At 35.6% G+C, this 72,089-nt stretch overlaps 5 protein-coding genes across 5 annotated transcripts; 4 read left to right on the forward strand and 1 right to left on the reverse strand.

Moving 5' to 3' along the window:
* Nucleotides 1-3,993: 3,993 nt before the first annotated feature.
* LOC308646073 (olfactory receptor 4M1) lies at nt 3,994-4,935 on the forward strand (the record flags this gene model as incomplete). Its single annotated transcript, XM_081288610.1, has 1 exon — nt 3,994-4,935. The coding sequence occupies one exon, from the start codon at nt 3,994-3,996 to the stop codon at nt 4,933-4,935; it is 942 nt and encodes a 313-aa protein (XP_081144736.1).
* Nucleotides 4,936-22,441: 17,506 nt separating this feature from the next.
* On the forward strand, nt 22,442-23,368 carry LOC308646076 (olfactory receptor 4N4C; the record flags this gene model as incomplete). The annotated part of the gene is made up of 1 exon (XM_081288613.1): nt 22,442-23,368. One exon carries the CDS (start codon nt 22,442-22,444, stop codon nt 23,366-23,368), a length of 927 nt encoding a protein of 308 aa, XP_081144739.1.
* Nucleotides 23,369-37,178: 13,810 nt separating this feature from the next.
* LOC308648250 (olfactory receptor 4N2) lies at nt 37,179-38,102 on the forward strand (the record flags this gene model as incomplete). Its single annotated transcript, XM_081292906.1, has 1 exon — nt 37,179-38,102. One exon carries the CDS (start codon nt 37,179-37,181, stop codon nt 38,100-38,102), a length of 924 nt encoding a protein of 307 aa, XP_081149032.1.
* An 11,375-nt stretch (nt 38,103-49,477) lies between these two features.
* Nucleotides 49,478-50,437, forward strand: LOC308646068 (olfactory receptor 4K2-like; the record flags this gene model as incomplete). The annotated part of the gene is made up of 1 exon (XM_081288606.1): nt 49,478-50,437. One exon carries the CDS (start codon nt 49,478-49,480, stop codon nt 50,435-50,437), a length of 960 nt encoding a protein of 319 aa, XP_081144732.1.
* Nucleotides 50,438-61,387: 10,950 nt separating this feature from the next.
* LOC308646070 (olfactory receptor 4K3) lies at nt 61,388-62,341 on the reverse strand (the record flags this gene model as incomplete). Its single annotated transcript, XM_081288608.1, has 1 exon — nt 61,388-62,341. The coding sequence occupies one exon, from the start codon at nt 62,339-62,341 to the stop codon at nt 61,388-61,390; it is 954 nt and encodes a 317-aa protein (XP_081144734.1).
* Nucleotides 62,342-72,089: the final 9,748 nt, after the last annotated feature.

Below are 72,089 nucleotides of genomic sequence, written 5' to 3' on the forward strand. Positions count from 1 at the left end.
TGTTCATAGTACCTGAGCTGCCTCATTTTAGACACAGAGGAAAAGAAAGGCCTTCCCCTAAAATAGGGATTTGGGTTCAAATTTCAGCTGACTTTGGTAGTTTGAAAATAGAAACATGCAGTTGTATTTTTTTTCTAAACAAACTATTCATTTTTGTAAATAACTGTTGCTATCTCTTTAGTTAAGCCTCAGGTTCTCTGCAATCATATCTCACTATAATTTTAATCACATAGCAGCCAGGGTGATATTCCTAAATCGTAAATCTTATTCATAAACGTCCTGGACTTTATTCTAAACCATACTGGAAGCTATTAAAATCGGATTTTCTTATCATGAATTCCATTACTCAAAATTTGGCTCTCTAGTCTGCTCATGTACCTCTATCAGCTTCAAGTCTTTTACAGTTCTCAGAAACCTTCCCCTCCTGCAGGTCCTCTACGCTTACTGTTCTCCATTTCTAAAATGTGTTTCTCTTGACCTTCAGAGTTGGTTGAAATGTTGTCAAATCAGAGAAGCTTTTCCAAAACACTCCATCACTACACCACCAGATACCACCATAGACCACAACCATTTACTCTCCATTGTAATTCTCTTATCTTATATTCTTGTCTCTTGTGGTAATGATTTTACTGTACTTATTTACCCATTTGTTTACTGATCTATTGTCCCTGTTTCTAGAACAGAAGTTCAATGAGGTACAAGCTGTATCTTCCTTGCTCACTGATGTATTGTTAGCAGTTAGCCCCAGTAGTTCCTCAATAAACATTTGTTGAACAAACAAATTTATAATTCACAGTGACACAGAACTCTATATTCTGGGATAGAGCTTTTGATAGTATGTGTAAAGATTTGTTTTGACATGTGTTAAATGACAGATGATGGCCAGGGTCACAATTTTTGAATGTTTTATAAATTCATGTTCATATTTACTGAAGGAACCTATTTTTTGTCCTTTTTTGAGGAAGTGGTGCCGCAGTCTTGGCTGGGCACAGAATCACGAGCCACTCAAGCAGGAACAAAACTTTATTTTGAAAAAGCTGCCAACACTCTCAGCGCCAGCAAGCCAAAACCGGTCCTCTCACGCGGGCGTCAGACCGGAACCGCGCGTCCCCCGGAACCGGGGGTCCCCCGGACTTCCCCCGGAATTCCCTCCTACTATCCTTCCCCAACCAATGGGAACTCTCCATGAGTCCCGTAACATGAATCCCGTAGCAGGCCAAGGTGAACAGCGGGGGTCCAATTTCCATATGAATGTAAATCTTAACATAATCATCTCAGTGGCTAGCTGGCGTCACTTTACAACCAAAGGTGCCATACATCGTATATTTGCTTGTGGCTCCTAGCAAAGTGGTAAGATATAATTGTGTGTGTGTGTGTGCATGTGTCTGTTATGTGTAATGACTGAACATTGTTAGCTCGGGGAATAGAGGGCTTCATTGGCTGCCTGACTGTTGGATTGAGATGCTGCAGTTAAATGTTTCTTTTCAACTTGATAGTTATGAGGAGTGAGGGAGATATGAATGCTCTATATTTTTTCACTAAGGAATAAATCAGGTTAGTTTTGGTTGTTAATGCAAAGTATGTATTTTTAGTTTCTAATTTGACACTTGTATCCTGAGCATTGAAATGTGAAAGGAAATCTCTTCAATACCTTTTAAGGTAAAATTATCCTTTCTGTTCAATATACCTGAGGTGCATTTGTCTTTCCAAGATATCAACACTCATTCACCTAAATTATTTCTGTGTAGGTTAGTGCCAGTTTCCACTTCTTTTTTGATGGGACTGTACAGAATAGGACAGAGGAGAAAAAGGTGGCTTTGTTAAGATCAGAATGCTATTGCTGTCCCTATGAAAATGAAAAAAAAATGCTTAGGATCTTGTAATAGCATTTACTGCTTCAAAATATTCTTCTCCTTTTAATAATAAGAAATTTATTATTTAATTAAGCAGAAAAAAAAACTAACCAGTTGTGGTGGTGCACTCTTGTGAGCACAGTTAGGAGGCTGAGGCATGAGAATGGCAAATTTGAGGTCAGCCTAGATCACTTAGCCAGATCTTGTCCCAAAATAAAATAAAAAAGTTTGGGGTATAGCTCAGTGGTAAAGCACTTGCCTAGAATGTGGAGCACCCAGGGTTTAATCCTCAGCACCACAAGAAACAAAATGAAAACAAAACAAAACAACACAAAAAGAGCAAATAACCTAATCACTTCATCTGTTTGCATAATATCAAAATATCCAAATGAACTAAATAATCATAATGTGCCAAATGCTCCATGTGGATATTTTCTTAATGGTATGAAACTCTTAATTTACTCATTAATGGATGTAAATGAGTATCCCGTGAATTTGCAACCATATCTTTGCCCTGTTGTTACTTACAAAGGCTATGGACAGCTTTCTCCAGATAGTAAAGTTAAAGTAATGTTTTCTGGAATCTAGAAACTATGTCATTGCAGACAACCAAGTTTTTAAGAAGGTGAAGGGTTGAAAACCGGAGGCATTATTTTTCTTTTTATCAAAATTCTTCTAAACTGAATTTTAAATGTCCTTATCTCATTCAACATAACTGTCTCTCTGAGGTCCATACTGGGCAATTCACTAGCATGGGAACACTTGCTTCTTTGCTAAATAGTCTCACAATACTAGGCTTTCAGAGTGCTATCGTTTTCATCTCTCATTTCTTGCTGATTCCTGGAAGATACTGGTGTTTTCTTGGTGTGTCTACTTGTATTAAGTCTCTCGTCATCATAACACAGTTCTTCTACAGCATGTTGAAAGTGATATATTTATGTTCACTAAAATTATGTACAAATTGAATCAGTAGTTTCCAATGGAGAAACATTGGGCTTTTTTAGTTGACAGTATGCATAGTGTCTGTAAATACTTGTTATATTTATTTTTTTTTATAAAACCTTATCTTTTTTCATATTTTCTGTTTGTTTTTTGTTTTTGTTTTTGTTTTAAGAAACTCTGAGACAGTATTATAAGTCATCACATCAGGAAAACAGAAGCAATGTTCTAGAATTAACTGTTGGTTGCAAGAAATATTTGCTTTGGAGTGGCAGTTTTAAACATGATTTAAAAGGGAAAATGTATTTGGATAGAGAATGATTATCTCATTTTTATTTGATGGGGTTTCTTCTACATAGAAGAGTCGGATTCAACATTGGACTTTACGCAGAAATCTAAATGTAATCTTTTCCCCACTTTTTCCTTGAAATGGCAAAGTGGATCATTATAGTAAAATATGCTTTGTTGATGAGCCTAGTTATTTTTCAGATGACAACACCTTCCTTCTGCCTTTCTAAGACAGTGGATAAACTTCAAGATCAGTGTAATAGTGGGTACTGAAGATTTGGTCACAGTCAGAAAGATTTTCAAACAGGCAGCCTGGATTACTGTCAGTGGTGGCTGTTTACCTATTGGCAAGAATTAAACTGACAGTTTTTGTTATTCAATACACACGAAGCCCTGGGGTCACTGTTATTAATTAAAACTAAAATACAGATAGATCAGTGTAGGTGATGTTATAACACAAGGTTAAATTTTCAAATTGGCAAGTTTTCCCAACAAAAAAGATCTAGAAAAAATAGGCTGCATTTCTAATTACCAGTCTAAAATTTGGCTAACTCAGAAAAATTGCACATATTGCCTATCAATGTAAATATTTGCAGGAAGGATTACTTCTGACTTTCAAAAAAAATGGATTTTATAGAATGGAAGAGCTGATTGGCTTTCAGACATTTGATACATTACATATGGTTCAATGTTTCTAATGTATAAGGTTGTCATTTACTTCTTCCTATCTTGGTTTTTCAAATACAAAACAGGGTAAGCAAATCTATTCATATCCTAATGCAATCTCAACAACAGTGAATAGAGGAAAATCTTTGAAAACAGTGATATAATTCTAGTTAAATGATATTTGGAGTAATTATCATTTCTTTATTTTTCATAGCCATATTATGGGGGAAAAAATCTAATTGAAGAAATGGAAACTGCAAATTACACCAGGGTGACAGAATTTGTTCTCACTGGCCTATCCCAGACTCGGGAGGTACAACTAATCCTCTTTTTTATATTTCTATCCTTCTATTTATTCATCCTTCCAGGGAATATTCTTATCATTTGCACCATCAGACTTGATCCCCATCTGACTTCTCCTATGTATTTCTTGTTGGCTAACCTGGCCTTCCTTGATATTTGGTATTCCTCTGTCACAGCCCCTAAAATGCTTGTGGACTTCTTTGTGGAAAGAAAGACAATTTCCTTTGGTGGGTGCATTACTCAGCTCTTCTTCTTGCACTTTGTTGGAGCCTCAGAGATGTTCCTGCTCACAGTGATGGCTTTTGACCGCTATGCAGCTATCTGCCGCCCCCTCCACTATGCTACCATCATGAATAGACGTCTCTGCTGTATCCTGGTGGCTGTCTCCTGGATGGGGGGCTTCGTCCATTCTATAATACAGGTGGCTCTCCTTGTTCGACTTCCCTTCTGTGGACCCAATGAGTTGGACAGCTACTTCTGTGACATCACACAGGTTGTCCGGATTGCCTGTGCCAACACCTTCCCAGAAGAGTTGGTGATGATCTTCAGCAGCGGTCTGATCTCCGTGGTGTGTTTCATTGCTCTGTTAATGTCCTATGCCTTCCTTCTAGTTATGCTCAAGAAGCACTCAGGCTCAGGTGAGAGTACCAACAGGGCCGTGTCCACCTGCTATTCCCACATCACCATCGTGGTGCTAATGTTTGGACCAAGCATCTACATTTACGCTCGTCCCTTTGACTCGTTTTCCCTAGATAAAGTAGTGTCTGTTTTCCATACTGTAATATTCCCTTTACTTAATCCCATCATATACACATTGCGAAACAAAGAAGTAAAGACAGCCATGAGGAAGTTGGTCAACAGATATATTTTATGTAAAGAGAAGTGAAATATAAATGACATGTTTTCTTATCCTTCTGAGGATCATTGAGCTAAAGTAGGAGGCATTTGCAGTGGTAATAATGCTGCTTTACTTCCTCATTTTACCTGAGTTTCTCTCATTATTATTTTCTTCTATTTTTCTTTATGACGATGGGAAAAAAAAAGGCATTAAAATGGAAACAAGTTTACTTACATGCACCCTGAAGTATCTGGAAGATCATTATTAGAATTTGAGATACAATAATGGTCTGTCAAAAATGTTTTCATTAATTGTTCATTGATCAACTACCCTAGAGAGACTCAGGCTGTGAGGAAAATGTGGGTTGAGAAATAATGAAATAAATAAGACCTTGGAGGCACATCAACCATGAATATGAAGAAGTGGCCAGCACATGAATATGACTAACTTCATGTTACCAAATTAAAATTGTCATATTTTAATCTTGGCCCAGTAGGAGTATTTCGTAAACCATCCTCCTGGGTATGGAAAGCAGATTTTCTACTTTGTCCGTTATCTCTTGCTCTTCCCAGAGTTCACAGAAACTGAGGATTCATTTATACAAACTGTCTCAACTTTCAGGTGGTAGCCATTAAGTGTTTGTGACAAACTCAAGATTTTACCACATTATGGAAAAAAAATTTATGCATTCAGAACAGAATACCATTTGGTTATTGTGTAAGTCTCCTCTCCTTTCACCTGGAACTCCAGTCAACTGGCAGTTTTTATAGCAAGTCTCCACTTAACATCATTCAGAGTGAACACAGGTTCTTTGTTGATTGAGCTCAATAGATATTTAACTGTGTGATTTAAAATAAAAAAGTAATATTCTTTGACACTTCTGTTTGTTTTCTGTATTTGCTAATTCTGTCTCCCATGTTCATTTGTCAGCTCTATAAGCCATTTTTTTCTTTATTGCACATGGAACATACCTACCTGATGTATTGAGTCCTGTTCTCTACTAGTGAATTATTTACTGGGGATTGATTTCCTATTCCCTGACACTAAGAACTCAGTTACTGACCATGCTTCAGAAGATAAAAGATAGATTAGAGCATTTGAGTTCATAGAATATGTTTAGTTCCTTAAACTGAAGTTTCAAATTCAAAGCTAGAGTCTTTTCATAAAATGACAGGAGCACTTTGTATGAAGTGAACTAAAGTCTTTTACTTTATATGATGATGTAGTATGACTAGGCTTTGAGGAAATAGATTCCTGCCAATGTCACAAATAAATAAATATGAATGATATCCCAGAATTACTGTTTATCTACAGAGATCATCTTCTTAATTGAGGAGGTAATCAGATGCAGTGTGACATACGTACACAAAATGGAATGTTGGTACATAAAGCTTGTTTGCTTAGGGAGTTTTTCTTTATGATGACCTTTTATCTTCAGTGCTACACGATGGCTTTTCTAGGAATCCAAAGATACAGATTGGAGTTATAATTCCTGAATTTTGATTTGGCTTCTCATCACCTGGAAATGAATAAAAGTAAACTTCTTTAATGCTATGCAATAGAACATTAAAAATGCAAAATAAAAAATACAAAAGATATACATATATACAATAAAAGGATGAGTTATGTATGTTTCTAGAATTTCACAATACGTTATTGTCATTTCTTTATATCTGTAACAGCCAGAACTTCTATTCATCTTGAAACTTATGCTTCATCTTACTAGGTTTAATATTCTTGAGAAAGATACTACTGACTTGCTATGCTTTTCAAACATCAGTATAATGTTACTGCTAGAAGATACTTGTTGAAGTTAAAGGTTTATAGTAATAAACAGGATAGGACAGTAGTATGGTGAATAATTGCTTACTTAGAAATACTATCTGAAATTAGAAACTAGTCTTGACAAGAGATGGGGAAAACTTTTGGAAACTATTCAGCAGTGAGATAGTAGATGTGGAAGACATGATTGGCAAAGGAGCCATTTTGCTATCACGTCAGGGTCATTTGGCTAAGTTAGAAACATTTTTTGGTGGTCACAATCAGGGACAGCCATTGAAACCTTGTACTGCTAAATATTTTACAAGGGACAGAACAGACCCTCCCACTCAAAGAAGTATTTGATTCCAAATATCAATAGTACCAAGAGTGGGAGAGTCCTACTTAAAAAATTAGCAGGGATAAGGTAGGACACTGTAGCAGAATAGTTATCAAACAATCTTACATACAATCTTATAGATAATGCTGTCTCCAAATAACCCAGTAATCTTAGCAGTGAAATGAAAAATTTGTCAGTTGATATCTTCTCCCCACATAACTCTTTCCTATTTTCTCTAGATTAGTTTTAAATGTTTTTTAATCTTCTTCTTCTTTTGTCTTTCATTCACCTTCTTCAGAAAGTGCTGTTGAGTTTCTATTTCTACATTATCAATATCTAGACTGAGTCAACTAATAATCTTTAGCTCAAGATTATTATTTTCCTTTCAATTATACTGACTTGCGTGAATTTTGGAACCAAAGTTCCATTCATGTCATGTTTTTTTTTTCCAAATCTTAATTTTAAGGAGATATATTTTACTATTACGTTCAATATAAAAGCTTTAGTATCCAAATAAACTAGAGTTCCGTTTTGTTTAAAATTACCAAACTAATGTAGATTCATTAAAAGTTCAAAATGTATGATCATATAAAGAAAAGCACAAATATCATTGGCAGTCTTTGTATTTCCCTTTCAGAGATTTGGGGTTTTCCCTTGACAAGGTTTACAAAGTTTCACTCATCCAGCTCCACTGGAAGCAGGCCAGTTAGCCTATCATGCTTTTCTCCATAAGCTAATTAATATCATTAAGTAAATGAAAGTGGGGGTGAAACAAAAGCTTCAAACTTCTCTAGACAAGTAAGTGTAATCTTCAGTTTTTATATCCAGAAAAATTTTTGTTTAAATGTCTAAAATAGTTTTACATATGCAACAAAAATCTGGGAATGCTGTTTCAAAGAAGTCTCTTGAAAAAATTACTAGGAAAAAAATTTTGGCTAACAATGGGAAGACTGTGAAACTAGGCTAAAAGGCTGGGTATTGAATATTAAATATATTATATTATGTACAATGTTAGGTCTATGAAGCTACATTAAACTACAAGCCTAAGACTGAAAGTAATGTAGGGATTTGCAAGGTAGAGAGAAAGAGAACACTGTGACAATGTGGAAACCAGAAAACTGTATGCTGTTTCCACCAGTGGCATGTCACAGTTAACTGAACCTCTCAATTATAAACAAATACATATATTGGAGAAACATCTTTGGAAATATCTTGATAAGTTATCAAAATTAACTGAACCGCCCAAATTACATAGAATATTTAGAGTCTAAAAATCAAATAAAATTGGGAATTCAGAAAAATGAATAGAAATAGCTGTTCAGTAGTTTATTTCTCTAAAGATTTGCATTCTTTTCTTCAAGGCCAGAAGTGTAGGTGGTGGGGGTAGAGATGTGTGGGAGACAAAGCCCAGGACTCACCCAGTGATATATTCCACAACTAGCAGAGTCTCCAAAGATATATTTTCAGGCTAGTAGTAAAATAGTTCTTCAAAAAGCCAATAGTTCCTTACAAACCCAAGAGCTACAGAAAAGAAAAAAGATTTTATGAACTATCTATATATTCATAGAATTTCTTCTTTATATAGTTTAAATCTTATTTTTTTTAAAAATATTTTCAATGTATATATTGTTTTAGTTGTAGATGGACACAATACGTTTAATTAATTAATTAATTAATTTTGATGTGGTGCTGAGAATCAAACTCAGTGCCTCCCATGTGCTAGGCAAGCACTCTACCACTGAGCCACAACCCCAGCCCTAAAATGTTATAGTTTTACCACATTAGATATCAGAGCTGATTATTCTAGACTAATTTTTCTTATATACTCACTATATTTCAGGAAATGTAATACTTAGTTTTAACTATTTTCTTTTATAACTATAAGACTGTTTTTATCTGATATAGATTAACAGAAAGAAAAGAAGAAGAAAAAATTAGAGAACTTCTCCTGCCAGAATTCAAGGATAATTAAAAAGCTACAGTAATCAAGAGAACATGGGATTGATGCAAAGATGAATATATAAAAAGGTGGAACCAAATAAAATGTGCAGACTCAGACTTACCAAGTGATAAATTTATTTTTGATAAACACAATCATGGTATTATGTGACAAAGGGAAGCTTTTAAAAGGATGCCAGAACACTGAATATTTATTTGGAAAATAATGAACTCGAACTACTACTTCAATGCCTATGCAAAAAATTGATTTGAGTTGTATCATACACCCAAATGTAATAGCCAGAAATACAAAGTTCCTAGAAGAAAACTGAAGAATATGTTTGCTTACAAAATTGGGATAATTAACGATTTCTTTAACATCATGAAAACAGTTATAATCATAAAAAGTAATAAAATAAACCTCAAAAGTTAAAAATTACTGACATTAATAGTCATTTATGAAATTAATAAGCAATTCAACACACTAGAAGGGAAATCTGGACTTTCTTTTCTTTTCCTTTTTATTTATTTATTTATTTATTTTTGATGGTATGAGGGATTGAAGCCAGGACCTCACATAGGTTAGGCAAATGTTCTGCCACTAAGCTGCATCCTCTAGCCCCTGAACTTTCTAAATCTCTGTCTTTGTCTCTCTTCCAAGTTTAAAAAAATAGGCAAAAGTTTGGAATTGACAGACACTTCAGAAAAGATGGCATATAAATGATTGGTAAGCTCATGAAAGTAAGATTAATCATCAGAGAAATGTTCCACAACACATGATTGGACATTCAGGCTTAGCACTTTTTCATTACTCTGCACAACAGGCTGAAGTTTGCTTCAGCAATCCTGGGAGTAGAAAAGGAAGTGGTTTATCAAGAGCCTCTATAGATGAGCCCATTCTGAAGTCTAGATACTTTCATATAGATGACTTAAATGCCTCATTGCTTATCAGTCTTGCATGGTTAGTGGATCAGACTCATTCCACCGCATTCTCATCTCTTCTGGACTTCCTGGAAATTGATGCTTCAAATTACTGAGATTTGAACATTTTCAGGTACTCTGTCCCTGACCTCGGAGGCTATATAAGCTCCAGGTACTCACTTCCAGGCACTTGACACTCTAGACTACATGGAAAGTATGAAAAGCCTCAGCTTTTCAAGCTCCACAATTTCAGATCTGGAATCTGTGGCAACATCTGACAAAATCAATTACTGACAAAACTGGCATAATTCAGGAGTGTGAAAGTTTGTAATCTAAGGTGCAGGCCTTTTTTGCTTCACCAATTTAAAAAAAGTACACAGGATTTATTTTAATCAAGTATGGTAAGACACACAGTTATGGAATTGACTGTCATAAGAGAAGTTTTTATATTCACAAATCCTAGAAACAGAGGGTATGGCACATTACATTGGGAGATATGTGGGGAAGCACTAGGGCTGGGTTGGTGACAATGTGAGAGGAGAAAAAATTGGACAAGAGCCTTTGTCATAGTTTCCATGGGAAAAAAATGGATGAGGAAGGGTAAATATGTTTAAGATTAGTAAGCTTTAATAAATTCAGAGGACTCTGAAGCATAGGGCTATCCCTAGCTGCTTGATACATGGCCCTGGGGTAATCACAGCAGGGGGATGGTGATATGGGATGTATTAGCCCTTTGAGTGCTTGATAAAATAAGTGATTGAAAAATGGGTTTTGGATTAATTGCAGATGAGGCCTTCACTATCTTCAAGAATTGCCTTGCATGGAAGGGCAGAAGGGCAGTTTCTCCAGTGTTAAGGAGGTCCAAAATTTTCAAGTATCAGAAATGCAGAAAATAAAAAGTCACGATTAATGCAAAACATTATATTTTGGTGAGGTAATAGAATAATCTGAACACACATACATTGCTATTCAGAACTTTAAATGGTTAATCACTTTGGAAAACCAAGTGGAAGTTTCAAGTAATTTCAGGCAGACATAAGGATATTCCTGTTTTATGACCCAAATCTTATAAGTATTTAGTAAAGACAAGTGAAAACACATCTACAAAATGTCTTATATGAGCATGCTCACAAAAACCTTATTTTTGGCCTGAGATTTGAAATAGAGCAAATGTTCATAAATTGATAAAAAAAAACAACAACATTAAAAACCAAATTTGGAGCATAGTGTGGTGGCACATGACTGTAATCTCAGTGGCTCTGAAGGTTGAGGCAGGAAGATCGAAAGTTCAAAGCCAGCCTCAGCAACAGCAAGATACTAAGAAACTCAGTGAGACCCTATCTCTAAATAAAATACAAAGTAGGGATGGGGATATTGCTAAGTGGTTTGGGCACCCCTGAGTTCAATCCCTGGTACCCTCCTCCCCCACAAAATTTGGGCTATGTACATGCAATGGAACTTTATTCAGCATAAAAAGTAATAACTGGAACTGAAGACGGAAGAGCAGAGAGATTTTGGTGGTAACCTTCAATCCCTCTACAGCCCAGAAATGAAGCAGTGAAAGAAAGCTGACCAGAGAGGCAGGTAACAAATTAAATGCTCTAAAACTTAATATTAGATAGTTTGGTTATCAGAGCAGAAAATAAAGACAGAATGACTTGATTGCAAACCCTTACCAGGGTGGAGTTAGGGGGAAGGGGTAACAAAGAGAGAAAGAGGGAGAGGAAAAGCTCATAAGCTTAACTTACTTAACAATAGCTGGAAAGAAAAGCAGACCAAGTTCAAATGGGACAGGAACAGCAAAGATAGTGAGGTAAATTAAGCTGATTAACCCTAATTGTGGACTGAACATTGCAATGATTATGGCAGCCATTTTGTAGAGTCCACAGCTAGCCATCTTCCCTGGAAGAAATTAAATATACACAGTTTCTCCCTATATTCAGATAGCAACAAATAAAACCAGAGGGTAATACCTCTGATATGGGTTGTTTTAGTAATCTGTCTAGAAGAAACTTGCAGGGGGATCACTGCTTTTTGCAAGTTACTGAACAAACGCCCCCCTGCACTGCCAACATGGATAAGGAGAGTGGTGTGGAGTTTATTGGAGAGCTTATCACTTCTAGGGGGTGCTAACCACAGCCAAGCTTTCCTTGCAGTCTTTGCAAGAGCCCAGGCAAAGACAGGTCAACTGACATCTTACCCCCATCATGGAGATTTGTAAAATCTCGGTGAGCTGCACCAGCCATGACAGAAGCTTCTGTGCCACAGTCCTTGGAGAGCCTCCAACTTCAGGACCTACAGTTTCCAGCAGCCACGAAGGGCTTAGATAGCAGTGCTCTAAAAAATACCCAGCAGAGGGAAGTGACACCAGCGATTCATAACCACAGGTAGTAGGATCTCTGATGCAGGAGAGCCACTGACTGTAAATCCCAAAGAGATAGTACCTCAGTGATTTAGATCAGCCACAGGGGAGGCTTCTGTACCACAGACTACCCACACAGAGTCCACAATCACAAGTCCTGCACGTGCAGGTAATCACCAGGCTCTATACCTTATTAAAGAAGGATCTGCAGAGGGGTGCAGTATCCTGCAGCAGTTTGACAGCCTTAAGCCCTGTATTCATATAAAGGAGTAAGCAGATGTACTATAGCACCCTCAAAGTATGAAGGCTCAAGCCTCTGAGCTGATGAGCAAACACTGGCTGGTGAGAAATCCATAGCAATCAGGGATGTATCTCCTTTTTGAATTGGTAGTTGTTCCCCTTAGTATTTGATATTGTATCCTCAAACCATCTGATTCTAATATTTTAAAGCATTAACTGAAATCATTCTATCTCTGCTTTCCTAGCTCAGGTTTACACTTGATCCTCTTAGCCTCACTTTTCCCTCATGCATTACCTGCTACTGCCTCAAACCTCTTTTTTCACCTTTGTTTTCTTCTTTTTATCTTGGTTTGTATTATTCTTTCCTATTTTCTTTTCTTGGCCATTTTTTTTGTCCTCCACCTTTTAGTTCCTATTTAATGTAAAAGTAATTTTACTATCTTTAATAACTTCTCAACCTATTCCAGGACATTACTAAAATTTTATACCTGGATTAGAGGAAGTGTGGCAAACATTTTTGACAATTTTTATTTTATTAGTATGTAACTTTGCTCTAAAATGATTTTATTAATAGGGCTTAGTGTCTGTCTTCTCTTTCAAGTGATGGTAATACTGGGAACACCAGAGGACACACATTTAGTGAAAGTATCAGATACCTGGATATTTGCTCATCCCAGGGCTCTTCAGGGCAAGAAACTCACTAAATACTCCCTTGATTAAAAGAAGAAGCAATACTAATCCTAGCAAGACACAGAAATAGAATGAAAAAGCTAGATAAAAAATACCCAAACAGCTCACAACACTTCAACAACTGATCCCATTGACCCCACAGTGGAGGACATATTGGAGAAAGAATTTAGAAAATTCATACTTAAAATAACTAGGGAACTCAGAGAAGATTTAAGGAATAAACTTAGAAAGAAAATACAGGAAGTAAAAGATCATTTCAATAATGAGAGATTCTGAAAAAAGAACTGAACAGAAATCCTGGAAATGAAAGATAAGTCACATTAAAACATCAGAGAAAAGCATCACCAATAAATTAGATAATTTTGAAGACAGATACTCAGGCCTAGAATACAAAGTATATAGTTTTGAAAATAAAGTTGACAATAAAGAAAAGTTGTTAAAAGACCATGACCAGGATATTAAAAACAAAACAAAACTGGAATAACACTGAGACCCAATATGAGAATCATGGGCACAGATGAAAGCACCAAAAAATTTCCAAAACTTAGGAATGACATGGATATCCAAGTACAAGACACATTTAGAACACCAAATAGGCAAGATCAATAAAGATTCCTCTAAGACACATTAAAATGAAAATAAAATGCCTAATATGCAGAATGAGAATAGAATTTTTAAAATAACAAAAGCAAAACAATGGGCCACATTTAGAGGTAAGTCAATTCTCATTTAAACTGATTTCTCAACCCAGACCATAAAAGAACTTGAAATAATATGTACCAAGCCCTGTAAGAAAATAGGTGCCCACAAAGATTACTATATCCAGCAGAACAATCCTTCAGAATTGAAGATGAAATAAAGACCCTCTGTGATAAATTGAAATTAAAAGAATTTGTAACCACTAAGCCTGCATCACAAGCATATCCAATGAAATATTTCATGCAGAGAAATGAAAAAAAGAAGTAGAGAACCTGTAGGGATTAATCTCACTATAATATTAGTAAATTAAAGAAAAATCAAATCTGAATTAAATATTAGAAAAAAATCAAAATGACAGAAAATAAAAATCATCTTTCTGTAAGTTGACTTACCTAAGGATCTAAACAGACATTTCTCCAAGGGAGATATGCACATGTTCAGTAAGTATATAAAAAATGCTCACCATCTGTTTTAGTCAGCTTCTTCAATGTTGTGACTTAAAGAACAAACCAGAACAACTGTGGAGGAGGAAAGTTTATTTGAGGGCTCACAGTTTAAGAGATCTCAGTCCATAGAGAATTGGCTCCATTCTTCAGGGCTAGAGGTGGGGCTGAACATCATGGTGGAAGAGTGTGGTGGAGGGAAGCAGCTCATATGATGATCAGAAAGCATAGAGAGAGACTCTACTTGCCAGATAAAAATATATACCCAAAGCCACACCCCCAATGTCCAACCTCTTCCAGCCACACCCCACCAGCCTTCAGTTACCCCTCAGTCAATCCCATCAGGTGATTAATTCATTGATTGAGACTATTTGGGAGTAATAGTTAAGAGTGTGAGTTTTCTTTTTGGGACAATGATAATATTCTCAAATTGAGTGAAGTGATGGATATAGAACTCCATGAATACACTAAAGACCACTAGGTTTTATACTTCAAATGTATGAATAAAACTTAAAAACTAAGAATAAAAAATCTCTTTATGATAACACTGAATGTAAATGGTCTAAATTCTCCAATCAAAAACCATAGGTTGGCCGATTGCATTAAAAATCAACCTCACGTTGTTTGCAAGACTCGCTTTATAGGCAAAGACAGTTGCAAGCTGAGGTGAAAGGATGGGAAAAGATATACCATGCAAATAAAGAACAAAAGTAAACAGAGTTAGCTACTGTAATATGAGCTGAAGTTGACTTCAAGCCAAAATTAATCAAAAGACAAAAGGTTATATCATATTGGTTAAAGGAATCAACCAACAAGAAGATATAATTATTGTAAATATTTATGCCCCAAACATAAGTACACATACATAAAAACACATCCCCATGAGCCACATCCCCAGCCCCTCCTTTCTGCTTTTAATATAAAGAGTCAAACAGACCCTAATACAATAATACTAGGTGATTTCAACATACCTCTCACCATGACATAGGTCATCTAGACATAAACTAAGTAAAAACTTACTTAATTCAGAATTTAAAGAACATTAATCAAATTGATCTAACAAATGTCTCCAGTGGAGATCCCTCAAAATAGTAGGAATGGAACCACCATATGACCCAGCTATTCTACTCTTTGCTATTTATCCAAAAGAACTAAAATCAGCATAGTATAGGAATACAGGCACTTCATGGATAGCAGTGCAATTCACAATACCCAAGTTTTGAAACTAGCCCAGATACCTATCAACAGATGGATGGATAAAGAAAATGTGGTATATATACACAATGGAGTTTCACTCAGCCGTAAAGAAGAATGAAATTATGGCATTTGCTGGTAAATGGAGGAAAATGGAGAACATCATGCTAGGTGAAGCAAGCCAGACCCGAAACGCAAGGGTTGAATCTTTTCTCTTATAAGCAGAAGCTAGACCAAAATAAGGGAAAGTGGGGGGATCTGATGAAAACAAGAGGAGAACTCAGTGGAATAAAGGAAAGAGACTGAGGAGATGGGAGAAGAGATGTAAAAAGGGAGATGTGAAAAGGGAGAATGATGGAATAAAACTGACCAAACTATCCTCTGTACACATATGAATATGCAACAATAAATTTTACCCTCATTCATACACACACACACACACACACACACACACACACACGGGAAAAGGAAATATATACTGATTTTAAAAATACTATAAATAAATAGAAGAAAGATGACCAGTAAAGTAGAGCAAGGGGAGGGTGAAGGGGAGAGAAAGGGGAAGTACTGGGAACTGAATTAAAGCAACTTATATTGTATGCTAGTATAATTATGCCAAAACAAATCCTAATATTATGTATAACTATAATGTGCCCGTAAAAAAAATTCCCAGTTATTCCCGTTTCTAAAATTTTCACATCTAGTCCATCAATATGACTCATTGACTGTCTCAAAAATTTATTCTTGGCCTGATTTTTCCTCTCTTTCTTCTTGTATCCCTTAACCTAACCTATCATCATGATCTCTTTGTTTGTGACAAACTGTGGGCCCTCAAATAAACTTTCCTCCTCCACAATTGTTCTGGTTTGGTCTTTAAGTCACAACAGTGAAGAAGCTGACTAAAGCATATATACTTTTATATACTTACTGAACATGTGCATATCTCCCTTGGAGAAATGTCAAAGAAAATCAGTTTCTTTGAAAAAAACTGGCTTCTAAAACCCATTCTTCACATGTTTACCAGAATAATATTTTAAACATGTAAATTAGCTACAGGAATGCCTTTGCTTATCACATCTCACAAAGAATAATGACAAACTGCCTTCTGGTCTATATGTGGCCCTCCTTCTATATCTTGCTTTATACTTTAAACTCATTTGTCTACTTCTGTCTTACCACACTGGCCTCCTTTCTGCCTTTTTTTTAAATATTTATTTTTTAGTTTTCGACAGGCACAACATCTTTATTTATATGTGGTTTTGAGGATCGAACCCAGGTGGCATGCATGCCAGGCAAACGCCTCGACTGCTTGAGCCACATCCCCAGCCCCTCCTTTCTGCTTTTAATGCACTGTCACTTTCTGCTTCATGGCCTTTTACTAGCCATAGTAAAACATCCTTTGGATCTTCACAAAGTTGGCTTGTTCCAGTCATTTAGCTCTCCATAAATGTTACCTCCTCAGAAATGCTCAGGCCTGGCCAGCTCACCTAAAAGAGCAGTCACTTTGGAATATCTTTCCAGCACTATTGCTCTTAAATTTTATCACAGCACTTATCACAATTGCATGTTTTCTCTCTGGTGTGTTTGCTTATGTCTGTAACCTTTCCCACCAGGAACAAGGACCATTCTTGTCTTGTTCAATGTTGCAGTGTTGACACTGTCATATAGCCTGATTCATAGTTTTATTTTCTAAAATAATCTGATAAATCTTTCCCAACAAAAATAACAAGCCTCAATACTATAGGTTGATTTAGATTATGAGACTAATTTCATTTTAAAGAATATGGTATTAGGCTGGGCACAGTGGCTCCTGCTTATGATCACAGAGACTTGGGAAGCTTCCCAATGGGGAGGATCACAAGTTCAAAACCAGCCTCAGCAACTTAGTGAGGTCTAAGAAACTCAGTGAGATCTTGTCTCAAAATAAAAAATAAAAAGGGCTGGCGATATGACTTAGTGATTAAGTGGCCCTGGGTTCAATCTTCTGTATGGGGGTGGGGAAAATTTTTGCTATTGACTAGTATGGTTCCTGATTATATTTAGAAATATGGAGAAAAATCACATTTTAAAAAGTCTTTGGTGCCAAGAAAGACTCTAATGTACTCCAAGATGGAGTATATCTTCACACATCTTAATTTTTTTCTAAATACACAGTGTTCTTTCACTTTTGAGTTTATTTTATATACTGTATGTTTTTCAAGATACACATTTTTGTATCTCTGTTTTATCTTGTTCACTTCCTATTCTTTCCTATTAACTTTCATTTGTTCCTATTCTTTAATTTCCTCTTTCTCTTTATATTTTTATAACTTTGTGAACCTTTTTCTTCCTCTCTTCTTCTCTTTTTCTTGTTTTCCAGTCCTCTGAATTGGACATAAGTTAAAACAAAATGTTTTACTATGTATTGTATTTATTTTAAAAATGATATTTACTATTTTAATTTTTGAAATTAAAAGCCTGTCTTTAAGATAAAAACAAATCTATTAAAACATAAAATTATGTTCTTTTATTACATGATTCTTGATGCTTCTTCTGTTTAATAACATTTAATTTAAAAAGTAATCATTCCTAATCATTGCTTTTGAAAAGCATGTGAAACACTTATTTGTAAAATGAAAACAGCAAATGTCAAGACCACAATAGGGTCTATTTAAGAGAGCACTTTCCCTGAAGGGATTAGTCTTACAAAATCTAATTCTCTTCTCTAAGAAGGATTATGCTGAAGGAGTCTCTGTGAACAAGATTTATTTTCTGTCTCTCTCTTGTCACTAGGAATATGTTGAATCAAGCATACTTACTATTTACTGGGCCACATAACTTCCTTTTTTTTATATTAACAAGTTCCTATCAATTGTGTAATTTTTCACTCTTTTTAATTGTAATGTAAGAAATAAAATCATCTATGTTGGCTTTCCACACACAGAGACCTAACAAATATTCTTGCCTTTCTGTAATTTCTGTCACTGATGGGATGTTGAATTTAGAACTAAGTGACAGAGTAGATCCTTAGCTCATGTATATTTGAGTACTTACGTCTAATATCTCTCTTGTCTCATTCTTTGACTATATCTTGTTGGCATCCTAACAATTCCCTTTGAAAGTCCTCTGCAGGTTTATTAACCTTCAAATTCCCAAGGCACATTCTCTACCATAAATTAGTAGGGTGTTTCAAAGAGTACAGGCTCTTTGAAAAGAGAGATGTAAGAACAAAGGTAGGAACTATCAGTTATCATCCCTTCCCTCAGAAGCGGGTGATGTCTGCTGTATAAGAGCACAGTTGGATTGTTAGAGGCAAATGTTCTTGTCACTCTTCATATTTATAAGGAATAAAAAGGGAATAAATGGAAACAGACATTGCAACTCTTTAGGTGGGACATCTTCTGTCTTGGAACACATAGATAAAAATTATAGCAGAAATAGACTATATGCAATTTGAATTTAATAATATAGCAGCATATTTTACCTATTCTTGATAATATAGCTCTAGTTCCTCATGATATTTAGAATTATTTTATTGGGGTTACGTAGACTTTATTAAAATATCACTTGCCTTGTTATTGTTAACACATACAAATAAATTTGCATTTACTAACTGAAACAAGTGAGGGGATGGGAACTGTAATCAGTGAAGAAAAGCTGGGCTGAGGGTTGCCAAAAATATCTTCATCAACTTCATGATTTTGCAGAAGACTAGCTCTGAGCTGGTCCTCATACTCAGCTGGAATAAGAAGTTGTTCTTTTACAAATGGATCTAGCATACACTAATCTGGGGTTTTGACAATTGGATGAAGTGAAATCTCTGTAAAATTTTATTTTGTAATCTCTTAGATTCATGCAGTTACTCTCCAAAGATAGGGACAGATAACCAGTATCACATATTCATTTCTTAGAAACTTAAAATGTATATTTTTTCTTGGTTTGAGTTGAATCAGACATGCATATCCTACTTATTAACATCATCCCCATATGATTAAATTCCCAAATCAACACAGTAAGATGTGAAAAAGTTCAGGCTAAGGAAGTTGAGGAACATTCCAATATCTTATGTTTAAAAAATTGCAGGACTAAGAACTTAAACTGAGACAGATGTCCAAACCGGGGTTTTTTTTTTTTTTTTTCCTATGATGTGCATTTCTTTGCTTAGAAAAAATGACACTAAAGAACTATAGGAACTAATAATTCCATATAATTATGTAGTACTTTTTAGAGCCATCAGCAACATTGTTATCAGTCAAATATTGATGATGTTCTTTAACTATATCTGCATTCCTCAGAATATACTGAAACTAGTAATTTTATCTGCCAATGAGTTACAAACTACATAGCACATATTAATAGCTGTCATACTCTTATTTTGGAAAGTTTTCTAAACCTATTTTTGCAGGTAGTGTGGTTTAATGGGAAATTTCTTTAAAGCATAAAGGTAAATAATGTCATTTTTATTAAAATTAATTACAAAATATCTGTGGTAAAGGGAAAAATTAAACAGTGGTTACAGTATATTTGAAGGATTCTGTTCAAGTAAAATGATCTAGTACTTAAACAGGAATTAAATGCTTAGTTCATAGAGTAAATGAAGTGAAAAAACTTTATGTTCAAAGCAAGTGAAAGAACTTGCTTCAAAATAATATTGAGGTTTCTCGGCATTAATGGTAAAGGAAGCATAGGACCTAATAAAGGCGAGATGAGCAGAGAAAAGGAAAGAGTGAAGAATATTGCAAACTAATGGAATATGGAGAAATCAATAGAAAATAAGAAGAATGAATATGAGTGAGATAGAGCAGGGAGAAACAGCAAGGGGAATAGAGAACAGATAAGAGAGGAAAAGAAGTCAACTCAAAGATAAAAGTATAACTGAAGAAAGTGGAGAAATATTTGGTGATAAAGGAGTTAAATATAATAACAGAAACATTTTTAAGATGCAATGAGGAAATATAAAGAAGAAAAGTGGGAGAGTTAGTGTCTGTGCTGTGTGGGGATCAAGGCCTCAAATGCCTGCTGCATGAACTTTCTACCAACATCCTAGACTCCAGGCATGATCAGTGCCTAGCATAGCCTTTAGATGGCCCTGCTCCATCTCCCACTGTGCCCTTGCACTGCTCCTGCATTACCGGGCTCTATGAATTTTTGTCTCAGCTGGAATGACAATTATGGTGTAGAGATAACAGCAAGCATTCAGGTTTCTAGTTCAAATTTCACTGACAGTTGTTCCTCTCTTAATATAGTTAGAGCAGAAAAACTTGTCTTTGCAGAGATTTCTGTGCTTTTATCTTTCAGGGACTTGCTTCATTTTCCCTAGAGGAAAGTCCACCTTATGAACATGCATCTTCAGTCTCTGAATCTGTGATGAGCATGCAGTGAGAATGGCAGGTACCACAAAGGAGCATAGAAAATACAGAGGGAACACAGGGAATCAAAATGTTAATGGGAATGCGTCACATACATCAAGAAGTCAATAGGAGAATAGAGGTGGATAGCAGGGAATAAAGCAAGGCACAGTGAGAGAATCTGCAGCACCTAAACCCAGAGACACTTGAAAGTTTCTCCTATGATCTACACATACCCTTAATTTTTGAAAGAGTTTGAAATAACCAAGTTCATAATAATGTTGAAGATGAACTCAACTTTAAGTAGAAAGGGATTTCAAATTTCCTTTTCTAATAGTGGGTTTTATGCACAAAAGTATTTTTGAGAAATATATGGTCAATAAATAGCCATAGTAGAAAAAAAAGAAGAGAAAAAGGAAATACAAAAATTTCTTTTGATGGTTCAAAATGTAAATCTTTGTGCTTTATTTTGCTTTAGGATATGTTTGTGTCTTTAGTGTTGGGGGTGGTGTACATGTTTTTACATGGATATATGTGTGCCTATGTGATATAAAGTACTTTTATGATTCTCAATTTTGACCATATATGGAAATTTATTAGAATTATATATTAAAGGAGAAGATCTTTGATATTTTGAATAGATGTACCATTGTATTTCCCTTAATTTCTTAATTTGGGACTTCACTGTTTTTTGTAAAAGAAATTTTCCTTTCTTCTTCTCCCTTTTCACTCTCTCTCCTTTCAGTTAAAGTTAACATACCCTTTTTTTCCTCCACTCTATACTCCATGCTCAACAAAATTTTTAAAAACAAATGTGCTAGGTAACTAAAGGCATGTAAAATATTGTTTTTTAAAATCACATTTATATGTATGAAAATTCTTCTTTATTGTTTCCATATCAACAGACTACTATGCTTATGCCCTGCAGTGAAAACATTCCTACTTTGGACACCAATATAGGGATAAACCTCAGACATTGTTTTTCTCCAGAGTGACTAAGAGCCTTTTTATTTAGACTAGGTTGATGGCTTGACATTCTGTAGAGAAAAAGAAAGTATTTCCAGTAAGTAGAGTTTTCTTTAACCTTTTAGTTAACATTCCTTAAGTATAATTTACATGGAATAAATGTGCACCAACTGCTATCTAGTTCAAGAGTTATAGAAAATTAAGTTGATATGTGAAACCATTCTTATATAATGTATTTGAGATATAGAACATCTTTTGTCATATAAAAAGTGTTATCATTCCTCATTGATGTCACTCCCTATCCCATTCCCCATTCAAATAAAAACCCGAAGACCTTAATAATTGGGGCTAAGTGTTTTTTCAATCATAAATATTTTCATATGCTCATGGAAATCAGTAACAAACCCAAAGCAGTGGTATCCTGGAGTCTCCTATGAGAGAACCATTGAATAGAAGCACAGGACTGAAGCAGATGGTAGGGTATGGCTTCAGGGCCAAGGTGTTGTCAGTTATGAAATATGGCTGCATTAAGGGTAGAAGAGATGTCTTAGGTTATGCAGAGAGGTGGTTTATATAGATGTGAAATAATCCTACTTTTAGTTGAGGAAGAGTTATAATCTAGATAGAAGATATGGAGACTATCTCTCTATTCCCTGATGTTCTACAGGGAGAGAAGATGGAGATGGAAAATGGAACAGTGGTGACTGAATTCATCCTCCTTGGTCTGACCCAGTCTCAAGAGATTCAGCTTTTGGTCTTTGTACTGATCTTAATTTTCTACCTCATCATCCTCCCTGGAAACTTCCTCATCATCCTCACCATCAGGTCAGACCCTGGGCTCACAGCCCCCCTCTACTTCTTCCTGGGCAACTTGGCCTTCCTGGATGTCTCCTACTCCTTCATTGTGGTTCCCAAGATGCTGGTGGACTTCCTCTCTGAGAAGAAGGTGATCTCCTACAGAGGCTGCATCACCCAGCTCTTCTTCTTGCACTTCCTTGGAGGTGGAGAGGGGCTGCTCCTGGTTGTCATGGCCCTTGACCGCTACATCGCCATCTGCCGGCCTTTGCATTACTCAACTGTCATGAGCCCTAGAGCCTGCTATGTGATGCTGCTGGCTCTGTGGCTGGGAGGCTTTATCCACTCCATTATCCAGGTGGCCCTCATCCTCCGCCTGCCCTTCTGTGGCCCAAATCAGCTGGACAACTTCTTCTGTGATGTGCCACAGGTCATCAAGCTGGCCTGCACTGACACCTTTGTGGTGGAACTCCTGATGGTCTTCAATAGTGGCCTAATGACTCTCTTGTGCTTCCTGGGGCTTCTGGCCTCCTATGGCATCATCCTCTGTCACGTTCATAGATCAGCTTCTGAGGGGAAGAGCAAGGCCATGTCCACGTGCACCACTCATGTCATTATTATACTTCTTATGTTTGGGCCTGCAATCTTCATCTACACTCGGCCGTTCAGAGCCTTACCTGCTGACAAAGTGGTTTCTTTCTTCCACACAGTCATCTTTCCAGTGATGAATCCCATGATTTATACCCTTCGAAACCAGGAAGTAAAAATTTCCATGAAAAAATTATTGGTTCGACATGTAATTTGTTAATAGATTTTAAAATAAGAAATCAAGCTGGGGAATTCTGGCCAGAATTCATGTTTATTTAACAAATATTGTTTTTAATTGGGTACCTCTCATTTCTCAGATACTATTGTAGGCAATGGGGCTCAGAGTTATGTATAATGATGGAATAAACTTGAAATATTTAAAGGATATAAAATAAATCCCTGGGGCATTAAAGTGCAAAGAGTAAGTGTGAGAAATATAGGTGCATTTCATGTGACTTTAAGGGTCAACTCACTGAAATCTCTTAGCTGAGATAAAAGATTTCTAATATTTTAATTGTATGAGTCCATTTTAACATTTCAAGCAAGAAAATCTACAAAAGTTTCCTCTGTCAATTAGAAAAATATCATCAAGCATATAGGAAGAGGTTAATACATTGTAATGTATGTAGTATCAGAAGCCTGATATCAGAGGGATCCATCTTTTCAAAGTTCATGGTTGTTGGTGCTCTTCATATCATCTGGGCTAAAAATCTAGGAATTATTTTGGAATTTTTTTTTCCTCTTCTGTCCATTACTGGATGTGATAGCCAAGTTCTTTTACTTCTTTATAACACCTTTCCTATTCTCATTGATTTTACTCTAGTCTGATGCCCTTCTCTCCATTTAGACCATGACAGAAGTCTCTTAATTTCAGATTTTTTTTTTTGCATTTCATTTTACCAAAAAATGAATCTTTTCTAAGTCATTTTTAAAATAAGTCATTCCCCTGCTCTGGAACCTGCAGGTTTTCCTTCTTGATGTAATTAATATAAAAGCCAGACACCTACCCTGGTACTTAAGTGACACTATTATCTATTATTAGTTTTCAACTGAATCACCACCACTGCTGTCTAAGAAAAGTTCTTCTTTGTAACTAATCTAGGCTCCTGTTGTCCCCAGATACATAATATATTTGCTTGTTGGCATACCTTGATTCTTCCCTCTGATGAACACATTTTACTCACATCTCCATCACCTTAGTTTCCCTTTTCCAAGACTTTTTCTATCTTTCTGGACCAAGATTAAGTGACATTTCTACAACCCATCAACTCCACATAGGCACCTATGAAATGTGATCTTATCCTCTTATTCTTCTATTTCTTAAACTACCTAGAAAGATAAGAAGGACAGACAAATTCTTATAATGGGATAGGCTGAACAATTAGGGTCTCATGTGTGAGGCACGAAGACCATACTGAGAACTGAGGATATTTGGAGAAGTCCTTCCTCAATCTTGCCAAACAGAACTGATCCTTCTCTTCATTTGGTTGCATGGCCCCTAGGAAGCAGTGCTCTGTATGTAGTGTGCTTGTGGTCTGATCGTCACTATTAGATTCCTCTAAGTCAGGAACACATCTTAGAACCCGTCTTACTGCCTTGTCCGTAGGTGCTCTACCAGTATTTATTGCAAATGAAAATAAATCAGAATTTCACTTTTCACTTGTGCAGTACCACTTCAATTTACTTGTAAAAACTGTAGAGCACATTCAATAATCCTTCATCTCAAAAAGACACTTGACTGCCAATGACTTGTTGTACCACCTTTCTATATGTATCTTCTGCTAGGAAATTTGTATCTGTCACACAGTTTTCTATTCTGTCACTTTTTCAGTAATATCTAAGTGTCTTCCCCAGCTCTGGCTTACATAAGAACACAAACATTTTTTCTTTAAATATTCTAAACCAACATTTGTCCAGCTAGTTACTACCTCTCCCATTCACTTGGCTGTACTTTATTACTGCTGACTGGCTGGGCGGATGGTTTCATTGACTCTGTCCCCTTACTCTTCTAGAATGACTTTGTCACCTCTATAACCCATTAGGGTCCATTTCTGGAAAAACACCTGCTTTTTGTTCAGGAACAAGTCCTCATTTCTCTTTTATGGTACAGCAGAGCTGGTATTCATAGTAAACAAATATTTATGATAAAACACCCACTTTCCTCTCCAAAAATTAGCCCAAAGAAAGAGCATAGCCCTGAAAGATTATGGCTATGAACTGTTTCTAGTGAAGATGAATTTCTGTATATCCTAATATTTGTTTCTTGGATCAAAATGTTGATTTTTGGTAAAGAAAACTAATTTTAATCATGAAGTTAAACATTATGAAAATATACCAGTTTTTTTTGAAAGCTTGGGTCTCTCCAAAGAGAGATAATAATGACAATAGTATTAGTGGTGCTGAGAAAAATATGGCATATTATTGAATGGAATGGATGAACCTGAATAAAATGCTGTAAATGGTCTATTCAAAGGCAAAACAAAATTAATGTTATGCTAATTAAAAAATCCTGGTCATCAGACTGCGGCGGAGGAGATAACTTCATTGAAACCTGCGCTACAGGTGTGTAATCCCCTAGCCTTCCCTCTCCACACATCGGGCAAAGCTTAAGGGCCCCTCCCAGCTCTCCCGTGAGTGCGGCAGCCAGCCCGAGGGAATCAGAGGTGCCGCGGGACCCGCGGCGCGGAACTACCGCTCCCACCAGGGCTGACTGCTGAGGTCTCTTGCATCAGCTACCGGGGGAGTGGCTACCGGAGGGCAAGTAAAATTCGCTGAGGATTCTCAGCCCCAAGCTCTACAAACTTACGGTCTGAGGGAATGGCAAACTGGAAGAGTGTGCCCAGTCGTTCATGAAAACAGGGCTCCCGGGAGCAGCAGACCTGGCGTGGAGCCAGTATTGTGGTGAGCGTCACCTGTGAGAGGGGCCTGGCTAGAGGAAAAGTGGGAAGTGACTAGACACAAGAGGAGGCCCTAGACACTCAGGATTGGAGACTCGCCCAGTCTGGGAGGAGCTGCTGCACAGTGGTTGGTTCCTGCGTATTGACAGGAGAAACTTGACCTGGTGGGCACAGCGCCACCTACTGGAAGAGAAGTTAATCAAACTCTAAGACTGCATTTATTAATTTTTTTTTCTTTTTTTCTTTTCTCTTTTTTTTTTGATTTGGGTTTTTCTTTCATTTTCATTTTTCTTTCTTGTTGTTTTTTTAATTTTTTTTACAATTTTTTAAATTTTTTTCTTCTAATTTTAATTTTAATTTTTTATTATTATTTTTTTTAATTTTTTTTCTTTTTTATTTCCTATTTTTTTCTTCTTTTGTCTTTTCCTTTTTCTTATCCCCCCTTCCTTGAATTCTACCTGCTTACTCTCATTCTCTTTAGTGACTTCTTCCCTTCCCTTCTAATACCTTTCCTCCCAAGCATCAAATAAATTTATAGGAGTAAACAGTAACTCAGCAGTCAAACAGAACAAGAAGTAACATTAGCAGCTTCAAAAAGCAAGGAAGAAAAGGAGTACAAACAATTCAGGACAGCCTAAATATTCAGGAGGACCTAGAGTCATCAGAAAAATGGTCATATAAAGAACTCAAGGAACACCTTAGACAGATGGAATGGAACCTTAAAGAGGATACAAGACAGCAAATTCAAGCAGCGAAAGAACACATTGAGAATGAATTACATAAACAGATAAAAGAAGAAGTTAAGCATCTTTATCAGGAGATAGAGATTATAAAAAATAATCAAACAATAATTCTAGAAATGAAGGAAACGATAAACCAAATTAAAAACTCAATTGAGAGTATCACTAACAGAGTGGAGCAAGTAGAAGCCAGAACATCAGGTAATGAAGACAAAATATATCATCTTGAAAAGAGTCTAGGCAACTCAGAAAGGCTGGTAAAAAATCACGAGAAAAACATCCAAGAGTTATAGGATAACATAAAAAAACTAAACTTACGAGTCATCGGGATAGAAGAAGGTACAGAGATTCAAACCAAGGGAATGAGTAACCTGCTGAATGAAATAATTACAGAAAACTTTCCAGAAATAAAAAAGGAAACAGATATACAAATTGAAGATGCATACAGGACACCGAGCACACAAAATCACAGTAGACCAACGCCAAGACACATTGTTATGAAGATATCCAATATACAGAACAAAGAGAAAATATTAAAAGCTACAAGAGAAAGGAGACAGATTACAACCAGGGGTAAACCAATAAGGTTAACAACGGATTTTTCATCACAGACACTGAAAGCAAGAAGGTCATGGAACAATGTATTTCAAACACTGAAAGACAATGGATGCCAACTAAGAATTCTGTATCCAGCAAAATTAAGCTTCAGGTATGACAACGAAATAAAAATCTTTCATGATAAACAAAAGTTAAAAGAATTTGCAGCCAGAAAACCAGCATTGCAAAGCATTTTGAGCAAAACACTACACGAGGAAGAAATGAAAAACAATAACCAAAACCATCAGTGGGAAGTGCCTCAGTAAAGACAGAGGGTGAGGGGAAAGATAATCATGGAGAAACAAACTAAATTTTTTAAAAAAAGGATAAACAATCAAACATGGATGGAAGTACTCCTTACACTTCAGATAGAGCCCTAATATCCAGTGTATACAAAGAACTCAAAAAATTAGACAATAAGATAACAAATAACCCAATCAACAAATGGGCCAAGGACCTGAACAGACACTTTTCAGAGGAGGACATACAATCAATCAACAAGTACATGAAAAAATGCTCACCATCTCTAACAGTCAGAGAAATGCAAATCAAAACCACCCTAAGATACCATCTCACTCCAGTAAGATTGGCAGCCACTATGAAGTCAAACAACAACAAGTGCTGGCGAGGATATGGGGAAAAGGGTACACTTGTACACTGCTGGTGGGACTGCAAATTGGTGTGGCCAATTTGGAAAGCAGTTTGGAGATTCCTGGGAAAGCTGGGAATGGAACCACCATTTGACCCTGCTATTGCTCTTCTCGGACTATTCCCTGAAGACCTTAAAAGAGCATGCTACAGGGATACTGCCACATCGATGTTCATAGCAGCACAATTCACAATAGCTAGACTGTGGAACCAACCCAGATGCCCTTCAATAGATGAATGGATAAAAAAATGTGGCATCTATACACAATGGAGTACTATGCAGCAATAAGAAATGACAAAATCATAGAATTTGCAGGGAAATGGATGGCACTAGAGCAGATTATGCTTAGTGAAGCTAGCCAATCCCTAAAAAACAAATACCAAATGTCTTCTTTGATATAATGAGAGCAACTATGAACAGAGCAGGGAGGAAGAGCAGGAAGAAAAGAGTAACATTAAACAGAGACATGAGATGGGAGGGAAAGGGAGAGAAAAGGGAAATTGCATGGAAATGAAGGGAGACCCTCATTGCTATACAAAATTACATATAAGAGGTTGTGAGGGGAATGGGAAAATAAACAAGGAGAGAAATGAATTACAGTAGATGGGGTAGAGAGAGAAGATGGGAGGGGAGGGGAGGGGGGATAGTAGGGGATAGGAAAGGTAGCAGAATACAACAATTACTAATAGGGCATTATGTAAAATTGTGGATGTGTAACCGACGTGATTCTGCAATCTGCATTTGGGGTAAAATTGGGGGCTCATAACCCACTTCAATCTAATGTATGAAATATGATATGTCAAGAGCTTTGTAATGTTGTGAACAACCAATAAAAAAAAATCCTGAACTAAAAGAATATTATTCTGACTTATATGAAGTTAAGGTCATGTAGATTGGGGTTATAGCTCAGTGTTAGAGCACTTGCCAAGTCATGTGATGCACTGGGTTTGATCCTCACATCACATAAAAGTAAATAAATAAAATAAAGTTATTGTGTTTATCTACAACTAAAAAAATGTTTAAAAAAAGAGCATGCAACACTAATCTGTGGTGATGTGTAACAGAGCAATGGTTTCATCTCTTGGAGTGTATTCATGGAAAATGGGCATGTAGAAAATTTTTGAATGATGAAAACCTTCTCCATAGTCGTTCAGGTTTTAATTATACAAATGTTTTAAAAGTCTACCAGGTTTTGGTGAGGATATGGGCAAAAAGGAATCCATCTCCAATTTTAGAGGGAATGTAAATTGGTACAGATTTTATGGAAAACTATAAAAGGTATTCAAAAACTGAAAAATAGAACTACTAAAAGATCCAGTGATTTCACTTCTAGGTATATAAGAAAATAAAATCAGTATTTTTAAATATATCTGCATTATTGTGTTTATTACAACATTATTCACAATAGCCAAGATATGAAAACAAACAGCTTTTCAAGGTGATTTTACTAATTTGACATCCCACCAATAATAATATATGAGTGTACATTTTCCTCCACATCCTTGTCAGCATTTATTACAACTAGTATTCTTGATAATTGCCATTCTAACCAGAATTGGATGAAATCTCAAAATAGTATTTTTTAAAATTTGTTCTAATTAATTATACATGACAGTAGAATGCATTTTGACACATCATACATAAATGGAGTATAACTTCTCATTCTTCTGGTTATACATGATATACAATCACAGTGGTCATGTCATAATGTTTGATTCATTCTATTATCCTTCCTACCTCATACCCCCTATCCTCCCTTCACTCACCTCTGCCTAATGCAAAGTATCTTTATTTTTCCCTAGCCCCTTCCCTTATTGTGAATTAGCATCCACATATCAGAGAAAACATTTGGCTTTTGATTTTTTAGGATTGGCTTATTTCACTTAGCATGATGTTCTCCAGCTCTGTCCATTTACCAACAAATGCCATAATTTTATTCTTCTTTAAGCCTGAGAATATTCCATTGCTTAGTTACTGATTGCTTGAAGTTTTTCATATATTTATTGATCAATTCTGTTTCTTCTTTTGAGAAATATCTGTTTAGTTCTCTTGCTCATTTATTGGTTAAGTACGTGTGTGTGTTTGTGTGTGTGTGTCTGTGTTGTTTTGGTGTTAAGTGTTGAGTTCTTTATATATTCTGGATATTAATCCCCTGTAAACTCTCTCTTTATGCTCTTAAGAATTTCCTTTGCTGCACTGGAACTTTTCTTTTTCTTTTTTTTTTTTTATTGGTTGTTCACAACATTACAAAGCTCTTGACAAATCATATTTCATACATTAGAATCAAGTGGGTTATGAACTCCCATTTGCACTGGAACTTTTCAATTTGATGCCACTTCACTTATTGATTCTTGGTTTTATTTCTTGAGCATTAGGGGCCTTGCTAAGGAATTTGGTGACAGTACTAATACATTGGAGTGTTGAGCCTTGTTTTCTTCTAGAAGTTGCATTTTCTGATCTAATTCCTAGGTCTTTGATCTACTTTGATTTGACTTTTGTGCAGAGTGGGAGATCTAGATATAGTTTCATTCTTCTGCATATAAATATGAGTTTTCCAAGCATCATTTGTTAAAAAGGTGATTTTTCTCCAGCATATGATGTTTTTAGCACCTTTGTCAAATATTAGATAACTGTATCCATGTGAGTTTGTCTCTTTGTCTTCTGGTCTATTCCATTATTCTTCATGTGTATTTTAATGATAAAATCATATTGTTTTTGTTACTATGGCCCTGTAGCATAATTTAAGATCAGGTGGAAGGTTTGTCATACCTCCAACATTGGTCTTCTTGCTCAGTATTTCTTTTGGATATTCTGGGTATTTATTTTTCCAAATGAATTTTAGGACTATTTTCTACAGTTTGGTGAAGAATGTCATTGGTATTTTGATGGAGGCTGCACTACATCTGTATAACCCTTTGTGATATGGCCATTGTGACAATATTAATTCTGCCTACCTAAGAACATGGGATATCTTTCTATCTTCTAAGGTCTTTTTGAATATCTTTCTTCAGGGTTCTGTAGTTTTTATTGTGGAGGTATTTCACCTCCTTGGTTAGATTTATTTTCAAATATTCTATTTTATTTTATTTTTTGAGGTTTTATAAATAACCTTTTTTTTTCAACAGGAAAATTTGTGAATTAGTATCCACATATCATGCTGATATGTTATTGGAGTATTGTGGAAAAGCTCTCGATATTAGAACCAGCAAGTGGGTGAGTTTTACTAGAAGAATAGCCAGTTGGAAATAAATCAAATGGCACAAAATAAAAACCATCTGTCTATAATAACACTGAATGTAAATGATTTAAACTCTCCAATCAAACGACATAGATTGGCAAAATGGATTAAATAACAAGACTCAACTATATGTTGTTTACAAGAGACTCAACTTATAGGCAAAGTCATCTACAGGCTGATGAAAGAATGGAAAAGATACACCATAGAAATGGAGACAAAAAGCAAGTAGGAGTGGCTGTTCTCATAGCTCACAAAGTATTCCTTGAGCCAAAATTACACAGAAGAGATGAAGAAGGTCGCTTTATACTCGTTAAGGGAATCATCCAATAAGAAGATATGATGGTTATAAATATTTATACTCTTAAAATTTGTGTACCTACATACACAAACTATACTCAATATAAAGAATCAAATAGACACCAATATGATAATACAGTGTGATTTCAATCTACCTCTCTTACCTTTAGAGAGGTCATTCAGAAATAAACTAAGTACAGACTCTTCAGAATTAAATACAATTAGTCAAATGAACCTAAAAGACATCTATAGAATATTTCATTAACAACTGAATTAATTTTTTTCTTAACTTAATATACAACCTTCTCTAAAATAGACCATATTTTTGGACACAAAGCTAGTCTTAACAAATACAAAATATAGGAATAATTCCTTGTATCCTATTAGATCATAATGGATTGAAGTTAGAAATCAGTAACTAAATAAAAAACAGAAATACCATTAACACCTGGAGATTAAAAAATACACTTTTGAATGAGGAGTAGGCCATAGAAGAAATAAAAAGAATTTCTTAGAAACAAATGAGTCTAAAGATAGAGCATATAAAATTCTCTGGGATAGTTTAAGTGCAGTTATAAGAGGAAAGTTTATGGAGCATTTAATGCCTACATTTAAGAAAAATTGAAAGAGTCCAAATAAATACTCTGATCTTACACCTCAAGGTTCTAGAAAAGACAGAACAAACTTATTCCAAAATCAGTAGAAGACAGAAAATAATTAATATCAGCACAAAAGTTAATGAAATTGAGAATTAAAAAAATACAAAGGATCAATGCCATACAACATTGGTTCTTTGGAAAAAAAAACAATATTAATGAACCCTCTAGTCATACTAACAAAAAGAGAGAGAAGCCCAAATCAATTTTTTTTTATAATTGTGTGATTATATTTTCATTTATGTCTTTGCTAATCTGACTTTTCTTCTTTCTCGTGGTCTGTTTTTTGAACATTATAACTTTTTTCCTTTCTTCTTTATCTCTCTTTTTACTTCTTGCCCTATGTTTCTCAACTAAAAATAAATTAGAATGCTGTTTGTGTGTTATTTTTATTTTACAAAAGTATGTTTATTACTTCATTGTAAAGTGATTCTAAACTCAATTTTCCCAATAAAGCAGAGCAAATAAAAATAAAACCAAAGCCATATACAGTGGTACATGTCTATAATCACAGCAGCTTGGGAGGCTAAGGCAGGAGGATTGCAAGTTCAAAGCCAGCCTCAGCAACTTAGGTTCTAAGCAGCTTAGTGAGTCCCTATATCAACATAAAAAATAAAAAATAAAAAATAAAAAAAGGTCTGTGACGTGGCTTGGGGGTTAAGCACCCTTGGGCTCAATATACAGTAACAAATACATACATACATAAATAAATAATAAATAGAACTGGAAACGATTTTAAAAAGTTAAGCCATATTTAATTTTTGTGACCTTCAATTAATTTTTTATTAATAATTTTAATGAAAAAATAAATAGCCTTAATTATTATTTTAGTTAAGCAGAGAAAAGTTTTAAAAAAAACTATCGTTACAGAGATCAAAATACATCTTATATGTCCTGTTTAGGAGGTGACCTTCCCCTGAGGAACTGGCCAATTTTACAAAGAAATTGTTTTCTCTAAGAAGAATTATACCTTGAAAACTTCATAAGCTTTTATAGCTGTCTATTTCCTTATCACCAGCAATATACTAAACCTGAGAAAGGCACTTATCTTGGGCATAAAATTTAAAGAGATGCTTTAAGACTAAATAATAGAGATATACAACATTTTAATCAATACTTTGAAAAAGCAAAACTATTTTCTAAAGGTATGATAAACAAAATAATAAATTTTAAATAAAGGCAGGATCAGTCACTGCCATGCTGAGCTATATTGGAAAACTGAGGCAACAGGAAAAATTAATAATACTGATTGTTTTTATTGAAAATTTTGGTAGTCTATTCTTATTTTCTCTCTCATGTTTGCTTTCTTGATATATATTAATAGTCTAGCATTTATTTAGTTATTTTCTCATTTTGAATTTTTTATAACATGTAAACTAATTGCTTTCAACCTATTCACTTCTGAACTAATAAATATACCTTCCAATTGGATTCTGCCTCAAACAATGATAGGATTCTGTTTTTAGAATTCACAACTAACTCAGCATAAACATTTTAAAAATGTTTAGCCCTTTAAAAGTTCTGGTATTTTCCTTTGCTTAATTTATATATATTTTAATAATACAGTCTAACAACTCCCTTTGGATGTATTCAGTGTGCCGAGGTAGTCTGAAATCCCAAAAGGACTTTCTGACATACAACACAGAAAATATTTTAAAATCTAATGGTCCCTATGTGACAAGGATGTATGAATAAGGACAAGAATGGTCAGTGCATTCTTAGTAGGTGGAAGCTGGATTTTTTTCTGAAAGTAACTTAACATCTCTGCATGCCCAAATTTCTGGGAAATCTTTATCTTTGCAAGAAGCAGAAAGAAGAGACAATAGAAAGAAGAGACAATATTGCAACTATTCTACTGGTTAATTTGCTGTTTTAAAATGCAATGGTCTAGAGGTCAGATTTTCAGTAGAAATAGACAAAGACTCAGGTCTAAATTCAGTAGTGTGGCACTACCTTCTCCTCCACTAGAACTCCAATTGTTTTTGATGCTTAGAATTACTTTAATGGTGGATAAAAATATTTAGCTCTGGCATAACTAAGTCAAATTATTCATAGTCTTGACCTCTAGTGTTAAGGATCATCAAACAAATGACTGAGAATCATTCTGTATAATGTACAGAGGAAAAGAAAAGAATATGCACAAAGGGTAGGCTGAGGGCTTCAGAAGAAATCTTAACTGATTTTTGCAGAAGATAGACCCTTGACCTCTTTATATCTACACTTAGTAGGTATGAGAATTTCCTCTGATGTCTGTGGTTCTATCACTCACTGTAGGGCTATGACAGATAGTTCTGGAGCTTAGAAATGCTTATGCAAAATACTGGCTGCCTTGGCAATTCCACATAAATATTGTACTGATCCTTCAAAACTTCTATTAATTTCTCAGATTTACATAGCTACTATCATTCCAGGGTTTACCCAAAGGCACTGGCATAGAACCTAGTGGCATAGTGTCCACTTCATAGAGCTACCTCCTAACATCTAAATATGTTCAGGATTAAGATTCAAGGATACTTCAAGGAGTTACATACTAATATTATTATAGTCTCATTTGATTTTCGTTATTACGCTCGTCAGATTGCAAGAGTCAAAACATTATCATATTTTACAGAAGAAAGCGTGAGCTTCTGAAGGCTAAATGACTTTCCTAGGATCACACAGTAAGTGAATTGCAGAGCCAAGACATGAGAGTCAGATAAATGTTTATAAAACCAGGGATCTTTCTACCTTATTTCATTGCATTAAAATGTTGACATTCAAAAGAAATTTACAGGTCATTTACTCTGGTCATTCCATTTTATTGGAGGGATATTTTGTGAATATTTATATGCTTGTTAGTATTCCTAAGTTTAGCGTCATCATTAGTATGAATTAGATATTTGATCATGTTTTTCAGCTTGATCTACACTTATTAAATAACATGTAAAACTGTAACATGTAAAAAAGAAGAATCAAAGAGAAAATGAGGAGGAAGCAGAGAAAAGGCAATAAATTAACCAGGGTGAAAAATCATAATCAAATTCAGAAAACTAAAGTAAGGAACTTGATGATGAAGAGGGAGAGAAAGAAAAGAGGGAACATAAAGAAGGCTTAGGGAAACGTTTCAAAAGAGAGAGAGGCAAGAAAGTCTCTTAGCCCTCTAAACACAGGACACAGGAACAGGTCTGACTGTCGCGAGGGCACCAAGAATGCTTGAGTTGCCCCTGTCATCTCTAGCAGGCTAAAAAAAATATTATTTTAATGTTTTTAAAAATATGAAACCTAAGATGCCACTAGATAGATATTGCTGCTTTTTCCCTGTATCTTTCCTCAGCCTTCTTTCCCTTATCCTTCCCTCTTTCTTTATTTCCTTTCAAGTACTGCCCCAATAGCACTTTCTATCAAAAATTACCTCTTCTTTTTGCACCCTATGTGCTGCAGCATTTATGTTTTTTTAGTTAAGTAGTGTGAGGAATATTGTTATACTTGACTTATTTTGGGATAGGTCAACAATTTTCAAAATTGAAAAAAAAAATTATAATAAAAATATTTTTGAGCAAGTACCTTAAATGTATGCATATTTATTTATAAAGTATATATGCTATTGCACTAATATATAAGTGTTAAACAGAATTTTAAAAATTATTCAGTGCAATTATATAGTTATATGTATATGTATATGTATATTCATCTACATTTTATAATTTACAATGGTATACATTCATGAAATGTATAAATATTACTATTCTATTTCCATTCTTCATGGATCATCATGTGCACCTTCTGAAATAAGCATATCCAACTAAACAGACTATTTTAAACCTGAATTTTTCCTACAATGCATAGTATCCTTTTCACTTATACAAGGTTGAAATTCCAATTCTAAATCCAGTAGAAGGGTGAATTTAGACTAGCAATATTACTTTCAATTATTAAAGTATGTGCAATAGAGCATCTACTGATTAAATCTGTAATTAAATTTTTCTTTGTTTAAACTCAACAGTATATACTTGTATTCTTCTCCTACTTGCCAATCAGCAAATACAAAACTCATTCTAAATTTGGTAACAATCAGAGAAGCTTTTGTTTTCTTATCTTTGGAGTGGACTGCAGTATCTTTATCATTACTTCTAGTTTTTCTACACTATGATTTTTAATTTTGAGAAAATTATATAATTATTAATAAACTTAGTACTAAGTAGAGATAAGGAAGTGAGTTATGGGCATATAAGTACTTGAGAATCAAATAGTGCTAATTAAACTGCATGAATAGGTGTGGAGTGGCTGCAGGAGTGGTGTTCAACCATACTTATAGTGGTGAAAAGTTAGAGTTAGGTGAAAAGTAGAGTCATTATTGTCTGGGATCATGATGAACACTTTGGAGTCAGAGCTCACCAGGATATCAGACAAGAAGGGATAAAAGAAAATACAATTAATAAGAAAATGCAGAGGGCAAGCAAGAGAGTTACCAGCTAGGAAGTGGGAATTCCAGATACTCAAGAAAGGAAATGTCTAGTAAAATTTGGGGTTGTGAGGATGAGAAAAGAAAGATCTAATAATCACCTGCCCCACCCCAAATTAAACCTCAAGCACATATATCTACAAAACCTCACAGGTCATGATAATGGAAGTTATGTTGTGTCTCAGTTGTGAAATTTTACATCCAACTTTGGAAGGTAGAAATCCCAAAGCTGATAATGCCAGACTTCTAAAGTGGAGAAGAGTCTGTAGAAGCACTTGTTTGAATGGGAATAAGATTATGTCATAGGGAACAGTATTTTATTTCTGCTTTCCATTTTAAACTCAGAGAAAAGAAGGGAATAAAAATTAGCCAGGACAGTGGACAGAGTTTGGAAGTGTTGTTTTTACCTTAAGAAGGAAGATGTTAAAAAATTTTTAGCTGCAGAAAAGGTAGTATCTAGATAGAATATATAGTAATAGCAAACTTTGCTCCCTGATATACTGTAGGCCAGGGGGATGGAGAACAAGAACGACACAGTGGTGACTGAATTCATCCTCCTTGGTCTGACCCAGTCTCGAGAGATTCAGCTTTTGGTCTTTGTACTGATCTTAATTTTCTACCTCATCATCCTCCCTGGAAACTTCCTCATCATCCTCACCATCAGGTCAGACCCTGGGCTCACAGTCCCCCTCTACTTCTTCCTGGGCAACTTGGCCTTCCTGGATGCCTCCTACTCCTTCATTGTGTCTCCCAGGATGCTGGTGGACTTCCTCTCTGAGAAGAAGGTGATCTCCTACAGAGGCTGCATCACCCAGCTCTTCTTCTTGCACTTCCTTGGAGGTGGAGAGGGGCTGCTCCTGGTTGTCATGGCCTTTGACCGCTACATCGCCATCTGCCGGCCTTTGCACTACTCAACTGTCATGAGCCCTAGAGCCTTCTATGTGATGCTGCTGGCTCTGTGGCTGGGAGGCTTTATCCACTCCATTATCCAGGTGGCCCTCATCCTCCGCCTGCCCTTCTGTGGCCCAAATCAGCTGGACAACTTCTTCTGTGATGTGCCACAGGTCATCAAGCTGGCCTGCACTGACACTTTTGTGGTGGAGCTCCTGATGGTCTTCAACAGTGGCCTAATGACCCTGCTGTGCTTCCTGGGGCTTCTGGCCTCCTATGCCGTCATCCTCTGCAGAGTACATGGGTCTTCCTCTGAGGGGAAGAGCAAGGCCATGTCCACGTGCACCACACACATCATTGTTATATTCCTCATGTTTGGGCCTGGCATCTTCATCTATACTCGCCCATTCAGAGCTTTCCCTGCTGACAAGGTGGTTTCCCTCTTTCATACAGTCATTTTTCCATTGTTGAATCCTGTAATTTATACTCTTCGTAACCAGGAAGTGAAGGCTTCCATGAAGAGGCTGTTTCATCAGCACATACCCTAAAAAGGGGGAAAGGGAATCAGAAAATCAGGGATGTGGGATGGGATCTGAAATTTATGTATTCATTTCTAAAATATTGCATTTATTGAGTACCCTGAATTAGTCAGAATCCTATTCTAGGCACTGAAGAAAGAGTTATTAATGAGACAGATAGCCATTGCTATATTGGAGATACTCAAGTGGGAACAGATAGTTATTAAGGTAAAAAATAAACACCATGGTTTCAGGAGGCAATATCATTCTGAAAATAACCAAAAGGAAAAGTGAAGTAATAGATTGGGACTCTGAATTGTGGGCAATGAATTTATTTTTTTAATGCCAAACAAGCACTTCTTGAGGAAATGACATTTTGAGTGATATCTAGAAAAACTGAGAGTTGATCAAGCCAACATCTTGGATAGAAATCAGCCAAGGGTTATTGGTAGTACAAAAGCCTAAAGATGATAATACACCTGGTCTATTTGAGTACCACAGCAAATTCCAAATTGTCTAGAATATTGTAAGTGAATTTAAAATTATTAGAATTGGAATTGGAGATACTGGTAGTATCTAAAGCATATGGTCCACAAAGTGAATATGAAAAATTTTATTATAATTGCAAAAATAATCATTTTAAGTCTTTAAGCAACACAATGATTCCTCTACCACAGGTTTATAAATAACTTAGGGGCTGTAAACTCAAGATACTGCACAGTTATCACAGTGTTGAAAAATATTTCACTTTCTTTTTTCCTAGAACTTCATGATTGCCCTTGCATATTGTTATGATTTCTAGCTATATGTTTGACTTACCTCCAGTTGCTTTTCTTGAATATAATAGTGATAGTTCCCTGGTAGACCAGTCAGAATTCTGGGTCAGGTAGCAAATACATGCTAGTTATTTTTAAACAAAATGTCATTTAATGTAGAGAATTAGGTTCTGACAATATAGGGGAAAGTCTGGAAGAACAGACTATTGGCTGGGCATCTAGAGAAGACTCCTGGAACAATTCTGTGTTGTCACAGGAGTGGTCCTTCCTACAATTATAGCCATTTTCTGCTTGAAAAAATAACCAAGACTTCACCTGGGATCAAGGTGATCCGGAATCCACTGTGTACCTGTCAAATCTCCTCTAGTCAAACAGCAGCCTCTCCACCACCACCTCTCTAGTTAACTTAATCCAAACTCAAATCTTGCATGAGTCTGCTGAACTTCCAGCATTTAAAATATTTCTGGAATCCCAAATACAAGGGAGTCTAGGACTAATTTTTCAAATATTTTATTTTTAATAATAATCAAAGAATCCAATATTTGTGAATAAGACATGCATGATATAAATATTAAAAACATAGAAGAAATGACCTCAATTCTTAAGTAATCCCCACTCCTGCTAAATCTCACTTTTAATTTATCTCCTGTCTTACTGAGAAAAGGGGAAGAGAATCCCTCCATGTCCTACCACACCAACTATCTGAACACTTGCCTGTGATCAGTTTCCTTCAGTCTCTGCTGATACTGGGTGATCTGATGCTGCCCTATAAGGTCAAACTGTACCTATGCAAGGCAGTAACTGTGGTAGCTCTCCTTTTTCTTTCCTATACCCCAAAGGGTTTTTCTCCCTCCTCATATAACAATATTTCCTTCATCCTACGTAAGAACTATTTGTCATGGTTCTGTTACTTCCTTTTTCTTCTTCCCTTTACAATAAAGCTCCTCAAGTGTTGTTTACATTTCTTTTTAAGTTAATAGACTTTTTTTCAGACTAGTTTTAGCTGTATAGAAATTTGAGCAGAAAAAAATAACAGCATTATTATATGTCTTCTTCTCTCACCTCAAACTAATTTCTTTTATTGTAAACATCTTGCATTAGTGCAGTATATTTATTATAATTAATGAATATTGAACATTATTATTAAAGTCCATAACTTATTTTAGGATTCATGCTTTGTTTCATAGAGTTTAATGGATTTTGATAAATACTTGCTATCTATTTTGACAAATGTTTTTCATCATTACAATATACTACAAAATAATTTGATTGGCCTAAAAATCCTTTGTATGCAGTCTATTTATCTGTTCCCTCCCTGCCCCCAACTTAGCCTTGACAATCGCTGATTTTTTGGCTATCTCTATAGTTTTGCATTTTCTAGAATGCCATGTAGTTGGGAATCATATAGAATGTAGCTTTTTAGACTGGTGTTCATACTTCTGCTTCCAATTTATTTCCCTTCCAATTCACCCAATCATGCTAGATAAACTGTTCCTGTGATTATGAATAATGCTTAGTGGTCCTTACTCGGTTCTTACCACCTCTGGCCTCTGAGTAAATCACTCTCTCCCTAGGATCCCCACTTTCCTAGACTCTTTTTTACCTGACCTGCTGTCCCCTTGTTCCTCCATGAGAGTTTCTTCTTAGCTCCCCAGCTGCCTTGGTTGAATTTCATCTACATGTGAATGGCCTCTAGACTCAGTCCTTCCTGTGAACTGTCAGCTCCTGTAATCAGAAGTGTATGCCACTGTTATGGATCCGCTTTGATGTCTTCATATCCCTCAAATGTAGCATACCAGACTGACCCCTGACCTCCACCCACTCTATTCCCCATCATACCACCTAATCTTGGTCCATTGCAATTATGTCTTTCCAGTCTCTGGTCCCAAAGCCAGGATTCATAATATTTTGATCATACCACTTTCCACGAGAGATCTTCCCTGACCACTTTATTGACATTTGCTATGTACTCCCACATACTTCACGTTCCCCTTTGTCCACAGCACTTATCATCACTTAGCATTGCACATATTTTACATACTCATTTTAATGTCTGTCTTTACATTATGCTATGTAACCTCCATAAAAGGCAGAGACTCATTTATTTTTTCTACAGCTTGACACAAAGTATTTATTAAATAAATTAATAAAAGAATAGTATGAAAAATTTCTCTGATTCCACCACTTAGAAATATCTAACATTAAAATTTTTATAGAAGAGCAAGGTGACTATAGTTTACAATAGCCTATTATACATTTATTAATAACTAGAAGAAAGGAGTCTGAAGTTTTGAAACAAAGTAATGGTAGGAGATGGAAATATTAATCACCCTGATTTTATCAAGACACATGGTATACAATATACATGTACATGTCATATATGTGTAATGAAATATTACACTATACTTCAAAACTCATATACTTAATTTTCATACAAGTTTTTACTTTTAAAAATTTGTGTCCATTTTATCCATTTGACTTGTAGCACCTATAGACATATGAAGAAAATTAACTCTCTTATTCATGCTTCTTTATTTTATTTATTTATTTATTTATTTATTTTGAGTACCAGGAATTAAACCCAGGGATGCTTAACCACTGAGTCATACCCTCAACCCATTTTTATTTTTATTTTGAGACATGGTCTTACTAAGTGGCTTAGGGCCTCACCAAGTTGCTGAGGCTGACTTTGAACCTGTGATCCTCCTGCCTCAGCCTCCCAAGCCACAGTGTCCCAGCACCCAGCAAGTTTTTAAACTATTCTTAAAACTAGTATTTTTGCTTTTGATCATGGTGGAATAACAGGAATTGAATTTGCCTTCCTGCCTGAAACAGCATCAACAACAACAAAGGAATGAACAGAATCTAGCACAATAGATATCAAGACACTGAACATCATGAAACAAGTGGTAAGAATAAGTCAGTTCAACTCCATGGTTGCCCAACTTGTTATCCTGAGAGAATTTCCAGGCCAAACACAGGAAGAAGGGTAAGAGTTTCTAGGTGACCCAGCACTCTGTACATCTGGGCTGGCAGGACAGAGTGACAGAGAAGACTGTTCTTTTCTAGCAAGAACCTATAATGCCATGCACTTTCCATTAAGCACTGTTGTATATGCATCACATGAATGTTGATGTCATGCTCATTTTTTCATTAAATTAAAAATACTTCTAATTTCTATTGTGAATTCTTCTTCGACTCATTTTATTTTGAAATGTATTGCTTAATTGGCAATTGTTGGGGAATTTTTAGATCGTCTCTCTTCTGATTTCCAAAATTCCATTGGGATGAGAAATATTTTGCATGATTTAAATTCTTCCACATCTGTTAAGACCCTGGGCAGGGTACAACTTTGTAACTATTACATAAACACTCTAAGTTTTTTTTTTTTCGTGGTTTTTAGCTGCCATGTCCTCTATATGTCAACTAACACAATTCTGTTGATAATGTGGTTCAAGTCTTAGTAATTTTATTTACTTCTTCTATCATTTACTGAGAAAAAAGTATTAAGATCTAAAACGATAAAGCTTCTTTGTTTCTCCTTTCAATCCTACCAGTTTTAGGTTTATAAATTTTAAATATACGCTCTTAGGTGCATAAACATTCAGGATTGTTTTCTCTTGAGTTATTGACCACTCTCTCATGATTCTTCCTCTTTGTCTCTGATGATATTACTAAACTGAAGTGTTTTCTCAATGTCAACCTAGCCACCTCAGACTTCTCTTAATAGTGTTTATAAACATAGCTTTTTAAATCCTTTTATTTAGGCCTTGTATTTTCATACTTGACATGGGTTTCTTGTCACTCAGATCTAGTGGCACCTTTTGTACCTATTTTGAACACGGTAGCCACACTTTCCCATATATTTGTTGTCATTTGTATGTCTTCTCTGAAGGAATGTTTTTTGTCCATTTTTTATTATTGTGTTGTAGGTATATGTAAGAGTGGAGTCCATTCTGATATTAATACACGCATGTAATGTAATTTGTTCCACTTCAATTTTCCAGATTTCCCCTTTGCTTTCCCTCCTCTCTCTCCCAGTCTCTTTCCTCTACTCTATTGGTCTGCATCCTATTGTTTTTAAAAATTGATACATTATAGATATATATAAATGAGGAATTAATCCTTATATATTCATACATGAACATGGCATCTTTTGGCCAATTTCATTCTGCAGTTCTCCCCTTTCTCATCTCCTCCCTCCCCCTCAATCCCTTTCCTCTACTCTACTGTTCTCCCTTCTATTTTCATGAAACTCACCACACTCCCTTTTTTTGGAAGGTACCAGAGATTGAACCCATGATCATTTAACCACTGAGCCACACCTACAGCCCTGTTTATTTTTTATTTTGAGACAGTGTCTCACTAACTTGCTTAGGGCCTCAATAAGTTGCTGAGGCTGGCTTTGACTTGCAATCCTCCTGCCTCAACCTCCTGAGCCATTGGATTTACAAGCCCTCACCACCATGCAAGGTTCCATTTTTTTGTACTTTTTTTCTTATTTTTCTCTAGCTTCTGCATATGAGAGAAAACATTTGACCCTTTATTTTCTGAGCCTGGCTTTTTTCATTTAGCACAATGTTCTCTAGTTCCATCCACTAACCAGCAAATCGTATAATTTTATTCTTTTGTATAGCTGAATAAAATCTCATTATGTATATACAAAACATTTTCTTTATCCATTTTCTGTTGTTGGGCACCTGAACTGGTTTTATAACTTGGCCACTGTGAATTGAGCAGTTATAAACATTGGTATGTGTATATCACCATAGTATGCTGATTTTAATTCTTTTGGATAAACATGTTCATTTTTAATCAATTTATTTGTTCCTTTGCTTTGAGTTTCAGGAGTTCCTTAAACATTTTGTGTATTAACCCTTTATCAGATAAACAGTTTGCACTTGGCTTGCCCATTCTGTAAGGAGCCTTTTCGTTTTGTTGCGTGTGTCCTTTGTGTGTGTAAGCATTTTAGTTTACATATAAAGCCACTTGCTTGTTTTTGGTTTTGTTCACTGTGCTTTGGGCATAGTATCCAAGAAATTATTGCAAAGACCCTGTTTTCTTTTAGAACCTGTTTGATTTCGAGTCTTACATTTAAGTCTTTAATATATTTTGAGTTGATTTTGAAGATGGTTTAAGAGTACAATTTCATTCCTTTCCAAATAAATATTCAATTTTCTAGCACCATTTATTGAAAAGACTATGTTTTTCCCCTTTTATATTCTCAGCACGATGGTAGAAGATCAATTGAACTTACATGCCTGGGCTTACTTCTGTCCTCTGTTACAATTACCTGTACTTATTCTTTCACTAATACCTTGATTTCTTAATTGCAGTAGACTTACAGGAAGTGTTGAAGCAGGAAGTGTAAGTTCTCCTCTTTGTTCTTTTTCTTCAGCATTCTTTTGGCCACGTTAGGTCATTTTGCCTTACCATATAAACTGTAGAATTAGTTTGTTGCTAATCACAAAATTTGTCTTCTATTTAAGGACCCTTTTGCTTATATTGGGCCCACCTGGAAAATCCCAGATAATCTCCTCATTGTATGGTCAGCTGATTAGCAGCCTTAATTACATCTGCAAAGACCCCTTTGCCAATTCAGGTCAGATAATATAATTATCTGATATAATAATGAAATAACATTATAATATCTTAAGTTCTTATGTACAATTGTTTATATCTAACTATTAATTTTCAAGTCCCTTATATTGTCACTTATTTTCTATGCATCTCCCACATAATTTTTCATCTTTATTTTCCATAATAGAAATTCCATTTCTAGTTCCTGACTATCTTCATCTGATTTGTCCCCAAACTTTGAAAGTTATTTTGTTAACTCAAAAATGTCTCACAGTGAATTCATTGAATTCTTTTTTTTTATGAGGAAATTTATGTGTTGAATAATATTGAGTTTCTCCTTTCAGTAACTCAATATATATTTTAATTCAAGTAATTTTTTTCTTTATATAGCATTCTATAGTTTTGTCACACAAAACCAAAACATTTTAGAATAATTAGAATAAAAATCACTCCTATTTATGTATCCTATTGCTCATATGAATAGACGTATTTTGCTTTAATTTTTAACAGATAATTGCTGGTGTATAACTATTGGTTTTATGTGCTTATTTTGTAACTAAACACTGAACTGAGTTACCTGCTTTAAAAGAATCTGCTTTATAAACTATTTTAAAGTGAAATTTCATCTTTTTTTTTATTTTGGTATGCATACTTTTAATTTAAACACTTATGTAGATTCATGTAGTCCCTACCACAACCAAGATATGGTTCCATATTGTCCTTCATCTTATCTTTTATTGCTATTGTTCTGTTAATTCTCTTAACTTTTCCCATAATTAGTCAAATAATAATTATATATACATTTTCCTTTAGTGACAATTATACACAACTACCTTTTATTTTACAGTAGGACAAACATTTCATGTTTACTGGATCTTTGTAACTATTGTTAGGTTTTTATTTTTAAAAGCCTTTTTGTCAAAGAAAAACTTGAAAACCCAATTTGCTTGTTTTCTTATTTCAAAGACTGCTGCTAGAAAGGCGGTTAGCTAGGGAAGATTTTCTTGGGCTATATTGCCAGCCCTGTAGGAAATATTGGGCAGGTGATTATTTAGAAAGAAGATTGTGTTTAGAGGGCAAGCCACAGATGAATGGTTAGCCTGCAAAGTAACCATGGCAGGCTTTCAGTTTATGGTTTCGGGTTGTGAGTCTATATCAAGCATATTCCTGGATGATATATCATGGGCACTTGAAACAGTAAGGTTAATGATAATAATCATTTATAGTATTCCTTCTCCTACTATATTTTACTGAATACTTTCTCTGTGTTAGGTATTATACTGACTGTATCACATTTATTTTTATCATTTAATTTTTATATCTTCTAAAGTACTTGCATAGTATCTGCCTTCACTTCTAGTAGATTTGTATTTTACAATATCCCCTTTTCTAGACCTCATCTGTCCATACAGACAGCTATCATTATACTTATTCCCTTGTGCTAATTTTTTAAATGCCTTGTCAGAATCTTTAATTCATTATCCTTCCTTTAATACATAAAACTTCAAGTAAGCCAGTATTTACTGGGAGCAAATTGCCATAGCCTAAAAGAATAATTTCCAATTGTGGGATTTTATAATTTCCAACACTGGGGAATAAATATGAGAATGTAAATTTTGCCCCAATAATGCTTTTAAAGTGATTGCCTACATTTCTTCTAGGTCAATCCCAGTTGTCCTCTTTTCTCTAATGAATACTGCTTCAATGTGAGCATGAACCTTTGCTTTAAATAGCTAAAACATTTAGAGTTCGTTTTGTGACTCTATGAAAAGCTAGTTCAACATTTTAATAACTCCCACTGCAAGCAGATTCTAGTATCTAATCCCTAATCTCCTCTATGTCACTGCCTTCCAAAGGCTTTTATGTCAAGACAGGAGAGGATATATGTCCAAAGTCCACGCTTCCAGTGCTTACTAAAGACCATGGTGATTTCCAGAGACTTGTGAATCTTAGAAGATGTTGTGTTTTTGATTCTGGCTGCACAGCTGGTAGGTTAGAAGCTGGATATAATACTAAGGATCCTGAGAAGCAGTTGTGGCTTCTTTTCTTCAGGTATCAAAAAATTGGCATTTATATGATAATTATATAAAGTAACCATAATAGTAGAGTAGTAAATAAGAAGTGTGTATAACTTGAAGACAAAAGGATGGTTTGGTAACATAGTGATCAAAGCTGCCTTTCTGGAGAAGAAAAGGAGAAGAAAACAAACCTTAAAACTGCAATGGTGTAAGAGTAGTTTCCATAAATAATTTAATTATTTCATCAAAACAGGAAAATGTGTCAAATGTGTAAAACTGAGAACTTCAGTTAATATAAAACAAACATTGATTTTTATATGAAAAGAAATAATTTATTTTGAAAAAAGAAATTATTTGGGGAGCACAGTCTTTCTCTAAATTCATGAATCGAAACTAGGTTAGAATATTTTATTGCATATAGTATTATTTTTAATAAAATGAGCTTATTATTTCTGAACAATATTCTTAAATTCATATTTTGAAACCTAGAAAGTTTCTTCAACATTGCTCAGGAAATATGCATATAACTTTATATAGACCATTTAATTTAACTATCATAAGAGGCTATATGTACCTTAAGCATTTTTTCACCACTGGACAATAGTTCCACTTTAAGAATTTCAGAATAATTCTCTCTGATAAATTTTGAAAGTATTTTGTAATATTGGAAAAGCACTTTGAATATGTATAATAAATGAATATGTAACTAGATTTTCTTCCACATGGAAAACGTGAATTCACTTAAATAAAAAATATTACTAAAGGTAATAGCTAAACTTCATGTGTTGAGTGAACACAGAATAGAATGGAGTAGTGAGGTAGATTATAATATGGAAAGTATAATTCATTTCCAGCAAGTTTCCTTCTGCACATCAACATTTAAAAATTGAATCCAAGTTGTTGTTATCCCTTTTCCAATTCTAACAGGACTGTGGAATTTTCTGCAACAGAGTAGTTATGACATTTCTACTCTAATGTTAGAATGTGGAACCAATGAAAACTTTGTGTTAGTCATGCAAATAGAAGCCAAAATTGTTTTGGAATATTTGTTTCATATTTTACTATAAATCAACTAAAACTTACTCTAAGCTAGAAACCATCTCACCTCTTTTTAACTGAAAATATCCAGCAGATCTGGAAATTTACTTAGCTAGTCTATTAATTTAGAGAAAAGAGATGACCTAATAATAAAACTTATTCTTTCATCAAATTGATGCATTCATACTGTCAGAACAGTTAAAGTTGTACATCTGTTGGTTTAAAATATTAGGAAATTTTAGCAGCCAGTAGTCCCAACTTTTTCTAATGTGGGGTTTTAATTTTTACTTAATATTTACTTTAAGCAGGTTTTTAGTGATCATTGGGGATAAATTAATGGAAGGGAAGTGAAAGAAATGAAAGTCAAATAGCTCATTTATTGATTATGTTTCCATATGTTCATTCTTTAAGTTTATGACACTGACTTCATTCTTTTCTTCTCACTGAATATCAATTGTAACTTGAATATTAGCATACTGACATTTAACATGTGTTGGTATTGTTTCATCCTATTTCACTGATGTATTTACATTTTAATCTTTTTTGATGAACTTAGAAAACATTAATATAAAATAAATTTTAAAATCACAATTTAAAAGATGAAATTAATAACAGAATTATATATAATAACATCTATTAATATTGAAATTATTATCAAAATAGATGAAATATTCATATGTGCAGTGAAAATTCTTAAATTATCTAATGTAACAAAGGAACTCAGTTTTACATGTGAAAAGAGCAATTTAACTGAAAAAAAGTGATTTTAAAGGTAAACATTTTTTTATAAATACCTGAACTGAAACAATATTAGATATTTCTATTCCATTAATTTTAATGTGACAAAATTTTCCAATGACCCGAAAACTTTCAGAAAACTCATCTGAGTTTTCCATAATAAAAGGCGTAAATTTTACTAGGTTCTGGAAGGATAAACCCTCTTTGGTGACAAAATTGGTGTTCATTTACCACGACCAATTTTGTTTTGTATTGTACCACACTTTTGACTCTTTGATAGACAGTGATATCATCTTGGAAATAAAATTATAGAACTTGGGAAGTACAGTAAATGAGAAAAGTAATTTTTTAAAGTTATTCTGAATTTTTATAGTAGCTCACCATCCTCACTTTAAAACAATAGCTTCATTTGAGTAATATGAAGAGAATCAAAGGTTAGTCTCTTAAAAAAATAAAAGTTTCTGGGGTTACAAAATAATAAAAACTAAAAATAATTCACATATATTATAGGCATGCCCCTTGGTTGTCAGTTGTTTCATAGATTTAAAAAGTAAAAGGTAAATAATTTGTCACCCTCATAAGGATATAAAGTGGATCTTCTCTAATCATTATATTAAAATGTTAATTAAATCTAGTGTTCATCAATGATTGACTTGATATAATTGCATTTTTGTGGAGTAAGAGAAACCTTTAGAGTTTCAGCCCTTATTTTTACTTTATGTGTCCTACTCAGTACAGTCTAAAAACTTAATATAATCTGTAAATATGCTTTATGCAGCTTCCTAGGTGTACTCAGACAAGTGTTAGTGTGTGGGCGTGTATGAATGTACCCCAATGTATACGAGTGCTGGCTATAAGTAAGAGTTTGTGCTTCTCAGGTGTTATCCAGTAGTAATTGATCAGTGCTTCCAAGAAGGAAACTCTTTACTTTGAAAGGTTTTTTCTTTATTAAATTATTTATTTATTTTAATTTGTTATACAGGATGGCAGAATGCAATTCATCTCATATTACACATATAGAGTACAATTTTTCAAGTCACTGGGTGTACACAAAGTATTTTCACACCATTCATGTCTTCATACATGTACTTAGAGTAATGATGTCTAAGGTTTTTACATAGATTTTAGATAATCAGTGTGCTAGAGAACTATCAAATGACATCATAAGTTTGTCACATGTAGCTGTAGACATATCATGTTTTTCCTAGCTTTAATTTTGTTCCTTTTAAGATTACAGAGCAGTATCTGCAGAACAATGGAGGGTTTTAACCATTCCAGAGTATCTGAATTCGTGTTACTTGGACTGACTGATTCTTCTGAGCTTCAGATATTCTTCTTCGTAGTGTTTTCCATCTTCTATTTAATGACTATGTTTGGCAATTGCCTGATTTTGCTCACTGTCCTTTCCACCTCAAACCTTCACTTGCCCATGTACTTCCTGCTCAGCAACCTCTCTCTCATTGACATGTGCCTGTCCTCCTTTGCCACGCCAAAGATGATTATGGACTTCTTTGCTCAGCGCAAGACCATATCCTTTGAGGGTTGCATTTCTCAGATCTTTTTTTTGCATCTTTTCACTGGGACAGAGATTGTGCTGCTGATCTCCATGTCTTTTGACAGGTACATTGCCATATGTAAACCTCTCCATTATTCAACAATTATGAGCCCAAGAGTATGTGTTGGGCTTGTCATAACTTCTTGGACAGTGGGCTTCCTGCATACGATGAGCCAGTTGGCTTTTACTCTCTATTTACCCTTCTGTGGTCCCAATGTGATAGATAGTTTCTTCTGTGACCTTCCTTTGGTCATCCAGCTGGCTTGTATAGACATATATGTTCTTGGGATCTTCATGATCTCAACCAGTGGTGTTATTGCTCTTGTAAGTTTTATGCTTTTGCTCACTTCATATATCATTGTTCTTGTCACTATCAGGGACCATTCCTCCACACGCTCATCTAAGGCTCTTTCTACCTGCACTGCACATTTCATAGTGGTATTCATGTTCTTTGGGCCTTGCATCTTCATTTATGTGTGGCCTTTCACAAATTTCCTGGTGGACAAAATTTTGTCTGTTTTCTATACCATCTTTACTCCCTTTCTGAATCCACTAATCTATACTTTGAGAAACCAAGAAGTAAAGACAGCAGTAAAGAAGAAACTAAGTAATCAATATTTCAGTTTTGGAAAAACTACTCCAAGATATTCAGTGCAATGAATGGAGCTATCCTAGCTGAGATGTAGATCATCCAGTTTTGCTTAGAAAGCCAGAGAAAGTTAAACCTAGAATCTGACTTTCAAGTCACTTTGTCTAAAATCATGAAAACAAGAAGCCAGGGTTGACAGATGTGCAACATCTTGGCTGGTGAAGTACTTGCAAGCCTGTTGAGATTATGGATCCTTTTGATAATTTGTTAAAAGCTAATGTTTATTTTCACAAACATTATATCATCAAAATTGTGAACATAATTTCAGAACTTCATAGATCCATGAGTCCTGAAACATAACTTAAGACTACTTAGAGAATATAGATAAAATATTGTTTTCTAACCAAGAACATTCCTAAGTGGCTGCTCAATGTGGAGTTTTCTGATGGTGTATACCTTAATTTAGAATTTTAATTAGGATTTTGGGGCATATGTCACAGCATTAGAAATATTGTCATGTGAAAATTCATATTGTGGATCATTTCATTCTTCATTAAGTATGCGTAATATTCCATTGTGTATATATACCACAGAATTTCTTTATCCATTCATTTATTGTAGGGCATCTAGGTTGCTTCCACAGTTTAGCTACTGTGAGTTGAGATGCTATAAACATTGATGTGGCTGTGCCTCTGTAGTATACTGATTTTAACTCCTTTGGATATATTGAGGAATGGGATAGATGGGTCAAAAGGTGGTTCCATTTCTAGTTTTTTGAGGACTCTCCATACTTCTTTTCAGAAAGGTTGCACCAATTTGCTGTCCTACCAACAATGTATGAATGTTCCCTTTCTCAACCTTCTCGCCAACATTTATTGTTACTTGTGTTCTTGATAATTGCCATTCTGACTGGAGCAAGATGGAATCTCAGTGTAGTTTTAATTTAAATTTCTTTAATTGTTAGAGATGTTGAACATTTTTTCATATATTTGTTGATCGCTTCAACATATCGGCACAGGAACTGACTTCCTGAATGAGATTCCTAAAGCACATGAAGTGAATTCAAGAATCAATAAATGGGATGGATTCAAACTGAAAAGTTCCTTCTCAGCAAAGGAAACAATCAATATCATGGATGAATTCTTTTGAATAGTGTTGAACAATCTTCATTCAGTGGGTTGAGTTTGAGATTTGAATCAACTTTGAACATGAGAGAATATGAACAAAATATGTGTAAAATTTAGCAATGATCAATACTCATGAAAGGTTTAGTAAACACTAATAATATTGTATATCAAATAGAGATAAAATTTCAGGTACTGGGATGGAAAGTTAAATGCTTACTTGAACTTAAACGGCATGAATTTGTGTCAGAAAATAATGTGTCAATTTATTAGTCTTTGATTCGTTTCTGTAGTTAATTTTGTCTTTTGTATGCCTGTATTTTTTCAAAAGAAGTATTATATTTGAGGGATTTCTTATTTAAATTGAAATATATTACAAGATTGCATGAAAGGCCAAGTAATAAATATACTATGTTTGATAGGTCTGTATTTTGTTTTATCACAATAATATTTTAGAATAAACTAGGTTAGAAGTTCTGAAGTATTATTTATGTCTTTGTCTTTTACCCACTTGAAAAGCAGTAATGGAAATACTTGAACTTCTTAGATAACAAGTAAGGGGGCAGATGGGGAAAGGGAAGAAGGATGGGAAAGGGAAGAAACTGCTGAATGAAACTGACTAAATTATGCTCTGTGGATGCATGAATACATACTCAATAAGTTCCACTTTTATGTATAACTATAATGTATCAATTTAAAAATGATAAATAAATGGAAGATGAATATTGTAGAAAAAGGGGTGGAGGGTTGGGGGAGGGAAGAGGACAGTACTGTGGATTGGAAAGGAGAAAAATTTGTTATATGCATTTATTAATATGTCAAAATGGACCCTGCTAGTGTATATGACTATAAAGTACTAATAAAGTTTTTTAAAAAGAATTGTTTGGAGACATGGTAGAATGCACTATTCAGGAAATTATTAACATTAAAATTATAAAGCTATAGAATTAAGTCAGACATTTTATCTGTCAGATAAATCCCTGTAGGTGGAGAATGAAAATCTATCTAATCTCCACCTGCAAATTTCTAGAAGTAGAGCCCATTCCTGGGGATCAGTTAAGCCCTGAACTGCCTTCATTCAGTCCACCCTCTGAAACTAGCAAATATTTCTGCACTGATGAGGCAGGAGGATCACAACTTCAAGGCCAGCCTGGGCAACTTGATGAGGCTCTGTCCCCATAACAAAACAAAACAATGGGCTGCGGAAGTTTTTCAGTGGTGGAGCACCCATGGTTTTAATCCCCAGTACTGCAGAAACAACAAAAATACAGATGATTTCTGCACTGATAGAACACATGTGCTTAGCCATTCCTCACTGTGTGACATTTCCTAGCCTCTGAGGGTAGCTCTCTGTCCGACAGTATCCTGAACTCTTCCTCAGGCTGCACTGCAGGTGATTCACCATACAGTCATTGTCATTAGAGAAAGGTTAAGTCCAAAGTACAAGGAGAAGAAGAGACTGCAGAGAAGTAGAGAGGAAAAGTGGGAACATGGAGATAGTGGAACGATACATGTAATTCTTGTACAAAGCTATTAATACCTTCAAAGTTTGATTGCATCTTTTCTATCATTCTCTATCCCATACAATCCATGAAGAGTCCTCCTATCTAAAATATATATTGACATCATGTATGTCTCCATTTCTGCTGCCATCTGTGTAGACCAGGTTCAAAAAATTAAGTGGACTAAAAGTTGACATTTCAGGAGCAGGGCTTACGATTTTAAAATAAAGATGATAAATTGCTAGAAATTGGGAGTGAGGCAAAAGTACATTTTTACCTTAATTTTTTTCTGCACAGTGTACTATTACACTGTCACAGAATAGCACACAGCTCACCACTCTAGTCAATACTTTTGCACCAACTTGCTCATTGGCCTTCCTCAAGAGCCTCTCGTGATTCCCCACCTGTAATTCCTTCTCCAGGTAACAGAGTACTGGGAGCAGGAGAAGATGAAAGCTGGTTAATGGATACTAAGCTATAGTTAGTTAGATGGGAGTAGAAGTTCTTGAGTGCTAATAGGTAATCATAGGTAATAACAATGTACTGGGAATTTCAAAAAGCCATAAGAAAAGATTTGAATGTTTTCATTTAAAGAAATGACACATATGTGTGTGACACAATATCACATGGTACCCCATGACTCTGTAAAGTTTTATGTTTATGTGTATTAATTAAACAAAATTTAAATAAAAAAAATAAATGGGAGTGTGAGGAGTACTGGAGCTCAGGTTGGTTCTTGTGGGTCAGACTTTCAAGATGTCTATTAATGGAATTCAAGATGTCTGTGAACTTAGAGGGAAAAATTGAAAATTTATCCTATAATAATCTCTAATTGAAATATAACATATTTTAAAAGTATGAATACAGAAAGCATTATGAATATAAGTGATTGTATGATAATAGAATAATGTAATAGTTTTACAGAAATATCAAAATACTGTTAATGATAATCACTATTTAAAAAATTATTTTAGATTGTCACTAGATCTTATTCGATGAGTTCATAAAGCACATACATCACTATATCACAATTTAAAAATACTTTGATGATATAATTGATTTGCTTTGTGCTTCTATATATTTTATCTTGTATGATCAAGACATTATTCTTGGGAAAGAGTTTAGATTTCTCCTGGGTTTATGATGTACTTGCACCACACATAGACACACATATGCACATGTGACTAAGAACTCCTGCATTTGCAGTTAAGTGCATACAGATTTATTGAGCATTTACATTGCAGCTAGAAAGATCTCATCTTCCTGTTTAGTTTGATACCAGGACACCTAAATTCATGTTGTTTGAGATTCCTACAGTATGTCTGTGTGTGTATACACACACACGCACACACACACACACTCAATAAATGTAGCATTTGTTCAATCACATGGGGACATTAATATTCCTAAAATTATATACATATGTGTATATATACATATATATTAATCTTTTTTGGTTAAATTTTTATTTATTTATATGTATTGTTGAGATTCAAACCCAGTGCCTCACACATGCTAGGCAAGCGCTCTCCCACTGAGGTACAACCCAAGCCCTATTCATCATTCTTAATAATGAATATAAAATGTATAATATGCCTTTCCTACCATTATACCTATAACTTTTCTTTCATCTCTAAATCTGACTTTGCCATGATCTTCTCTTGCCCCCAACCTTTTATGACACACTCTCAATAAATGTAACATTTGTTCAATCACATGGGAACATTAATATTCCTAAAATTATTTCTATATGAGACATTAGCTAGGCTGATATATAAAAATCGATTATATCCTGTTATTTTTAAGTGTTTATCTCTGATTTTCTTACTTTAATTGCATTCACACTAATTAAATGTCTGCTTTTAGTCACTGGCATTTCATCGCATGTTGGAGAGCTATGCAGCTCTTCCAAGGCTACTTCCAACTGGAGGAGGACAGGGTTTGCTTCTTCATGAAGCAGTTCAAAACTAATGGAACAGAGGATGTGGCACTGCAGGGTTTTCTGCTTTTGTCAAGCGGGTGGCATTTTAGTCTTCTTTCAATAAAGATAATTTAATAAATTATTTTTAGACATTTTTACATATCAGGATCTATACACTATTCTAGAGAAACCAAAATAATAATACATCATCTGTATCTTTAAAGAGATTATAAGCTATTAAGAAGAAAGGTAATAACCTCATAGCACTGCCAGGATGTAAGTTTGCATGTGGTGAGATACAGACATAGGAAAAAAAAAACCCAACATGTTTAAATATTTCTGGAAAAGTCAGAGGAAACTGCTCAGAGGCAGTGCTGAATCTGGGAAGGAAATGCCATGCTGAGGCAATATATGCCAGGGGGTAATGACAGAGGAAAAGGCAGAGAAAGAGAAAATGCCCAGTAAATTCCAGAGCTACATCTGGTTTACTACTTCTACACAAGATATTAACTTAGCAGTAGAGGAAGTAGAGACTCTGCTCACAGGAAGTGTCAGAGATTTGGATACCATAAAGAAAGTAGGTATGCTGTAGTCGAAATGGTGAAACATTGAGGAAATGAGGACAGACTAGGAGCAACTTTTATATAGTTCCTAATGTGAGAACATTTCAGAGACTTCTCAGGTTATTTCATGATAAAGCTTTGTCTCCTTTTTCTCTATGATGGGTAGGAGGGTACTTTTCTTTGTGGGGACAAGTGCATGGAGTACTGCATACATAGCATACATTAAAGGCGTCTGAGTGGCAGGCCACTACCCTGTGCTAATTGCGTGAGCAGGCCACTTAACCCGTAGGCACAGCCCTGGGCATGAGGCCATGTGTTGCAGTCCCTGCGCTTGCTCCACCACGGCTGGCTCCATGGCCCACTCCACATCCCACTCCTTGATTGGTCGCTGCAAGAACAGTTAGCAGGCATTGCATTGGTGGCTGCCTGTAATCTGCTTAGCTACTGCCTACATGCAATAAAATCAGACCTGTTACCTGCTAGTCTCCGGAGATCTCGATTAGTGACTCCTGCAGCCACACTCTCCTCTACTCTGTTCTGTGGACCTCCTCACTGGACAAGAGAGAGCCCATACACTTCTTGTCTTCTTTCCATATAACTTCTTTCCTGTGTAATTTTGAATTTGCTTTTTTAACCAACGTGCTGAACATTGAGCTATGTGGAGAGCTGACTTGTGGCTTTAGTCCAGTGGTTTCCAGAAGAAACACTTCCTTCAATCTCTATTCTTTTCTCTCCTGATCACCTTGTACTTTGAAGCTGTTTCTAGAATCTCTCCTCCTCCCATACTCTGAAATGACCTTATTGTTTTATATACACCTGCTCTTGTGCATTTCATTTTGGGGGATGAGGTGATAGGTAGTGGAGTTTCATGCATTAAGGTGATGGTGTAGCTGGAAAGGAAGAGGAAGGATTACAGAAGAAGTTTACACATCCCTTAGCAATGAGAAATGCATTGCTCAGCATTTGTTTCTCCAAAGGCAAAGTATTCTGCATTGATGATATTCTCCATCCACTATTGACAAGGGTTTTATTTTATTCATTCTCAAGTATTAGTTACCAAAAGTTTATAATGTGACAGATATCACTCTATGGATCACAGAAACAACAGCAGTAGTGTTGGAAAATATACAACAGCAAATTATAGCAATGTATGGTTGGATCCTGATTACCTTACCTTCTCAGCCCTATTTTGCATTCTTCCCACCTTGAACACAAGTTTTCTTTCCCTTCAGTGTGCCAGCTTCACCTCTGTAGGGGCCTTTGCATCAAGTTATTTTATCTTGATTAGATTAACAATATTGTTCTACCCCAGCTGCTCACCAAATTCATATCCTACCTATTCCTCAGGATTAACCTTGATATAATTTCTCCAAAATTCTCCTTTGACCACACCAACTATAAAAAAAAATTCTAGTATATAAATTTAGAAGATTAAATGAGGTGCCAGAATTATGTGCAGGCTAGTTTTGGAACTCAGAAAAGGGGTTGGCTGATTATGATATGATAAAAGGAAGTTAACAAACATAACAGTGTGGTGAGAAACTAGTGAAGTTTAAATAGGAATAGCAAGCTTCTAGAAATATAGTGATATAGTGATAAGGAGAATATTTAAAAAGACATGTATTTAGAAAAAGATAATTACTGCAAAGAGTGTAACAAGTCACTACTTTTAATTATATCCTAAGTCAAGTAATATGGCAGACACTAAAAACAAATTAACAAACAAATGTACAACAGTAACAAATGACAAAAAGAAAGAAAGAAAGAACGAGAAAGAAAGAAAGAAAGAAAGAAAGAAAGAAAGAAAGAAAGAGAAAGAAAGAGGGCCCAAATCTGCCTTCCAAGTATTTACCAATGGTTAGAAAAAAAAAAACACAGAGTTAAGAATGGTTTTTAATCTGTGAAAGAAGTAAAGAGGATTCCATAAAAAACTGAAGAAACTTCCTTTAGAAGATAGTGCTTAGATTAAACTTTGAAAAAGTGATCAAATCAAACCATACTTTCTTAATTCTAAAACCATTGAAAATTTTTGAAACAAATATTGTAAAATTATATTTTAAGTAGATTTTCTCAAAGAAAAGTGGAATAATAACTGACCAGAAAGAAAGTGGCATGTCAAACAAATTATTTACCAAGTTTCATATATATATATATATATATATATATATATATATATATATATGTATATGTATGTGTGTGTGTGTGTGTGTGTATATATATATATATATATATATATATATATATATAAAGAATTTCACAAATCCCCAGCTACATCTCAGGTGGAAGATCACTTTGTTGACTCTCCTTTAAGCTTTGAAATGAGCAGGGGAAAGTAGTCTCCCCCCCATTGGTTCTTTTTAGTTATAAATGACAGTAGAATCCTTTTTGACATAATTATAAAAGTATGGAATATATCTTGTTCTAATTCAATCCCTAGTACATCCCCTTCCCTCCCCACACCTCCTTCTTCCTTCCTCTACCAACTTTCTGCCATTTACACATTGTTATTTTTTAAAATTAATTTCTCATGGATGTCCACTATCGTAAGATTCACTGTAGTGTATTCATACAGGAACATAGGAAAGTTATGTCCAATTCATTTCACCATCTTTTCTTTTCACATCATCCTTTCCTTCCCTTCATTTCCCTTTCTTTACTGCAATTCTAGTCTTTTTTATTTGTTCTAATTAGTTACACATGACAGTAGAATGCACTTTTATATATCATACACAAATGAAGTATAATTTCTCATTCTTCTGGTTGCACATGATGTAGAATCCCACTGGTCATGTAGATACACACACACACACACACACACACACAAACACACACACACACATAGGGTAATAATGTCTGATTCATTCTACTAATCTTCCTATCCCCATACTCCCTCCCCTCCCTTTACTCCCCTCTTCCTAATCTAAGGTAACTCTATTCTCTATTCTTACCTAAGTGCCCCCCCTTATTATGAATTAACATTTGCATATCAGAGAAAACATTAGTTTTTTTGGGATTGACTTATTTTGCCTAACATGATATTCTCCAGCTCCATTCATTTAACAAATGCCATAATTCCATTCTTCTTTAAGGCTGAGTAATATTCCATTTTATATATATATATATATATATATATATATATACATATATATATATATATATATATATATATATATATATCACATTTTCTTGATCCATTAATCTGTTGAAGGACATCTAGATTGGTTCCATAGTTTAGCAGTTGTGAGTTGAGCTGCTATAAACATTGATGTGGCTGTGTCATTGTAGTGTAGTCTTTTTTTTTTTTTTAAATCTTCCCTCTTATTGTGAATTAGCTTCTACAAAGGAGACAAAACATTTGACCTTTGGCTTTTTTGGAAAACTAGTTCTTTATGCAGGTACAACTGATTTGCTGTAGGGAAAAAATAGGAATAAAGGGATTTTGATGACAGTGATCTAGTTTGGTGTTGATGATTCAGTCCTTGAAGTTTATCCACTCTGAAACAAATCTTGATATTGTTTTTCATGTGTAAACATTAAATATTCTAAAAAGAAATAGGCATTTTTATGTCCCTCTACATTTGCTTCTGATTTCATTTATTAGACCGTATGAGAGATCATCTTGCGAAATAGTTACGTTCAGGAAAAGCAAATGGAGAAGAGAAAAATCTAATTAATTAAAAGAAGAAGAATTGAAGAAAGAAAGAAATAACTCTATATAACTTCATTATAGCCAGTTTTGATTAGGTCAGTAACTCTTGGGGATAAAATTAATGCACCATGAAATTAGGTTCAGTATTCTAGTAAACTGTTAGGTTCATCTTATACACTCAGTTGGCACTTAGTGTTAGGCTGCTTCTATGGCAGTGAAAATGAGCAATTCAAGAGTATGCTAAGGTGATTGGCTCTCAGTACAGAACATGAGGCAGGAAGAGAAAGAACTCCATTAATAGAAGGATTCCCAAAGAGACTGAGATACTTTGTCACTCAAAGTTTCTTAGCTTGGTGCTCATGTCATCTGCCTAGACCTAGTCTTTGGGCTTAACTTCTGATGTTGCATGCTTCCTGTGTTCCTAAATCTTGGAACTGACGGTCTTCTTTCAGAATATGTGCATATTCTCGTTTAACCATGGCATTTATTTTGCTATAATTCTATCAACATGTATATTAATATGCTAAAGGTGCATATATTTCCCAGCCTGATCTTGGAAATAATATATAGCACTTTTTATCCTCATCAGCTAGCCATATATGACTCATCAAAATGAAATATGAACAATCCACCTTAGAAATTTAGTCCTACTAACAGAATCAAGAAGGTGGGAGAACAGGCTTATGATATTCAGAGTCAGATGAATAAAAATATTTATTTATTTTAATTAACATTAATCCAATAGTTTATCTCACCAGTGATCATTAAACACATTCGTAAATTGAACTGGATTTACTTTAGCAAAAGAAATAAACACGAAACTATATATTTTTAACTTTCCCAAATCCTATAACTTTTTTCATCAATTTAAACAGATTATGCATTTGCAATTTATAGTAGTTGGTACACTTTCAATATACAGACACAGAAACTCTTGAGTCAACGTAGCAAGCTGTGTATTAATTTCTTTATATAGGTAAATATAGCTCTATCTATCCATTTACCTACCTATCTGCTTATATTGCCAAGCATGCATCCACCCATTCATATATTTCAGATTCCATCTGCTCATGTATTGATCTATTGAGTGATTCATCTATTTGTCTCCTTAAAATTTACCATTAACCTATATACGCCACACTCTTTACATGTACTCAGAATAGGGCAATATTACACAACACAATATGTAAAAACTGACAGTACCAGGCAATTGGATAATTATCAGTAGTTATAGTAGTTCAGTTTTATGAAGATAAACTGACTCTAGTTCAATAGAAAGAGGACAAGAAAAAGAGTAAACGAAGGTACTTTCTAGGTTAAACTGTCATCAAAACTGTATCAATTTGAGAATGTAATATTCCCTTGCTCTCAATTTATAAATTTCTCTCTATAAAATTAATAGATTTGACCAGATGACTTCTGTTTTCTAAAAACTCCAATTATTACCCACATTTAAAAAAAATGTTGAAGGACCACTCTCTCATGGGGGTTTGTAAGTTAAGTACTATAGTTAGCCAGGAAGGAAATGGCTCAGATTCTTCATGACCTCACTATTTACAATGTGGTTTTGAATACAAAAATGATATAGTAAGCATCAAAGTACCAAAATAATTCATTACTATGTAGAAAGTAAACAAGTATCCATATTTGTAAGTGAACAAATCAGATGCTGCCTCTAATTAGTATGACTTGGAAAAGTCATTGTTTTCTTTAGGTGTAGTTTCAACTTTTATAGAATAGGACTGTGGATAGGATTTGTTGTACATGACTCTAGGATCCTCTTTCTTTCTCTCTCTCTCTCTCTCTCTCTCTCTCTCTCTCACACACACACACACACACACATGTACACACACAGAGACATACATGAATGATAAGAATTTTATTGGAGTTTACTATATTGTTTCAAAACTATGGAGTCTAGGTGATGTAGGAACTGAAGATTTATAAGGCACATTCTTATTCTTCAAAAATGTTTTATAAACAATATTAAATAGCAAATACTTTTGCTTATCAAGAACCCTCCACTTCTTTCTGACTTTTGCATTAAAAACCATTCATCAGCACTTTGCCCGCAAAGGAAATCCTATTGCTCCTTTGGTTCACAGGGTACTGCTTGTGGGCAATTAAGAGGACCAGAACTCAGTGACTGATAAGATTGATGACTAAATCAGTTCTCTCACCAACTACTTGATTTCTTGCAATGGTGTCTTTATGTTGAGAGGGATAAGAGCTGAACAGTGTTTAATTTTTATATGAGGAAAATTAAGGGATCTGATCAGTTTTCCTAGACTTGAAGACATGGCTGCTTAGTTTCCTCATGGACTGCTTGACATCTTTATTTCTAAGAGTATATATCACTGGATTCAAGAGGGGAGTGAATATAGTATAAAACACTGAGAGTACTTTGTCTATTGGGAAATTTGTGAAAGGCCACACATAGATGAAAATGCATGGGCCAAAGAAAAGGGTTACAACAGTAAAGTGGGCACTGCAAGTGGACAGGGCTTTAGAGGACCCGCCCGAGGAACGCTGCCGAACAGTGACCAGAATAATGGTGTAGGAGATCACCAACAGGATGAAGCACACCAGGGCAATCATGCCACTGGTAGAGATCATAAACACCCCCAGAATGTAGGTGTCTACGCAGGCAAGTTTAATTACCAAAGGGAGGTCACAAAAAAAGCTGTCTACTTCATTGGGTCCACAGAAGGGCAGATTCACAGTAAACGCTAACTGACTCAGAGCATGGAAGATGCCCACAATCCAGGAAAGTATCACAAGCCCAATGCACATTCTCCGGCTCATGATGACCAAGTAACGCAGAGGCTTACAAATGGCTACGTACCTATCAAAGGACATGGCTATCAGCAGGACGATCTCAGCACCTCCTAAGAGGTGTAGAAAGAATATCTGTGTTATGCAGCCTTCAAAAGAGATGACTTTGTGCTCACTGAGGAAGTCTGCAATCATTTTGGGGGTGGCAAATGAGGCCAGGGACATGTCAATGAAGGAGAGATTGCCCAGCAGGAAGTACATGGGGGAGTGAAGATGGGGCTCTAATACAATTGTCAGCACAATGAGGAGGTTCCCCAGCACAGTGGCTGCATAGACTACAGAGAAAAACAGGAAGTAGAACATCTGGAGCTCTGAAGACCCAGACAAACCTCGAAGAAGGAATTCTGTCACCATGGACTGATTGCTCCAGGCCATATTCATTCTGATTTCTGGAAGAATTCTGTCATTTCCAAATGGGAAGAGAACTATGAAAAAAAATACAGCATTGAAACTCCAAGTGAGAATTTTTGCATAGAATACTTTAGTGGCTCCAGATAGTTCTCTCGTGCCTTTTCCCAAATCACAGTGGTTGAATATTTCCCCCAAAGGCCTTTATAGATATCTTAAAAGATTGAATTAAAGATCTGTTCTTATATCCTAAAAATTTGTTTTATAAGAAAAATGCAAATATTCATAAAAGAAACAAAAATAAAAGTATTCAAATATTTACTTCTTAGTTTGTGAAATACTTTAAAATTTCACAGCTATTTCCTGGCTTGGTGGCTCACACCTGTAATCCCAGTGGCTCCAGAGGCTAAGACAGGAAGATCACAAGTTCAAAGCCAGCCTCAGTAACTTAGCAGGGCCCTAAGCAACTTAGTGAGACCCTGTCTCAAAGTACAAAATTTAAAAAAGGGCTGGGGATGTGGCTTAGTTGTTAAACACCCCTGGGCTCAATTCCCAGTACCAAACCAAACAACATTAAACAAAGAAAAAAAATTCACAACTTGCTGCCAACAGGTTTTAATAGGTGAAACAGAAGGGAATAATGACTTTTCCCACAACATCATGGTATAAGGAATCTTGAGAATCATGATTGCTCTTTAGTGGAAATGCTATAGAAAAGCTTTGTGGACTCTGGTCTCCTGTACTGTCTAGGAAAAAGGAATAGAAGATGGGGGAGATAAAATGGCTACAGAGAAACACAGTTGATTTCAATTTTCTGATGGAGTTTGTCCAAAATAAAAAATGAAATACCTCTTATTCTTAGAGTTTTATTTCAGTTATGTAGATATTAAGAACAACCTTGTTTCTATGCCACCAATGCCATGCACTTTCTAAACCAGGCTGTAGGAACTATACATTTCCAAGCATATTTAAATAGAAAAGGTGGTAAATATCACACCATCTAAAGCCAGATATTTTTTAACTGCTGGAATTAATTGATTTTCAAAACACAATTTGAAACAGAAAATTCTTCCTGTTTGTAAAATTTTCAAGAAGCAAACATGAGACACATTTATATAAAGACAGAAAATGGTAACGCTGAATCTAGAAGTTATGTAACATAAAATTTCAAAGGGTGCAGCTAGACTGATGAGGGAGACTTTCTGAGACCTGAGAAGACTTTACAAAGTGTCCAGTTGAAATGATACATACCTAAAATTCATGAAAAAAGCCCTCTCATCTTGCCACTAAACCAAGCTTTTCTTTTTCTTTTCTCTTTTCAAAACTCTACTCTAAGTATACATTCTATACAAAATATTCCAAGACAACATATTTATACATGCAACTACCTTCTTGTTTGGAAGTTAGATGTGCTCTCTTTAGCTGGGCATTTGTTCTAGCCTTGCCTATTACAGAATATTTCAGATGTCTTCTGCACCACCTACCTGTTATTAAAATAGATGTCTCAGCACAATTCTTACATAAGTTGGTGTAGCAGATATAGCAATGGCCTGGAACTCAGAAAAAGTGGATTCAAATTTCCTAAAATTCTGCAATTGGATAACCTAGTGAGTCAAACAGTGCTGCTGATTCTTCATATGTAAATTAGATAGGTTGATGTAGCTGATTGTAGTATCCTTTCCACACATTGTAACGTGTTGATGCTCAACTAATTCCTGAGCAGTAATAACGGCTCCAAAGTGAACTTAGATGAATCCTATGCCTATTATCTGGGAAAGGAGGATCAAAGTCTTTAGAACCTTTTCATTTATAATGTCTGTGTTTATATGAATTGATTTAGTGAATTACATAAATGGCATGAAAAAGACCAGCTGCTACTTAGGGAATAAATAAATGGTTAAATTGCTGTGGGAGTCATTAAAACACTCAGTTTAGTTTGTCCAGAGTTGAAGATGGATTACAGAATGTGTGATAGCTCTTTTGTGCCTCTTATGCAGGGTGTGGATATGGTGAGGCAGGGAAGATATAAGAAATAGTCTTCACTTGGACAACAGCAAAGATAAGACATAAGAATTTTGATATTTAGATAAGAATTTAGTATTTGGCTTGCAAGGCTGCAAACTTTTTCTCTCAGTTCATTCAACAGATGAAGATAAAGCCTGTATCACCCTACTTGAATAAAAATTTATACAGTAACTAATAGAGTTAATGTTTAACACTTAAAGTTTGTAATTTTCACTTGGATTGTTATTAATTAAGGGAAAAATAAAGTGAAAAAATCTAGCTTACAAATTCTAACTATATGAATAATATTAAACAATCATCAAATCTTTAATATCCATGCAAAAATCAGAATAATAATACAATTTAGATGTTAACCATGTTTAAATAGTTCTCTATTTAAAAGAAATATTTGAATATTTACATTATTCTTAGCTTATACTCATATAGTAAAATACATTCATTTGATGAACCTACATCATATTCCTCTGCTGTAATATAAAGAATGTTGGATCTCAGGACTGGAGGCCTGAGTTTACATCATAGTGCAAGACTAATGGATTACATTTGAGTTCATTGCCACATTAGCATTCTGAGAAACAATTTCCTCATTTGTAATGAAAAATATAAAAAAGCATTGTTATATTAACATATAAAGAGCTACTAAAATAGAAAATAAAAAACCAACAGCTCTACATAAAAATGGAAAAAGATGTATAAGTGACTATTAACTATTTAAAAGATGCTCAAACGCTTAGACAAAGGGTATGAGGGGAAGAGGAGGAATGAGATAGAGAACAGTGAAATGAGTCTGACTGAAGTCTTGTATATACATGAATATACCACAGTGAATCACAAAATCAAGTATATCCACAAGACACTAAGTTAAAAAAAAAAAAAGAAAAAGAAACTATAAATAAATTGCAGAAAGACAGTAGAGTAGAGAAAGAGGAGGATGGAGAAGTATGAGGGGGAAGAAGGAAAATGCAGGGGATTGATTTAGAAAAAATTATATTTCAAGCTTTTGTGACTATATTAATATGTATCCTAATATTATGTATAACTAAAAAGAATCAATACAACAGAAAAGATGTTTTTTGTTGTTGTTGTTGTTGTTTTTTGGTACTGAGCATTGACCTCAGGGACTCTGAGCCACATCCTCAGCCCTATTTTGTATTTTATTTAGAGACAGGGTCTCATTGAGTTGCTTAGTGCCTCACTTTTGCTGAGGCTGGCTTTGAACTCTCAATCTTCCGTCCTCAGCTCCGGAGCTGCTGGGAATACAGGCATGTGCCACTGTGCCCAGCTACGTTAAATTTTTATTGGGATACTATGAGTTATATGGTAAAATCTTTCTATGACACAGCAACATTCTAACCTCTTGAAAATTACTCTAAATGATGCTGTAATGAAATAATATCAGAAAGAATCCGATTCAATCCTATAGAGGGGCATTTAACTATTTACAATCCAGCTATCATATTCATGGGTTTGTCATACATTGATTCAAGCAACTGTGGCTTTAAAATATTTGAAAAAAAATTACAACTGTACTGAACATGAAAAAAGTTTCTTATCATCCCTCCCTAAATAACAAAATATAACTTTTTACATAGCATTTACATGGTAGTATTATAAGTAGTATAGAGATGATTTAATCTAGAGATAATGTGTTAGATCATATGCAAATGATTTAACCATTTTATATAAGGATATTAAATAAAAAAATAAAACTGGGTCCAGTTAAATTTGTGAAGTTTGTAAAGGTAAATTTTCTAAGCTGCAAAAGTCTGAGTTAAAGTGTAAAAGACTAGGGCATTGTAAAGCTTCTAGATTACAAAGCCTGGGCTAAAAAGTAAAAGACAATTGTTACAATTGAAAAAGTCTATTGTTACAATTCCCCTGCTATCCCCGGAACCTGTAATCTCTGTAAAGTTGTTAGGACAATGCGGGAACTGCCCAGTAAATATCTCCATTGATTCCCTGGTTGTTTAATAGCTAAGGGTTCCAGGTAGCATGGCACGTAAGCATATAGGCCCCAGAACCAATCAGTTTGAATGTGTACCCCACTTAGAAGTGACCAATCACCCCTGCCCAAACTGTTCCCGCCAATGAATGGACTAATCATGTATCAGAATTGTTGTTCAATTTTCCCGCGCCTCATGATGATTTGTTCTGATGTATGCAAAGCCCACCGCCCTCTCCAAAAAGTGTAGTTAAGCTCTGCTTGACCTCTGCTCTGGGCTCTGGGCTGCTCTTCCTTCTTGAGTGAGCACAGAGCCCCAGCGCACTGGAACGGATCCCTAATAAATCCCCCTTGCCATTGCATGAAGCTAGTCTCGTGTGGTCTCTCCTTCTCTGACGCTTCGCCGGACCCTTACAAGTTCAGTTGAACAAGAAAAAGATTATAGAACTAGATAATATTCTGGACTAAAGATAATTGACAATGCAATGTTTATGTACAAATTATAGCCAGAGAAAAGAAAGTGATATACCAGAACAATCTGATTGGCTGCAGTTGGTATTTAACTCATGTGGTCATGTTTCTGGTTGTCCTGTCAGCTTCTGGCTAACTGGACGTTTTGCTGGTATGATTGGCTGAGACTTGGTTACAAGAATATATACTCAAGGTAGGCTACAATTTGCTGATATATCAAATGGTTCATTATGTACAGTGGAACTTTGGGCTAAATATCATTCAAATATAGGAGGCTAGTTTAGGCCAAATTTATTTCAATTCAACAAGGACTTGAACATCTGGGGATTTTGGTATCCATTTAGGTCCTTGAACCAAATGTTCACAGATACCAAGGGATGATGTATATGCTTACACACACCCACTCTTCCCACCCACATACACAATCATACACACACATGTAATAAATGTATACATATACATATGTATGTGTATAACTGCACCTATATAAAGTATGAACATGCATATGTAGTTATATGTGCATACCATCACACATTTACAAAATTTACAAACTAGTTATAAATATCCTTTCTTCTTCCTTTTACAAATTTACTTATTTATTCATTTTGCCTTGCTTTTCCCTAGTAAGTCATTCCACAGCAGAGTTTAAAGCAGAGTGCCAGATTACCATGGAATGTGGCAGAGATGTTGTGAAGGGTGTGGAAATATAGAATGATCTAATAAAGGAGGGAACTAAGCACTCTGCATCTACCATCCTGTCCTACCCCCCACACCCCAGCTCCGACCTGAACTAAGAGAGACTTCAGTTGGAAGAGAAAGGGAAGGCAGGGGTGTCAGTAGTCCACATTAATTTCATGACACCTGAAGTATGTGCTGCTGAGGAAGACGACAGACCTAACAAGCTCAAAAACCCACTTTGGAAAGGTGCTGGGAATGCCACACCAAAACCTTGTCCTAGAAAAAGAGCTCACCCCACATTGTCCTCTCCTAACCAGGCTCCTGCAATTTACCACCATCTCAAGACCCCATTCTCCTAGATTCCTGAGAAGCATAAAAGTGGCTTTCCTAAGGAGTTGAGCCAACCCAGGTCTTTAAACAGGCAAGTGTATCCACCTATGTACCTTCAGCCCAGGAAGCAGCTGGGAATCCCACCCTAAGGCCCCAGGAAGCATCCAGTTGTTTTTGTTGACCCACCCTCTCTCTCAGCTAATAGCTAAACATTCTGAGTACATCAATTCTCTGAAACCCCATGAAGGCTGCTATGCAGCCCTTGATACTGACAGGTATCCTATTAGGCTCACCAATAAAACCTAGCCCCTCAGACACTGACAAGTGATCCACCCCTAATACTTGGCACCTTGCACCAAGGACACTTGGACCTGATATTGTGTCTCCGTCCCAGTTCAGACCTTGGAAATTGATGGCTTTCCCACTTGCATTATTACACCAGCTAGGACGCACTTGTATAAACTTATGAGAGCAGCCTTGTCTCATACAACCCATAGAAACTGATACTGTCCTGTAATCACAGCCAGGTACACGGTGGTTCCAGCTCAGCCCTGAATCAAGGACCAGCTACTAGTAAATCCATATAAGAGGTACATCCCAGATAGAGGAACAGTCTCACAAAACATTTTAATGTAGCTCACTGAAGCAGTATTATACAACACTGAAGTTGATTACAGGGGACGAAGCTACATGGACACTATAATGCTGTGCCCATCTGAAATCAAAGTCAACATAAAATACTCAGCTGAAGTTCTTGGGCACAGGTCCTGAAGAAAGTTTTTTTACTTTGAAACCACCCATTAACATCAATAGAGGCAACCAATATATAATTATGTAAATATCAACATAGGGACAAAAGAACCATAAAAAGCATGGTAACATGAGACCCAAAAGAACACAATAACCCTTAAAAATGGACCTCAAACTTTCTGAAAGTCCAAAACAAAAACAGAATCCTGAATAAAGTAAGGAAAAAGCATCCAGTTACATATAAGAAAGTCACCATTGCACTAACAGTGGATTTTTCGGCAGAAACTTTAAATGCTAGGAGAGAGATGATTACTTATTTGGCTGCAGCAAAATAACCGAGGCGTGATGAACGACTTGTGTAGATCAATACAGCAGGAGTGGGAGCCGTTTATTGTAGGACAACAGAGGTATTTATATATTCCACACAGCTTATCTAATTAACATAAACTAGATATAGCAGTCGACCAATAAGGGATCTCCACACTTAATGGCTCGCTAGCGTTACTTCATAAACCACTCCCTCTGGCAAAATGCCAGGCGCCATCCTGACTTGTTTACAGACCTTAACATTTCCCCCTTTTGTTTAATTTAAATAACGACCATAGTGGTTTTTACACAAACACCATCAATAATCTGCTACAAGCAGAAGGGGAGGATACAAAATGCCACAATACCAAGCCAATTGATGGCTCCATGCAAGAAGCCCTTGGAAATATTATACCAGCAATGACACCGTTTGCAAAGATACCGAGTTACAATTTGTTGTAGATTACAGTTTGTTGTCTCAGTCCAGGTAAAGCAGTGTCTCAATAGATTAACTCACAGTCCAGGTAAATCACAGTCCAGGTAAGTTCTGCAAGCAGCTAGCTTGATCCAAAGTCTCCTCCAGTTCTCAGCAACACTGGAAATTCTTTCCCTTTCATTTTCACTGGCACTGGGACAACAGCAGAAACTCCGGATGGCTAAAGAAAATCCTGTAGTATTCCAGCAGGCACTAAGAAAACAACCTTCTGAACAATTTAGCACATTATCTCAAGGTTTTTTACATTTGAAATAGGCTCATTACTCATCAGCCTCCAGGTGTGGGAGAACCTTTGTAGCTTAGTTATTGGCATCAAAAATGATCAAACTTCAGGGACGTGGGCTGTCTTCAGCCTGCAGCTTCCCAGGCAGCCCCAAATGGCCCCGGGGAGGGTCCCGGGAGTGTCCCGGACTCAAACTGCCACTGGGCACAGGGAGCAAGAGCCTGTGAGACTGTGCCTCCGGGTCAGGTTTGGATTTGGGCTCTCGTCCTGCTCCCCGGGCGGGGGGCGAGAAGAGCCAGTTGCTGCTGCTTGGAAAGTCCTTGCTGCGCCCTGACTGCCCTGACCGGCTCAAGCACGTGGCAGGCGCCACCACGCCGATTCACATACCCTCCGGTAACGAAAAGTATTCAGTAATAGCCTTTTGCTGCAACTTTTTTCCTGATAATCCTTCTTCTTTTGAACTTTCTTTTTCTTTCTGACTAGAGTTCCTGGGCTCTTATCAACACATGCCCTAATTGCTCTTGGTTCCACTGGGGTGCCTTCTTCCCTTAGTAATATACTTAACGCCCCTTCCATATTTTTGTCACAAAGACAATACAACATTTTAAGACAAAACAAGACACAAACATACTGTATCAATCTTCTCCATTTTCTCAAAATGGCCATTTTTCCTCTTGCCCTATCTGTCTAGGGACGAGCAGATTTGCTCCTGTCCTATCTATGGATGAGCAGCTTTTTTTTTTCTTCGTCACTTACCCCCGAGTGTCCCCGGGGCTCCTGGTACGGGCCACCATCTGCCACAGTCCGGCTGCAGCAAACTAAATGGGAGGGGGGGTGACGAGAAACTTGTGTAAATTGATACAGCAGGAGAGGGAGCCATTTATTGTAGGACAGGAGGGGTATATATCCATTCCATACAGCTTATCTAATTAACATAAACTAGATACAGCAGTCAACCAATAAGGAATCTCCACACTTAATGGCTCGCTGGCGTTACTTCACAAACCACTCCCTCTGGCAAAATGCCGGGCGCCATCCTGACTTGTTTACAGACTCTTAACAATTATCAATAAAGAAAATCACCAAACTGTAAGGGTCCGGCAAAACGTTGGAGAAAGAGACCACGAGACTAGCTTCATGCAATGGCAAGGGGGATTTATTGGATCCATTCCAGCGCGCTGGGACTCTGTGCTCACTCAAGAAGGGAGAGCAGCCCAGAGCCCAGAGCAGAGGTCAAGCAGAGCTTAAGTACACTTTTTGGAGAGGGTGGGGGGCTTTGCATACATCAGAACAAATCATCATGAGGCGTGGGAAAACTGAACAACAACTCTGATACATGATTAGTCCATTCATTGGCGGGAACAGGCTGGGCAGGGGTGATTGGTCACTTCTAAACTGGGTACACATTCAAACTGATTGGTTCGGGCCCTGTGACGAACTGCACAGGGCCCTAGGCTGAATGGCCAGTAGGGCGTTGTCTTAACTATCTCAGGAATCTGGGTGTAACAGAGGAACTTAATAGTACCTAATCTTTTACATTTTAATTCAAGCTTTCCAGCTTAGAAACTTTACCCTTTCAAAACCACACAGTTATGATTTGGATATGAGTTGTCTCCCAAAAGATCTCATTAATGTAGATTAGATTATCAGAGCTGTTACTTGATCCATCCTAGTGTGAATGAACTAAGTGGTTTGTAACTGTAGAAGGGTGGGCCATGACTGGAGGAGGTGGGTCATGAGGGTGGGGTGGGAGATTTGCCCTGGAAGGCAAATGTCCCTTTTGTTCTCTTTCTTTATTTTCTGACATTGCCTTGAGCTGAGCAGTTTTCCTCTGCTGCGCTTTTGCCCCAAGAAATGCTGTTTCATCTTAGGCCCAGAGCAATGGAGTCAGCCATCTGTGGACTGAGACCTCCAAAACCATGATCCTCAAATAAAGTTTTTCCTTCTCTAAGTCATTCTTGTCAGGTATTTTGTTCACAGCAATGGTAACTAAAACAGAAGCTGGTACTAAGAAATAGGGTCATTGCTATGACTGACCTGAGCAAGTGGGTCAGAAGCCTTTGGAGCTGGTTTGCAGGAGGAATTTTGAAATGTTTAGAGATGCAGTCTGGAATAGTTTTAGAATGTTCTAAGTGCAGCTTAATGGGGGATCTGGTAGTAGTTCAGAAAATCAGACTGCTGATAGTAACATGGACTCTGCTCATGAGTTTTTGGAGGTAAATGAGAAGGAATTGGACTAGAGGCCACTCTTGTTATATTCTGGCAAAGAAGTGTACATTTTGCCCATGTCCTGAGACTGTATGAGACAGAATTTAAAAGTGATGGACTAATTAATCTTGTGGAGGATATTTCAAGGCAGCACACATATTCAGTAAATGGCAAGGATCTTTCTGGCGGCACTTAGCCAAATTTACTGTGAGAATCAAAAGCATAAAGCAGAGCTTGAGGATTTTAAAAACTTGAAGTTTGGCCAGAAAAATGCTCCCTAAACTTGGGCCAATGAAAGGGCATTTGTTAAAGAGATTATAGTCACTAAAGAGATGCTAAATACTTTGAACAG

The sequence above is a fragment of the Spermophilus citellus genome (assembly GCF_964194105.1).
Source record: "Spermophilus citellus genome assembly, chromosome: 4".
NCBI classification, from domain to species: domain Eukaryota; kingdom Metazoa; phylum Chordata; class Mammalia; order Rodentia; family Sciuridae; genus Spermophilus; species Spermophilus citellus.